Here is a 72,089-nt window from a genome sequence, read left to right as displayed (position 1 = left end):
AAAAGCAGTAGAGATAATAATGCACGGGTAACATAGTGTGCGAATCATGGAAAAAAGATATACAAGGAACAGACATCTACCTTCAAGTGGCACAGTAGTTAATACTCAATTATGGCAGTATAGCTCCACTAGATTTTGCTTCACTTCAAGTAAATTTAAGTGGGAAGAGAATCATACCATATGGGATTTCAAACTTGACCCACACCCATACTCTCTGAGGGATGCATATATATAGAATGTTGGTAAAATGAAGATTTTATCTAATAAAGAGTAACTGAATCTACTTGTACCATATAGCTATATGAAAACAGTGTATATATAGAAAAATATCTATTCCATGATTCTAACACACTACATTTCTGACTTTATACAGAGTTAAAGAACCAAAAGAACATATAATTTCGTAGACCAATAGCGATAACATAAAATGGGCCTCTGCTACTTTCTTGCAGCCATCAAATTGCTTCACAATTAGTGTGTATCTAAAAATACAAAAAAAGCAAACAATTAATATATAGTACACATAGGCACCATAATGATGAAACAGGTTAAAAATACACGCAAACAAAACGTCCAGATCAGACTTTTGAAATACATATATGTATAGGCTGACTATACCATCAAACGAGTCCACCAACAATACCCCCCATGTATCAGGGAAAAAGCCACCTTCTCTTCTAGATATATGGACCAAAAGGGTATTCCACATTCAATTCCTTTGGGGGACATAGTTTCAAGACTATATATCCATTCCAATTCCTTTCTTTTAAGGGCCCGCTCCCTATCCCCACATCGTCTCATTGGGGGTACTGAGTCTATAATCCTGAATCTAAATTGTGAAATCCCATGATTATTATCCAAAAAATGTCTGGATACTGGTAGATTTCGTCTTTTTGTTTTTATGTTAGATTTGTGATTCCTCATCCTCAATGTTACCTCCGTTGTGGTCTCCCCGATATAGTGAAGATTACACACATTACATCCCAAACAGGGATAACAACCCTGTTTTGGAGGAGCCAAAAACGTTTGTCCCTTACGGCTAGAACCAATGTCCGCTTTAACCACACTATTTTTTATGGTCTTACCCTTTCTATAGGCCATCATGGGTCTCTCCTGGAACTCAACGGTATCAGGAAATGCTCTACCCAGCATACTCCAATCTTTCCCCAAGATCTCACTGACTTGTGGACTAATCGCAGAAAAGGTAGAGACAAAAGGAATGCGAACCTTCTTTTTCCAAGAGGTTTTACCACTTAGGAGGACGTTTCTATCTAATACCAGAGCTTTCTGTTTATTCATCTCAAGGGTATGTTTAGGATATCCCTTCTCCATAAACTTCAAACACATTTGATCAAGCCGTGAGGATAGCTTGTCTTCTTGGCTTACTACCCTTTTGACTCTTTTCAACTGACTAAAGGGCAAAGATTTCAACATTGTTCTTGGATGACCACTAGTGTAATGCAAAAGATTATTTCTGTCTGTTGTTTTTGAAAAGAGATCAGAAACTTGACCATTATCAGATACTAAGATACACGTATCTAAAAATACAATTGACGTAGTAGAGTAAGACATAGTGAACTTAATCGTAGAGTTCATAGTGTTCAAATAAGATAAAAATTCCTGTAATTGACATATAGAGCCGGTCCAGATGAGGAAGACATCGTCTATGTATCGCCACCACCGCAACACATGGCTGTAGGGGTGGGACACATAGACGAGGTCTTCCTCAATCCGCTGCATAAAGATATTTGCATGTGTGGGGGCCATATTGGACCCCATTGCCGTCCCTCTTTTTTGTAAATAGAATTTGTCAGCCACCATGAAATAGTTATTTACTAGAATGAACTCAAGAAGAGATCTGATAAATGCAATTCTTCAATAGAACACCCTGATTCCTCTAAGTAGAACAATGAGGCATCAATGCCCTGTCTATGGTCAATAGAGGTGTATAGACTCCCCACATCAAGGGTAACCAGGACCGGCCAGGCAACTGAGCGATTACGGACTGTACAATAAAAGAAGATTTCAGCCTCCTCAGAACATCCATGCGATTGAAACTTATGTTTCACTTGTCAGAAAACAAGTTTGTTTCCTGAAGTCAATACAAGGGAAACAGTACATTCAGAGAAATTCCGAGGTGTCCTTGATGTAAAAGTCCGCACCAATGGCAAATTGCCTAAGAATTTTGTCTACAAACATAGCTGCAGGGACAAATAAAGAATCACTCCCTGACACAATGGGGCGCCCAGGAGGTCTGACTGGGTCCTTATGGATTTTTGGAAAAAGATACAGTACAGGGGTAAGCGGAAATTTCACCTGCAAAAACTCATGCAAATCTTTGTCAATAATTTTATGTGTGAGCACATGGTTAACCAAGGTATTCAGGTCACGAAGAAAAGTGAACTTGGGATCTCCTGGTAACAGCGCATAAACATTACTGTCACTAAGCTGACTTTCCATTTCCTGCAGATAAGAGGAGGTGTCCATAACAACTATGGCACCCCCCTTATCCGCAGGTTTGATAGTAGGTCACTATTATCAGCCAACTCTTTAAGTGCCAAATGTTCGGCCCGTGTTAGATTTCTCTGAATGTACTGTTTCCCTTGTATTGACTTCAGGAAACAAACTTGTTTTCTGACAAGTGAAACATAAGTTTCAATCGCATGGATGTTCTGAGGAGGCTGAAATCTACTTTTATTGTCCGTAATCACTCAGTTGAAACATCTCATCAGTGATAACAGCAGACATATAATTTGCATTTATATTTCTAGGTTGTGCAGAGAAATGTGCCTTTAGTCTTATTGACCGAAAAAAACTCTCCAAATCGAGGTCCAAAATGAACCAATCGATAGCGTTATTAGGGCAATATGACAAGCCACGGTTTAATACTTTAATCTGTGAATCAGTCAATGCAAGAGAAGAGATATTCACCACTAGACCTGGAGATTTCTCCTCCGGGTCTTGTATTGTCAACCCCCTCGTGCTGGAATGATTCTGCCTCTGGTCTTGTTGTGCTTCAACCTTTCTTTTGTGTTTCCTCCTGCTTCTGCGGGATCGCTTTCTCCTATAGTCCACAGCGTCTCCTAAAAAAGGTATAGAAAACTGATCATCAAATAGTTCTGAATCTGTAATATACGGATCAGCTCCTCTGTGGCGTCTTCTAGGTCCTCTTTCCGTTTTCCTAGGGCCCCTGGAGTCAAAATCTTCATTCTGCCAACAATAGATTTTCCCTGTGGCATAATCATCCAGGTCTCGTTACCATTTCTGGCGTTTTGTTTTTTTTCTGTATCACCACAGAATTTCTGTAGAAATATGGACATCTTTTCCTTCAGGGTTTGTAGTTCTTGCGTAGACATCATCTCCACCAGCTGGGTTTCTCTATCACTCAATCGTACTTTAACCAGTTTGATCTCTTTTTGTAGGAAAAAGGTGGAAAAAGTTCTTAAATGATTAATCTTGTACTGATTTATTGACATGACAAAAACCTGACATTTTAACAGGGCTGTATATATATATATATATATATATATATATATATATATATATATATATATAAAGTCAACGTAGCCCCCAATCAGGAAATTTTAGAGCACTTCATGCTTCCCTCTGCTGACCAGCTTTATGGAGATGCTGATTTCATTTTCCGGCTGGACTTGACACCTGCCCACACTGCCAAAAGTACCAACACCTGGTGTAATAACCACAGGATCACTGCGCTTGATTGGCCAGCAAACTGGCCTGATCTAAACCCCTTAGAGAATCTATAGGGTATTGTCAAGAGGAAGATGAGAGACACCAGACCCAAAAATGCAGACGTGCTGAAGGCCGCTATCAAAGCAACCTGGGCTTCCATAACACCTCAGCAGTGCCACAGGCTGATCGCCTCCATGCCACGCCGCATTGACGCAGTAATTCATGCAAAAGGAGCCCAGACCAAGTATTGATTGCAGATACTGTACATACTTTTCAGTAGGCCAGCATTTCGGTATTAAAAATCATTTGTGAAATTGGGCTTATTTAATATTCACATTTTCTGAGACTAAATTTTGGGTTTTCATTAACGGTTACCATAATCATCAACATTAAAAGAAAGAAATGCTGGAAATAGATCCCTCTGTGTGCAATGAATCTATATAATATAGGAGTTTCACTTTTTTAATTGAATTACTGAAATAAATTAACTTTTTGATGATATTCTAATTAATTGAGGACTAGTATATCTATCTATATATATATATATATATATATATATATATATATACACATATATATATATATATATAATGTGAGAGGTGAACGTCGGCTACAAAGGTGTGCGAGGGTCGAATGACAAGCTACAGTGGAGAAGCTCACCATGAAAATCAACTAGGGGGCTGTTGACGTGTGTCTAAAACAACAGTTCAGCGAACCCTACTGCATATGGGGCTCCGAAGCAGACGGATGGTCACTGCTCCTATGCCAACAAAGGTACTGTAAAGGATCTGCCAGACACAACTTCTTTGTCGATGCCAATAGGTAATCAGTCTGCACCTGCTTCTATGTCTGTGAGACTGACTCCATCTTCCACCACCCAGGATGGCAGGCTTAGGAGTGGGAGAGCCTATCACAGCCTGGCCAGACGGAGCTAGCTTCCGCCACTCCTAAGCCTGCCATCTTGGGTGGTGGAAGATGGAGTCAGTCTCACAGACATAGAAGCAGGTGCAGACTGATTACCTATGGGCGTCGACAAAAGTTGTGTCTGGCAGATCCTTTACAGGTACATTGGAAAAAAAGGCTTTCATTTGCACGGCAGTATCGGAATTGGACCACCGATGATTGGCAAAGGGTTGCCTTCTCTGATGGGTCACGTTTTCTGCTTCATTGAACGGATGCACGTTGGCGTGTCAGACGAGAAACAGAGCACAAACACTCCGCAACCATTACTGGAAGAACACAAGCTGGTGGCGTCAGCATTATGGTCTAGAGAATTTTTTCATGGCATTCTCTGGGCCCACCCATCCATGTGGAAGGCTCTGAACCGATTTGTGTATGAATCCATCGTTGCAGATCACGTCCAGTTATATATGCGGTTTGTCTTCCAGGGGTCAGATGGAAACTTCCAGGAAGACTATGCAACATGTCACATGGCTAGAAATGTCCGACAGTGGTTGGAAGGGCACGACCAAGACTTCCCTGGCCCCATAATTCTCCAGACTTGAACCAAATTGTGCATCTTTGGGACCACCTTGATCGTCTTGTTCGCTCTATGGATCCTCCCCCACGCACCCTCCAGCAAATGTGGGATGCTCTGCAGTCAGATACCTGAGACAACCGACCAGCACCTTATTGAGTCACTCCCAGCCCGTCTGGCTGCTGTCCGTGCTGCCCACGGTGGTTACTCTGGATGCTGGCCATAATAATGTGGCTCGACCCTGTATATTATAGTGTTCAAATTAAACGTCATGTTTAAGAGCACCCATATGAGCCAGAAAAGGGGGGGCGGGGTATGAGCCAGAAAAGGGGGATGCGGTTCAGTTACGCCGAGCGTGACTAATTTATCAAACATTTGTGATACTTTTTTTTACTTAAAATAGTGTCCGCAAACAAAAACAGGTCCAAATCTGTTGCATGCTACATTATGGGAGCGACCATATAACAGTGTGCCGGTATTAATAAATCTCCCCTATTATTTACAAAGCTAATTTTAACCAGACAATATAATTTGCTGGGATATAGTTAACGTTTCAGCAAAAGGGAATTTGAGTTTCCAGGACTATGTCTCTTTAAATGCAATAACAATTTTACTTGAGCTTTCCCATAAACTCTTGATGTTTACAAATATTTCTGGTTTGTGAATAATTTCTGTGAATAATAAGCATGAATTATGCAATGTCTGGAAAGTAAAATGAATATAAGTTATTAAGCCTAGTCAACAGTTTATTACGAAGGGAGAAGTTGAAAGTGTGGTAGTTGGTAATTATCAAGCAATCTTTTGCTCATCTCTAGGAAGGAGGTGGTTGACGTAGACATTTAAGTGCTTAAATTCCCGCTTTCCGCTTACCATTTAAATCAGGCAGTATTTACTCAGTGAAATAAGTCTGCCAAATAGGTTGATTATCTTTGTGTGACCCTTCCTAAGACATGTCCATGTTCCTGCAGTTCCCTGTCCTTCTTACATTGCAGAATCTTCAGAGTATCTGCTCGCTGTTCAAGAAATATGTACTACGTATACGGGTCTTTCAGAACAGCAACAGGGGTCGGGGGACCCCTGTCCCCCAGATATGTGCGGGACATATATGACTGAGATGGTAATAGCCCTTTAAAGAGACTCTGTCACCTCCGAAACCCCCCCTTGAACTATTGTAATTAGTATATAGATAAAAAGACGCTGTTTCCGAATTTGTAATTTTTAAATTCCTACTCACTTGCAATCCTCCGTGTAAAGCTCCAAATGGCCATGCTGATGCATAGAGAGGATGGCTTCCGTGTGCGGTCCGTACTCTTAACAGACCAATAAATAGAATGGCCGAGACTGATCCGCAAAAACGGACAGGAATATGGCCTGTTCTATTTTTTGCGGAACATCCACACGGTTCCACAAAAAAAATGGAAGTTTGCATGGCCCCATAGAAATGAATGGGTCAGTGTGCTATCCATTAAAAAAAACTGATTGCACACTGAAGCATTTAATTGAATTGTGCTTGAGGCCTTAGCTCGGTGATATGATGGAGAGGACTCCTAGGACTCATCATCATCATGCAGCCACGTTCATTTGCGGGCTTATAGCGAGGGAATGCAAGTGAGTAGAAAGATAGACAAGGCAAGAAATGGTAGATCCAGCGCTGATGAAGGGATATAAAAGGAAACTGTTTCCAAGTTTTAATTCGAATAGTTAAAAATAGCGATCCATGGAAGAAAAAAGCTGTAAGGATAATGGTATCCTGTTATTGCCAAGATGTTTGGAAAAAATAATAATAGTAGATAGCCTACGCGTTTCGAACGCTGCCTGCGTTCTTAATCATGGCTCTGTATGGACTGGCTGTGATTGTGGAATCTTATATATCCGGGGTGACACCTGTTTGTTTAATTGCGTTTCAGGAAGAATTCCTTGTTGAAACGCAACCGTCACTGAGTTGCTGCCCGCCTTCTTTTAATCGAGAAACCAAAATTGATTCAGTTGGTAAGTATTATGATCTTATTGTCTCAATGTTGTTTGTTGGTTATTAATTTGTTCGTAAAAATGAAGTGAGCTCCCGCGTATGTATGTATATTACATGTGGGAGCTAAGGATAATTTAGGAATGAATGTGAAGGCGGCTTAGTGCACTGGAAAGTAGACAGGTAAGTTGTTTCCTCAAAACGCACATAGTCAGTATAGTGTGTATGATGGCTAAATAGAGAAAGGAACACAAACTAAAAAAGAAAAGAAAGTAGAAAGATAAATCTTACAGAATTGGAGTCAGCGTCTTTGAGCTATTTACTGATTATTGCAGTTTACAGGGGTTTTCGGAGGTGACAAAGTCCCTTTAACAAAATATGCCCCTTAAAGAGGCTCTGTCACCAGATTTTGCAACCCCTATCTGCTATTGCAGCAGATAGGCGCTGCAATGTAGATAAGAGTAACGTTTTTATTTTTAAAAAACGAGCATTTTTGGCCAAGTTATGACCATTTTTTTATTTATGCAAATGAGGCTTGCAAAAGTCCAAGTGGGCGTGTTTAAAGTAAAATTCCAAGTGGGCGTGTATTATGTGCGTACATCGGGGCGTTTTTACTACTTTTACTAGCTGGGCGTTCTGACGAGAAGTATCATCCACTTCTCTTCAGAACGCCCAGCTTCTGGCAGTGCAGACACACAGCGTGTTCTCGAGAGATCACGCTGTGACGTCACTCACAGGTCTTGCATCATGTCGGACGAGCGAGGACACATCGGCACCAGAGGCTACAGTTGATTCTGCAGCAGCATCAGCGTTTGCAGGTAAGTCGATGTAGCTACTTACCTGCAAACGCTGATGCTGCTGCAGAATCAACTGTAGCCTCTGGTGCCGATGTGGCCAACACGATGCAGGACCTGGGGCAGGAAGTGAGTGATGTCACAGCGTGATCTCTCGAGAACACGCTGTGTGTCTGTGCACTGCCAGAAGCTGGGCGTTCTGAAGAGAAGTGGATGATACTTCTCGTCAGAACGCCCAGCTAGTAAAAGTAGTAAAAACGCCCCGATGTACGCACATAATACACGCCCACTTGGACTTTTACTTTAAACACGCCCACTTGGACTTTTGCAAGCCTCATTTGCATAAATAAAAAAATGGTCATAACTTGGCCAAAAATGCTCGTTTTTTAAAAATAAAAACGTTACTGTAATCTACATTGCAGCGCCGATCTGCTGCAATAGCAGATAGGGGTTGCAAAATCTGGTGACAGAGCCTCTTTAAACTTTTTTTTATTTTTTTAAATGGAGGATTTCCTAATTGCTTACCTTTCCTCAGTCTCCTGCTTCTGGTATTCTGAAATAGAACACTGTATTGCACTTCTGTGGTGGAAACGAGCCAGATTATCTTTCTGGATTTTAAAATGCTAAATTAAAGGAGTTTTACTGTATATGGCAGACTTAAGCCGGCCATACACTTTAAACTCTCGGATATTTGAAAATCGAAGTACAGTTACAAAAATTAAAATAATAAATCTATAAATATACTAGCTTAACGTTTTCAAGTGATTAACACTGCTTTGTCAGGTATCTCTCATGATCATTGGGGGTCCCTGGTACCACCACCACCAGTCAAACATAGATTGCTCATCCTAAGGATAGCCCAACAATTTTTAAGGCCCAGAAAAAACTTTTACAGTTTAATTCATACACACTAGAAGCTCAGGGTATCATTCAATTGGAAGCAAATTCATATCAAGCTTTTATTTCTTTTTTCCTATGTACATGAATAAGTGTCTTGTCACCAATGTGTATAGATATGTTATGTACTTTGCATTCCTGTTTCTTTCATACCGCTTCAAATAAAAACCAATTGAATCTCAAGTGGAAGCAAACGCATTTATGGCTTGTCCACACGTAACGGAGTTGCTGCATATATTCCGTCCGGAATTGAGGGCGGAAAATACGCAGCAGAATACAGTAGCAGCAAAGTGAGTGGGATTCAACAAATCTCATTCACACGCTGCCTAAAATTTCCGTGTAGAAATTCACCTGCGGTGCATATTGTTCATAACGCAGCATGTCAATCCCCGCTAAGGAAAGTGGACTGAATTGCTGCGTTTTTCAGGAGATCTCACCATTTCCCAGGATTGAAAGTTTTTTTTAAATGCTGGGAAAAATCCGCACCATTTTCTGCAGTAAAAAACGCAGGCAATGGTGTGAGTTTTCCGCAGCATAATTTCTGCTAGTTACGTGTGGACAAGCCCTTAGGAGGCTATTTTTCTAACGTAATTAGAAATGGTCTTAAAATAAATATTTATAGGACACAGCAAAAAATTGCTATTTGCAGGCAGAAAATACAGCGTGTATAAGGGCCTCTGCACATCATGTTTTTGCCTTTCGTCAGGGGTATAGAGTACGACGGAAGGAAGCGATGTACACCACTGTATAGGCGTACAGTGGGATACATTGCCCGAACTACCCGGGCAGAGCGCTACTAGTATTGCTGTGCAAGTTCCTGATGTCACTGTCCATATATCGACTGTGACGTTAGTTCCCTTGATTCTGGAATCCCCGGCCAGAGCATAGGCAGCGCTCTGGCCGGGGATTCCGCTCCTGACGTCAGGGGCTTTCAATTACGGAGTCCCCAGCCAGAGTGTCGGTATGGGTTCTGGCTGGGGACTCCGGGACTGGAGAAGCCCTGGACGGACGCCAATGTCCATATATGTCCAAAAATGCACTATTTGCTGATTTCTGTGACTGAATTACCCGAGGTTTTTTTGAGATTCAGCTGCAGATTGAGTGTTGCAGAAAATCTGCACTGTATCCTGCCTGTGGCAACATACCCTAACACCTCTTGCACACGACCGAGATCAAGCCGTGAAAAACGGTCCGAGTGTCGGCTGGATTTCCCGGCCCGACCACGGTACAGGTGAACGGGGCTCCTGGCATCATAGACAGTTTATCATACTACCTACCTGCGGAACTACTGTTCCTTACTGTATCATTTTGTTCACTATGGAACAGCAGTTCCGCGCGGAGGCAGGGACTTCTAGCATCATAAAATGTCTATGATGCCAGGAGTCCCGTTCACCTGTACGGTGGTCGGGCCGGGAAATCCAACCGACACTCGGACCGTTTTTCACGGACCGATCTCTGTCGTGTGCAAGAGCACTAAGAGTATGTTCACATGGCAACGCCAATTACGTCTGAAATTACAGAGCTGTTTTCAGGCGAAAACAGCTCCTGAATTTCAGACGTTTTTACAAGTGCACGCGTTTTTTGCGGCGTCTTTAGCGGACGTAATTGGAGCTGGTTTTCATTGGAGTCCATGAAAAACGGCTCCAATTACGTCCCAAGAAGTGACATGCACTTCTTTGAGGCGGCCGTCTTTTTATGCGCCGTCTTTTGATAGCGGCGCGTAAAAAAAAAGCCTGTCTGCATAGAATACCGTAAGACCCATTGAATTCAATGGGCAGATGTTTGCAGACAGTTTGGAGCCGTTTTTTCGGGCGTAAGTCGAGGCGTAAAATGCCTGAATTACATCCGTAAATAGGGCGTGTGTACATACCCTAATAGTGATGTGGTCTTGCCTCTAAGTGCGTCATTGGTTCCCAAGTGGATCCATTTGTCAGTGACATTGACGTTATGGTCAAAAAGTTCCTGTCCTTTATTTACAGTGGGGCAAACCATTTTATTGACATGTCTCAATTCCATTACTCATTGACAATGCTGGACGAGTATGCTTCTCCAGAACAGCAGGCAGTTGCCTACCTTGGGCAGACAGCCCAGGGTCCATTAGACCCCAGGGCTGTCTGACCTTATTTTGTGTTGCTGGGGCTTACTATTTAACAACTGCCTGTGTACTATTAGCACATGTGCTAATGTACTGGGATAAAGATATATGCCAGAAAAAAAGTAAAAGTAAAAAAAATACACACCACACAATAATTAAACATTAGTAAATATAAGGCCCAAAACATAAAATAAAACATACATTTATAGTATTCGGTGTATGCTGTAAAAAAAAACAACCCAAAAAATAAAAAAATTTTAAATTTTTTTTAAGCATTTGCCAAATTAAAAATTGATATAAAATAAATGCTAATGTATATGTACTAGAAAAGACCAACTCATGGCGCAAAAAACAAAGCCTCATACAGCTACGTCGAACAAAACATTAAAAAAATTATGACCACCTGAAAGCAAAGAGAAATAAAAAAAATTGGCCTATTCTTAAAGGGTTTAAGACGCAATTTATGATTAATAAACAAGTAGACAAAACTGATGTTCTTGCTATTTTGTGTCATGTATCTAGTACATGTAGTACAACCCACATCTACATATAGGGCACCGCAACCAATCTCACCACTTCTTTATACATTAGAAATGATATATTAATATTGCTCCTGTAGCATATAAGGATATGTAATGTCACAGTTACGCTCTTTGTGTAAAATAAATTGGACTGAGGTCCGATGGATTTATAGTCATTAGGGCTATAGTCTAGTTTCAGAGAATAGTGTGCCCACATGTAGAACTCGTTCCACATGATATAATCTGACAATGATATGGTTAGAACCAACTTAGCGTTGGCGTGGTTTAGGGATCATTGTCATAGCCTATTGCCAAACAAATATTTTTTTTTCTCTTAAAACTCGTATTATGTTTGTCCCTGGGTAGATCTTCCCATATAAAACAGAACTTGCGACAGTCAGCTGCTATGTGAAATATCCCTGAGGAAACAATTAATTTTACTTGGCGTGATTTGTTTCTGTGGAAGTGGATAGACCGTGGTTTTGCAAGGATGTGAGTTGTTTTTGTTTTTTTTATTGTGCGTCAGTTCTTTTCCAACGGAATGTTGGATTTCATCCAAATATAGAAATTTATTTCTATAATAATTCCATACTAGCTTTTACATTTATGCTTTTCTGAGTTAATTAAAGGCCTCCTTCACATAGAGCTTTTTTGGCAATTTAAACTGCATTAAAAAAAACTCTTGCAAAATGCTGGCGTTAATAAAATGCAACATACTTTTTGTAGTGTACTGGAGTATATCATGTTGATATGTTTTCCATGCTGTACACTGTAATATAGGACGCTATCATGGGCTAGCAGGGTGTATCGGCGGCTGTCAGTGGTGACCGCCGCTGAACACTGAACCACCCTATGGGAAACAGCAACCATTTAATTTAATTGATGCTACACATGAAACCACTTGAGAGGAGGGACTATTTAGGGCTCTTTGGGCGAGTTGGACATCTACCCCAGACAAAGCATTAGCGAAACACGCGTCGGGTCTAGCAGCGGACCCCCGGTCTTGATCTCCCGGCTATTCCCGTACTCGGCAGGTGTAGGTATTTTGTTGCTCAAATGTGATATCTTTATTGCCTTTACTCTTCTTATATTCTATATACCAATCTGTGCAAAAAAATGTCATTTCTATTACCTGTTCAAAGATTTATTATCCACATACTTTAGCATTTTTGGGGGATCCTTTGACCGGATTACTATCTGGTTGATCCGCTGCGTGAATGTTCTGATTCCATCCTTTAATTTGCGAGGGTTATACGTTCTTATTGTGTTTTATGTTGTCTGTTTGTATGTGTCTAATTGACTACAATAAAGGACTTTTTGTATTTTTTCAAGTATATGGTCGTGACCGTTTCTTCTTTTTTGATTTAATGTTTTCCATGCTGTTGCACTTCATTGTATATGTACCTTTAAGAACATTTTTGGCAGATTTTGGACACAGGAAATAGGCCAAGTTCATTATATAGCATCTCTAAGGTGCTTCTGAAAAAGGGGTGGAGCTACAGCCTGGGTTGTCTGACCCCTCCCTGTTGACTATTGAGTCTAGGGCAGGATGAGGTAAAGAAAGGAAGCTCTCTCAGGAGGAGTGAGAGTTTTTGAGGTGAACATTTCTTGGACCTCACACCTAAGACTAGGTTACTTGGTCACTGGCCTAACCTAGCAATTCCTGCAGGTTCCATGCTGCTCTGAAGTTAATAGTTTGGTACAGCGTAGACGGAATTACCAACCAAAAAAGTTGTGGTCCCTGCAACTGGGAACCGCATATAGAGAATAGCTGATCGGAAGGGAAAAGAAATAAGTGACAGACCTGCACTGTTTCCTATGAAGTCTGCTACAACCAGAACTGTGACTCTGTTGCAGATTGACTGCCTTCAGTAAAGGTAAAAGTGAGTTCATGAAGTCCCTGTCTCCTGCCTTATTGCGCTACACCATCAAGGACACCCCAACCTACAACAGGCTGGGAGGCTATCCAAGGCTGTGCCCCGGGGGACTACTACTACCACCACTATCCTATAGTGCACCTCCTCTTCACTGTCCCAGCCCTGGAAGTGAGAGAATATTAGTGAGACGACCCTAGCCACTGTGAACATCGTGTGTTTTACTACTACCACTACTCAGGGTTGCACAGACCATGAGACGAGAGGCGCTTCTCGCCTCAGGCGGTAGCCTGCTGTGGAAGTGCAACATGTGGGGTACTATCTACAGGAGGGCTATATGGGGCACTATAGGGGGTGCTATATGTGGGGCACTATCTACAGGGGGTGCTATATGTGGGGCACTATCTACAAGGAGGCTATATGTGGGGCACTATCTATAGGGGGCTATATGTGGGGCACTATGTACAGGGGGGCTATATATGGGGCACTATGTACAGGGGGCTATATGTGGGGCATAATCTACAAGGGGGGCTCTATCTAGAGAGGGCTCTATGGGGGCACTATCTACATGGGGCACAATCTACAGGGGGCTCTATGGGGGGCACTATCTATGGGGGGCACTATGTACAGGGGGCTCTATGGGGGTGGTCTGTACAGGGGGCTCTGTGGGGGGCACTATGTATGTGAGGCACTGTCTACAGGGAGCTCTACAGTGAAGGAAATAAGTATTTGATCCCTTGCTGATTTTGTAAGTTTGCCCACTGTCAAAGTCATGAACAGTCTAGAATTTTTAGGCTAGGTTAATTTTACCAGTGAGAGATAGATTATATAAAAAAAACCTGAAAATCACATAGTCAAAATTATATATATTTATTTGCATTGTGCACAGAGAAATAAGTATTTGATCCCCTACCAACCATTAAGAGTGCAGCCTCCTCCAGACCAGTTACACGCTCCAAATCAACTTGGTGCCTGCATTAAAGACAGCTGTCTTACATGGTCACCTGTATAAAAGACTCCTGTCCACAGACTCAATTAATCAGTCTGACTCTAACCTCTACAACATTGGCAAGATCAAAGGGCTTTCTAAGGATGTCAGGGACAAGATCATAGACCTGCACAAGGCTGGAATGGGCTACAAAACCATAAGTAATAGTAAGAAAATGGAAGACATACAAAATGACTGTCAATCGACATCGATCTGGGGCTCCATGCAAAATCTCACCTCGTGGGGTATCCTTGATCCTGAGGAAGGTGAGAGCTCAGCCGAAAACTACACGGGGGGAACTTGTTAATGATCTCAAGGCAGCTGGGACCACAGTCACCAAGAAAACCATTGGTAACACATTACGCCGTAATGGATTAAAATCCTGCAGTGCCCGCAAGGTCCCCCTGCTCAAGAAGGCACATGTACAGGCCCGTCTGAAGTTTGCAAATGAACATCTGGATGATTCTGAGAGTGATTGTGAGAAGGTGCTGTGGTCAGATGAGACAAAAATTTAGCTCTTTGGCATTAACTCAACTCGCCGTGTTTGGAGGAAGAGAAATGCTGCCTATGACCCAAAGAACACCGTCCCCACTGTCAAGCATGGAGGTGGAAACATTATGTTTTGGGGGTGTTTCTCTGCTAAGGGCACAGGACTACTTCACCGCATCAATGGGAGAATGGATGGAGCCATGTACCGTCAAATCCTGAGTGACAACCTCCTTCCCTCCACCAGGACATTAAAAATGGCTCGTGGCTGGGTCTTCCAGCACAACAATGACCCGAAACATACAGCCAAGGCAACAAAGGAGTGGCTCAAAAAGAAGCACATTAAAGTCATGGAGTGGCCTAGCCAGTCTCCAGACCTTAATCCCATCGAAAACTTATGGAGGGAGCTGAAGATCCGAGTTGCCAAGCGACAGCCTCGAAATCTTAATGATTTACAGATGATCTGCAAAAGAGGAGTGGGCCAAAATTACATCTAACATGTGTGCAAACCTCATCATCAACTACAAAAAAGTCTGACTGCTGTGCTTGCCAACAAGGGTTTTGCCACCAAGTATTAAGTCTTGTTTGCCAAAGGGATCGAATACTTATTTCTCTGTGCACAATGCAAATAAATATATATAATTTTGACTATGTGATTTTCAGGTTTTTTTTTAGATAATCTATCTCTCACTGGTAAAATTAACCTAGCCTAAAAATTCTAGACTGTTCATGTCTTTGACAGTGGGCAAACTTACAAAATCAGCAAGGGATCAAATACTTATTTCCTTCACTGTATGTGGGGCACTGTCTACAGGGAGCTCTATGTGGGGCACTGTCTACAGGGGGCTCTATGTGGGGCACTGTCTACAGGGGTCTCTATGTGGGGCCATGTCTACAGGGGGCTCTATGGGGGCACTGTCTACAGGGGGCACTGTGTGTGTGTGCTATGATATTTAGGGGCGTAGTGTGTGGCACCGTGAGAATTTTATCTTTGTTTATAGGTGCAGAAATGTTTTAAAAATGAGAAGTTGAAGACAGCTGAGCGGCAAATTGTAGAAATGGGCTGTGGCTGGGAGAAGTCATCATAGAGGTCTGGATTGGATGGAGAAGAAAAGAGAAAAAGAACTAGAATCTGAGCAGACATCACCTGTGAGTCACTTAATGTAAATGTTTATACTGCCTCTAATCTGTACTGTAGTCACTGTATGACAAGCAGCGAGATGATGGGTGGTATGATTTACCATTGTTTGGGCTATGCTGGGAGCAGTCGTTTTACGTCATACAAACCTATACAGCAGGGGTTGCACTAAATTGAGCTGTATTTGTGTGCTGGTGCTGTATATATGTATTTAGCTTTGTTCTGGTGCTGTATTTATATACTGATCTTGGTTCTAGTACTGTATATATGTACTGAGCTTGGATCTGATGTATATATGTATGAGCTTGATTCTGGTGCTGTATTCATGTAGGGAGCTTTGTTCTGATACTGTAAATATGTATGAGCTGTAATTATATAGGATATTGTCTGTACATGTTCCCTCTGAATTGTAAAGTGCTGCGGAATATGTTGGCGCTATATAAATAAAGATTATTATAGGATATATTTCTAATAACAAAATTGAAGGGCAGATGGAATTGTTTTCAATTCATTGTATATTTAATGGGAACCTGTCAGGTAGTTTTAACCCCTTGAGCCGCCACCATGCAGTAATACATGACCTGACAATATTTCCAAGCATTCCCTTGTATGTTTTTTTCAGATGCAGCAAAATCTTTAAAATCAACTTTTAAAACGGTGCACACTATATGCTAATTACTCATTAAAGGGTCCAGGGGGTGGTGCAGCTATCCTGAAGAGTCACATAGTCCTGCCTCCAAACCCACCTTTAAATGCTTGATTGACATCCCCCTGGCAGTTATACATCACTACCAGTCTCCTCCAGCTTTCTTGGATGCGCCATTGCCTTGTACTACTTGGACACGCATCGTGAAGCGAGGTGTACTCTGCCCCTTCATCACTGCACCCAGCATGCCAGGGGAGTACAAGGCAACAGCGCATCCGCAAGAGTTGGAGGAGGCTGCTAGTGATGTAGAACAGCCAGGGGGATCTCAACCAAGGTCTGGGGGGCGTCATTTCAATTTTCACCTCCGGCAGCAGAAAAGCTAGAATCGGACACGTGAAAATGATGCTATACCAAGATCATGCTGCGTTTGGGAAAAATGTAATTGTTTAAAAAAAAAAAACCACAAATCAAAATCATAGACTTATATACAGTATGCGAATGAGACCCTCACAGCAAAGCACTTCGGAGGAAATTTACGAAAAACAAGTGCAAGGCAAAAAGTGGAGCAGGTGCTCATAGCGACAAACTAATTAATCTATTTGATTGGTTGCTATAAGCAATTGCTCCACTTTCCTTTGCACGAGTTCTGATAAATGTCCCCGTCATACCCCAGTATATGCTAGTACATGATGGCAGATGCCAGCCTAAATCATTAGGGAAATGATACAGCACCGTACCGCCATGCAATTTTCAGTGGCTCAGGCTCTGTTCACACTAACATTATGGAACAGATCCCAACTTAAAGGACCAGTGTCACGAAAAAAAAAATTTTTAGATCAATTTGCTTTTGATAGTTTTTTACCGCTCAGACGCTTGTAGATGTACAGTCTGAAGTGTCCATCAAGGGTTTGACCTTCCCCCCAGCTAGCATGCAGAAAGAATGATCCAAATTTCCACTGGTGTGTATATCTCGCTGGTACTTGTGGTTCCACACAGAAGTGAAACTGCAGAAATGCAACTGCTTGCTGTGTATATCCTCGTACGTGATGTTCTAAATCTCCAACAAGGTAGAAAAAGGAGATAGTGCACTACCTTTTGGAAACTGCAAATTCCACAACTTTATTCCATACTTACAAAAATGGATATAGATAAAAGCATAAGATAAGCTCTTGTAACACGCCAAATAATGCAACCCGACCCTGGGTTTCGCCCTTCTGGCTTCCTCTGGGGCATCTACAACCGTCTTGAACTGTGCGACGTCCGGCGCCATTTTCTTGTGGACCGGAAGTCGCGGCCGGACAGTAAGATTACTACTTCCGGTCGTGTCTTCCGGACTTGTGCACTTGGAACGGAGGTAGCGGACGGACCGGAGGGAGCGGCGGCGGCAGGAGCAGGTAAGTTAGGTCTGCGTATGTACGTGTTTTACTGTGTGTTAACCTACTGCACTGTGTGTTAGCTCAAAAAATGGCGACACACAGTGTAGGAGGTTTGACCGTTCAATCCCCTCCTTTCTCCTGGCACTAGCCAGGATAAAGGAGGGGGGGGGGGGAGATTCTGAGAGCTCACTAGAGCGAGTGAGTTTTCTCAAATTCTGCAGCATAAAGCAATGTGGTTGCTTTACCACATGCAATGCTGCAATTTTGGGAATTGCTCCATCTAGTGACCAGCACTGTGAAATATTATAAATTAGAATCTAATTTATAATATTTCCTGACTCGTGAAAAAATTAAAAAAATTAGAACAATGTTTAATCACCTATACACTGTTTAACTAAAAAAAAAAAGTCATAAGTATGAAACCGCAACACATAACCTGTATATTTTGTAGTATTGTGAGGTGGTATATAGAAATAGATACAACAGCCGTGCACTGTATTATATTGATGGATTAAGCTTTATGCACATCTTCAATGCAGTAAACATATGCATAAAGCATCGCATGGAATAACAAAGCAGGAAAATGACAATGAACATTACATTGCAATGCACTAGAGAATATAACGGCAGCAGACATATGCAGCAATGTCAACAGAGAAATACGATTTCCAAGAACATTTAGCTGCAGGGCAGATATATCTAAAACAAAGAGCTATAAACTATATGGGAGACATAAGGCATAACACAGCCTGAAAGCCTACAGTGAAATGAATGGCCCAAAGTCATTTATATCCCTAGAAAACATCAGCTATTTATTCTAGCTAATTCGCCTCTTTTGTATACCGGAAACACATTGGTTTAGGCTGGAATTAACTCCATAGTGCCATGACATATATAAGAATCAAGTTAAAATGTTGTTTTATTTTGAAACTTTCACTGATATATGGGCAGTGTGGCTGCTGTTATAGGATCGCTGTCCAAGAATTAAGAGGCAGCGGTCCAAATATATGAAAAATATGACCAGACCCTCCAATATTTGGAAATAAAAAAGTGTTACAAAGCAGAACACAAACAACAAATCACTTATCTAATGTTCCCACTGTTCTCGGTGCGTGCGTTTGGCGCATTTATGCTGAACTTTTCCATAACCGTTTCTTTGGTTTCATAATTTACTTTCAGGGTGGATTTGTTGTGGTTCTTTCCGATGTGTTACTTGGGGATTTTGCTGAGGATTTACCCCGGATTTCACCCCTTCCACATTGAAAAGGATGGAATCCGCTGTGAACATCTAGCACAGAATGAGCCTGCTGTTTTGAAAATCCGCTGCATGCTCTGATTTCTATGTGGAAAATTTTCCGTGTGGATTCTGCAGCATTTTCGTCCCATGTGCGAAGGGCCTCAAGGGTTTCGGTGACCCCTATTTGCGGACTCCTGGACGCATGCTCCATTAAGTTCAATGGAGAGGTGGCTGCGGCTCCCTCCAGTCAAGTCCATAGGAGATCAAGGCTGAGCGTTGATTGTGGCCACCTCTGAATTGAATTGCGTTCTGTATTATGGAGGTGTTCTCCCTTAGGGTATGTTCACACGCAGAGTCAAAAACGTCTCAAAATACGGAGCTGTTTTCAAGGGACTAAGGGTATGTGTACACAATAACTGCAATTACGTCTGGAATTACGGAGCTGTATTCAGGAGAAAACAGCTCCTAAATTTCAGACGTAATTGCATGTACTCGCGTTTTGCGGGGCGTCTTTTATGGCTGTAATTTGGAGCAGTTCTTCATTGGAGTCAATGAAAAACGGCTCCAATTACGTCCCAAGAAGTGTCCTGCACTTCTTTCGACGAGGCTGTAATTTTACGCACACTCTTTTGACAGCGACGCGTAAAATGACAGGTCGTCTGCACAGTACATCGTAAAGCCCATTGAAAGCAATGGGCAGATGTTTGCCGACATATTGGAGCCGTTTTTTCAGACGTAATTCGAGGCGTAAAACGCCTCCATTACGTCTGGAAATAGGTCTTGTTAACCCAGCCTTAGAGGCATTGCTGTTTGGGGAGAATGCGGTACCACATGTAAGCACCATACAGTAGCACAGAATTCACTGAGATACAAGCTCTATGACAGATATTTTTTAAACGCTGCATGAGCTGTACGTAATATAGATGTAGACGTACGTAATATACATCTCCTGCATGGAGCAGTAATGGAAACAAATATGGAGTAGTTAGATTTGCTGTTCAGGAGTGTGAATACTGGGTCATATTGATTGTCACCCAGCTTTCCCAGAATCTCATAAAAGAAACCGCTCGGCAGAATTTGTTTTTACCAACTCTAAGGCCATGTTCACACAGGGCAGATACATTGCGTAAAAGTACACAGTGTATCTGCGCTGGACACCACAGGGAATTCCATCCGAAAAAACGCACCAAATTGTGGTGCAGTGTTTTGGCCACAACGTTCCCTGCGAAAACAGCACTTTAAAAAAAAAAACAAACCCTATGCATACTCCAGTTTCTGTAATTATGGCGACGCGTCCCCCTGATGTCCTGCAGCCCGGCCTCCTGAGATGACATTTCATCCCATGTGACCGCTGCAGCCTGTGATTGGCCTGGACGGAGAAGTATATAGTAAGCTTTTATAAGCTTTTTTTTTCTGAGTTCCGATTTTTGCGGCGGAATAGCAGCACATTTGCGATTTGTTGCGGGTTTTACCTCTCCATTGAATTCAATCGGGAAAACCCTTAATAGAAAACCAGCTGATAAAACGTTCATAAATTAACCTGCGCTGCTTTTTTTTAATCTGCAGTGCGTTTTTTTCATGCTGCGGATTAAAAAAAACACACCGCAGATTAATTCATGAATGTTTTTTCGGCTGATGTTTTTTACACAGCGTGTGGATGAGATCTATCCAAATCTCCCCACTCTGCTGGTACTGCATGGCCGTATGTTGCATCCGTATTTGTAAACCAAAACTAGGAGTGGACCCTACATAGAGAAAAAGTATAAGGGCCTGTTCACATGGATTAATTTCTAGCAGAAAAAGTTTCAAAGTGTTTTTGAAGTGTATTTTAAAATCGCTTTTGGCATTGTGAATGGTAAATGTGAAAAATCTGCTTCAAAAATGCCTCAAGAAGTGACATACACTTCTTTCTTCAAACAGCGGCGTAAAATTAAGTCTTGTATGAACTTCACAGCTTTTTACCATGGAAAACAAGTAAAGTTACTTGTAGACGCTTTCAAAGTGTATTTGGGATCGTAATACGAGCATTTTACCTTTTAATTTTTACTACTTCCGTGTTTTGGATCCAATACTAGTTTTAGCTTACAAATACTGATGCAAGATACTGATACTGCCGTGTCAAAGAGACCTAAGGCTCTGTTCACATTAGTGTTGTGAGCCGCCGTCTGAGTTGCGTTACTTTTGGGGGCAAAAATAGTGCAGCATCGGGAACCTTGATGGAATCCCAATGGTCCTCAATATAAGTCAATGGGGTCCGCCAGGCGCTGATCAGATTGATCATATGATGATCCTGCACAGTGTTTTAGCTTCTGTTACAAATGGAACCCATAGCGCAGATGTTAAGAGTTCATGCACAGGGCAGAGGCATCAGACTGCATGTGTATGGAGATATTCTCCCCTAATAGCAATGGGGGGATTTTATGAAGCCCTCTACGCAACTTGCTGTAAAATTAGTTTTTTTGCGCAAAAATGTTGCGACTTTTCAATTTTTTCGGCTTTTTTTTTTTCCAGAAAAGTGGAGGGGGCTTAGCAGAAGGGGCGTGGCCACCACAATGGACGATAGAAAACTGGTGTAAATTATAGCGCAAAGATCTCTGGTGCACGAACAGTCAGAGTGGCACCTAATCGCTTGATGCCGGGGAAAGGGGGCGTGGCTGGGGCATGGCTTAAAACACTGATTTTACACTTAAAGGGTATCTCAAGTAAATATAAAATATTGTAATATATTTTATTAGGCTACATTCACACGACAGTGAAAAACGGCCGTGTGACGGACGTTTTTGCAACGGCCCATAAACATTGGCTGTTAAAAAATAGGACATGTCCTATTTTTTGGCCGTTTTGACGGCCCCACGTGTCCCATAGAAGTCAATCGATCAGTTTTTACCGGCCACTTTTCAGGAAACAATCCTTGTAACTGCCGGTAAAAACTGATCTTGGCCGAGGTTTCCCCGCACACAGCGCTACTATGAGCGCTGAGCCCAGGGAAGCCCTTGACAGCACTGTCCATATATGGACAGTGATGTCGGGCTTTCAACTATGGAGTCCCTGGCCAGAGCATCACAAGATCTCTGGCCAGGGACTCCAATCTTGTCGATAGCACCACCCTGCCTGAAGATGGCAAACCCCCACCCCATCCCCCGAAAATAGCGCCATTGTGGCTCCCTGTAGCTGCCATCACACAATACTGCCCCATATAGCTTCCCCCACACAGGCTAATGCCCCTATAGTGCCTCTTCACACAGTATAATGCCCCCATAGCTGCCCCCACACAGTATAATGTCCACATAGTTGCCCTCCACACCCAGTGTAATGGCATTTTTTGTGTCTAATAAAATAAATATTCGCCTAACCCTGTTCCCATGACGATTGGAGATCCCTCTGTTTCTCCGGTCTGTGCAGTGTATGGCTCGGGGCAGACAGGTGCGATGATGTCACTGCATTGTGCCTGTCTGCGCTGAGCTGCTCATGGCTGGCTTTACGTTATGAATGGTGGAGTGGGGAGCCGACGGCTCCCTGCTCCACTATTTGTTTCAACCGAGGACACAGATACAGTTAAAACCGGGACATGCCACCGGCTGCCGGGGAGAGCGGGACACGGCCCGGAATCTAGAATTGTCCTGCTGGATCCGGGACGGTTAGTGTCAACCAAAAAATGAGGCCGGTAAAAAAAATTTTTTACGGGCAGCGGCCTGATCGTAAATACACTGATAAGGCCGGGTGGAAACCTTAGCCTCACGCATGCGCTGCCCCGTTCACTAGTCCCATTCTTGGAAACCACTTGGGGCATTATACTGCGTGGGGCAGCTATGGGGGGCATTATACTGTGGGGGCTGCTATGGGAGGCAATATGCTGTGGGGCAGCTATGGGAGGCATTATATTGTGGGGGCTGCTATGGGAAGCAATATGCTGTGGGGCAGCTATGGGGGGCATTATACTATGTGGTGGCAGCTATGGGGGTTATTATACGGTGTGGGGGCAGCTATGGGGGGCATTATACTGTGTGGTGGCAGCTATGGGGGTTATACGGTGTGGGGGCAGCTATGGGGGGCATTATACTGTGTGGGGGCAGCTATGGGGGGCATTATACTGTGTGAGGCAGCTATGGGTGGCATTATCCTGTGTGGGACAGCTATGTGGAGCATTATACTGTGTGAGGCAGCTATGGGGGGCATTATACTGTGTGGGGGCAGCTATGGGGAGCATTATACTGTGTGGGGCAGCTTTGGGGGTATTATGCTGCATGGGGCATCTGTGTGGCCATTATACCATAGGGGGCATTATACTGTATGGTAGCAGCTATGGGGGCATTATACTGTATGGGGGGCACTATGGGAGCATGATACTGTGTGGGCTGAACCGGGTGTGTATGGGCGGGATTGCATGGGATTAGAGGCATGGCTTAAAAGAAAAAAATTGCTGCTGCGCGCCGCATCGATTGTTCTACTTGAAAGTATAGCACTACCTACGGGGGGAGAGACACTATCTACAAGGGTGAGCTGTGTGTGGCACCCAGGGGAGGGGGTCCCAGTCAAAAGTTTGCCAAGTGTTTCCTATTTACGCCCCTGCAAAGATGGGGATACCATAAGAATATATTCAGACAGGTGCGATTGTTGTGTGGTTTTAATAAGTTTCACCTGTGCTTGCTGCAAAACTGAACCAATTTGCCACGTGGCAACTACCCTGCAGCATAATCGCACCGTCTGAGTATATCTTTATATTTACTGTGAAAATAGTAGACTACTTCTCCAAAAGTGGCATGCTGGGAGTTGTAGTTTCAACAACAGCTTGCAGCCCATTGGACAATACTGCATAGAGAGGCAGTGCCGTCCTTTAGTCGCTACGTTGACATAGTATATGAATGTCGCAGAATAGTGAGATTCCCCGCGCCACCATGAACCGGCACGATATACGTGATAGGTTTATTATCGGGGCTGCTGTGCCCCGTACATAGCGCTGACAGGAAGCCTGAGGTAAAGTGGCAGCTGAGATATGGCCATTTCCCGCCCTCACACACGGGGCGGAGAGCGCAGATCCCGCGTTTCCCCCCTCAGATCTGAGCGTCCGTCCTGTCAGCAGCGGCGGCTCCGTGTATGTATGTTCCTGATGATGGCGGCTCCGTGTATGTATGTTCCTGATGATGGCGGCTCCGTGTATGTATGTTCGTGATGATGGCGGCTCCCTGTTATTAGCAGTCACATTGCTGCACGTTGTGAGTCTTTAATCAGGTTGCAGCGTGATTTATAATTAATCACAAGAACAATGCGGTAATGACACGTTATTGCGCGGCCCTCACCGCACGGCTCTGATCGTGGCTCTGTGAACCTCCATGTTTATGATGAGGGGATAGCATGTAACTCGTTCAGTGCCAGATAAGAGTGAGGGCTGAGGAGAAAAACCTGCAATGACTGGGATCTCACAATTGTACAGTGACCCCAGATGAGATGTATTTCCTGCAGCAATATGGCATTTTTTTCAATGGGATGAAAACCGACCTAAAGCTAAAAGAGTAAATTAGACCTGACCGAGACCGCGCCAAAATTATCAAAAATTATCACAATGGCGCACGCAGAATGATAGACGTTAAACTTTCCTATCACTTTTGGCTGTTGTATTTTGCACAAAATAAATGGCTTATGACGTTAATAAATCTGGCATTTTTTAAAGGGGTTTTACAATCCTAAGAAATTCCTTAGGCCTCGTGCCCACTTCCGTTTTATCAACTGATAGCGCCCTGACACATTTATTTCAATGGGGCCGTGCACACTTCCGTTGTTTTAAAGTGACCGTGCGGTCGTTCCGTCAAAAGTAGTGCAGGTCCTACTCCTGCCCGTTTTTTACGGAACAGTCTCGGCCTTTCCATTGAATCTGGTCCGTGAAACAACGGACTGCACACGGAAGCCATCCAGGTGCGGCCCGTGTTTGACGGAACCGTCATTAACTATCCTGACGTGTACGAGCGCTGCTTCCCCTTCATTCCTTATCTGCTGTGAATTGCTGACACTCCTGCTGGCGGGTCACAGTATTAGGCCCCATGCACACGACAGCAAAAAACCTTGCGGTCCGCAAAAACGGAGCCATTCACTTTCATTGAACACTGACACCTTTCCGTAGCACTACGGAAGGGTGTCCGTGCCGTGGAAATGTTCCGGGAATTATGGAACATGTCCGTTCTTTCGTTTTTTGTATGGGAGCACGGCCCAGAAATGCGGCTGTCAGTCAGCGGCCGGGCCGTGATTGCGGGCACGGTCGTGTGCATGGGGCCTTACAGCCTCCTCCCATTCAAGTAAATATTCTGTGAACCGCCATTACAAGTGTCGGTGATTCACGGTACCAGAAGATAATGAATGAAGTGGAAGCCGCGCTCATACGAGCCCCGGGGGCCCCTTTAAAACGGTTGATCGTGAGGGTGTCGGGAGTCGGACGCCCACCGATCAGATGTTGATGGCCTATACTGAGGATAGGCCATCCATTTCTAATGACTGGACAACCATTTTAAGACTCCTAGCCACACTTTTCTTCTTAGGCTAAGTTCAGACTACCGTTACAGTACGTTTACTCTCTTCCGTAGGAGGAAGAGATGAACAAGAGTCCAAACGGAAAGCATCTAAAACGAAAAAAATTAGCATTGAAATCAGTGGAATTCTAACGGAAGCGCTGCTTTCCGTTTGGACTCTCGTCCATCTCTTCCTCCTATGGAAGAGAGCTAAACGTACTGTAACGGTGATGTGAAAGGAGCCTTAGACACGAAACCGTAAGGCGCCATGCACACGACCGTAGTCACCCGCAGGCCGCCCGCAAATCGCGGGCTATTCGCATGGCCGAGTACATTCATTTCTATGAGCGAAATACGGCCATAATAAGACATGTCCTCTCCTTCCATGGAAACAACGGTCGTGTGCATGGGCCCATTGAAATGGGGCTGCAATTAATTGCGCCCACATAAATAAGTTCGTGTGCATGGGGCCTTAAAGTTTCTGTGTGTGTTCAGACATTGCAGTTCTTGCTGTGTGATTGAGAAATGCATGGAAAAAAAGGTGTTTGGTTTTTGCCACGTGCAGGTCATTAAAGGGGATGTCACATAATCCATATTTATCACCTCCACAGGATAGGAGATAAATATCTAATCGTTGGGGGTCTGACGTCAATAGATCCCGAGAACGGGCATACATGGCCGTCCCTGTGCGTCCCATTCTCGGTCACCACTTAATTCAGTTGCCCAAGATACGGGCAGCATCATAGAAAGTGAATGGAGCGGAGGCCGAGCATGCGCAGTACCGCTTCATTCGTATGGGGCGCACATAGACAGCCAGGTAAGCTCGGAATCAGTGGGGGTCCCAGCGGTCAGACCCCCACTGATCAATTTTATATACTTGGAAACCTATCCAGTGAAACATTTTGATTATGGGAAAACCCCTTTGAGGGTATGTTCTTAAAATTTCCTTCTGGATTTTTGAGGCAAAATAATATTTTTTTTTTAAGGTGTTTTTTTGTTATTTTGCAAATGAAAGAACTGTGGGCAGTTTTTGGTCAAAAACCGCTCCAAACAAATGGCGCATTTGCCTCCTGTTGATTTCAAAGGCAGTTCAAAAGTGTTTTTTTTTTGCAAATGGACAAAAACTGTTCGGGAAAGAAAACGCCTGTCAACACAGTGAAATATGTAAAGAAAGAGCCATTTTTTTGCGCTGATTCAGACGCAGTTTCCCCCTCATTAATTGGCACCAAAAAATGCTGTGTGAACTGGGCCTTAAACTGCAAAACCACAGCAATTCCCGTGCATTTCTTGCCTTGTTTTTGGATGTGCGGCAAAAACCGCACCTCCGCTTTAACATCTGAATACCCACTGAAACACATAATAAATTTGGTGCCGCCACGTTCTTTTTTGGCACAATTTTGGACAAGAAATCTGGAGCATTTTGCTTTGTAAATCTCCCCCATTAAAAATGGCATAGAACTGTGCCGCTGTGTGCACACTGTTATTAGTGCATTAAAAAAAAAAATATCACTCTTGCATTGACCTGTACAGGTAGCTATGTATCCCTAGCCTCAGACAGCGCTGATAAATGTTGAGTAAACTATGTTAAAACATTTGTGTCTGCTGGGACAACCCTATTATATGCAAACAGCTGATTTCCGGTGAGAGCGTTCTCTGGCCAGACACACCATTCATATTCAAATTCAGATTCTTGCCGAGTGCCAGGATGGGAGCCACTCTTACAGAAGGGGATTTTTAGCGTGCAATGAGACAACCCCTTAAATGAATGTTTCATACCTGACCTCCCCTCTTCTTTGTAGGTTTTTCACGATGTCTGAAGAGAGGTCTGCTAAGCTCAAGCTGAAGAGGAAGAAATGTGTAACCACAGCTCCATGTGGACAAGAGGTGGAGGTCCGACTACAGCCGGCACTTAACTTGTGAGTTGTCAGTAAGATACTGCTATATTCTTCTATACGCAAAAGGCAGAAACCAAAAACTGTAAATTAGTGACTACAACTTCCCAAATGCAGGAGCCGTGGCTTCTGTTTTCGGGAACAGTCGTTTTTCTGTTAGACCGGGAACTGATTATTTCAGTTCCCTGTCACAGTACAGGATCAGGCGGCCCGTGTAATTTAACGTGCTTCAGGTACAAGGGCCATTTCTCTTTAAAGTCAAGATTCTTGCATAGCTACGATCTAGCCGGGGCTACAGCAAGTTGAAGGGAGAGCTGCATATATTTGCATATCTTACTTCAGCCGATGTGAAGGAGGAGGGGGGGCAGTGGGGACATCCTGGCAGTGTGCAGGGAGAGAAGGGGAGTCTGTGATCCTCCTCCTCTCTCTGTATGGTTGCAGATGACCCCAGGGGGAGGCAGCATGAACTTTTGTTCATGTTCTGACCCCTTTTTTCAATCAGAAAGTATACTTGCTATCTGTGACATATGGATATATTTTTTTATTTTCCAAAAAGGCAGTGGCAGTAAATAAAGAAGTGACCAAATCAGAAATTTTGGCAGCAATTGACAAATCGTCTCTAAACAAAGCACTAGGCCCTGATGGCTATTCCTCAGAATTTTTCAAGATGTTAAAAACAAAAATAGGGGACACCTTAGAAAAAGCATTTAGGGAAATATCTCAAAAGGAAAAGAAAATGCTCTCCCACAACCTGGCCTATATAACCATAATGGCAAAAAACGATAAAGCGCTAATGTTACCATAATCATATAGACCTATATCTTTGCTGAATTATGATATTTAAAAATAGGTTGGCTGATTATATGCCGGAATTGGAAGAAGAGTACCAAGTGGGCTTTGTAAAGGGGAGGTCGAGTAATAAGAATATCAGAAAGACATTGGCAGTCTTTGATTGGTACCTGGGACCCACACCTATCTCTAGAACGGGCCCCCCCCCCCCTAAAATCCGTTCTAGCTTACCCGGCTCCGCTGCCTCCCAGCCATATCCTGGCTAGGTGGTCGGAAGTTACGGAGACAGCCGAGTGCTCGCTGAGCTACGCTGTTCCCGTAACTCCCAAAGAAGTGAGTGGGAGTTACTGAAACAGCGCAGCACGGCGAGCTTTGCTGTTTCCGGAACTCCCATTCACTTCTATTAGAGTACGGAAACAGCGTAGCTCAGTGAGCTTGGAAGTTTCCATAACTCCCGACCATCTAACCAGGATGTGGCCGGGAGGCAGCGGAGCCGAGTAAGCTAGAACAGGGTTTATGGGCCACGTTTTAGGGATAGGTGCAGGTCCCAGAGGTGGAACCTGCATCTATCGGACTTTTATGGCATATTGATTTATGGCCTGTTGATATGCCTTAAATGTCCAAGATGGGAAAACCCTTTTAACGGGCTATTGGTGTAGTCCCTGTGCTGGAAGCCTGTTAATTTCCGTGCTCTCTTTGATGGCACTAAGCTCTCAAGCCTGCAGTGCCATCAGTAGGATGGGGCAGTCACACACACAGCCAAATCTACTGTAACAGGGAACTGAAGTAATCAGTTCCCTGTGACTAAATGCCCCTGAATACAGATCTCATGTTGAGCGCTGTGTTCCCGAATGCTAAAGCCGCCGCTTCTGTATTTTGGCAGTTGCTAGGAAACCCCATGACGTCGTTAATGTGCAGAGGGGGCTCAGTTATACACCGAAGGCGCAATTTGCGTATGTTTGAGAAAATGTAAATTTAATGAATTTCGTAAACTGTCCTGTTCCAAGGTGATTCGTCTGCTCTACTATATCTTGCTTTTTAGGTTACCTGCTTGTTTTCTATCTATAGACATTGTGTGGTTTTCCCCCTTTGTTTCCGTTTTAAAAATACTTGAGGTTACCTGCTGAGGTGACTTTACCTGTGTCTATGTAAATCTCAATCAGTGCTCAGTGTAGACTTCAGTACAACATTTGCTTTTAAAATCATGTGTACATACATACATACATACATACATACATTTATTCATGAGGTAACTTAGGTTTTTGCACCTGTTCCCATGTTGTGACAGACCATATGGATGCAGTGAATCCCTTGACAGGTGTCATTGGAAAAAGGCAGTAGATTTAGTATAAGGATGTCAGAAGTGGATTCTTGTTTTGGAAAGTGCACTCACTTGACTGGACAGCATTATGTGACAGAAAAATATAGTTAGACACAGTGATTAATGCAAAACCCAAAAAGAAGCGTAAATTGTGTAAAATAGGTTTTCTGAGCCCTGCATCGTGGCCACAATAGCAAGATAATAAGCTTTTCCATAAAGCTTCCATATTAAATATGGCGTAGTGAAGGTCTTAGGTGTACAGATCATGACCGAACCACCACTTAGATGAGGACAAAGAAGGGGCAAGGAGTCTTTGCACAAGTTAAAGTGATTTTTCTTTGACCGTAAGTAAAAGCTCAGCAGCCCCTTTTGATTTATTTTTTTCCTTTCCTGCACAGCGTTACAAACCACCTAGTTCTGAGCTTGTACTGCTACTCTGAGTTCCCTTGAGAGTTGCAGTTCTCAAAAATAAAACCATGATCAGGAACGTTGTGCAGATTCCCTTCGTTCTAGGGATTTGCTGTGTCTGATATTGTAGCTCAGCCTCATCCAGTTGAATAGAATGGATCCAGGGCTGCCCCCTTATCCCCTCTCCTTTTCAACCTTGGTCTGGACCCACTGCTACAACATCTGCGTAATAGAGGAGGGGCTTCAGGGGCGTTGTGATTGGCACGGAATAATTTAGATTCACCGCATTTGCGGGTGACTTGCTTCTGTTTGTCTCCCACCTGCAGGAGGTCCTAGGCCCACTTTTACAGGAAATAGTCTAAGGGAGCTATTATGGGCTTTGCCACCAATGTTAATAAATCAGAGGCCTTGCTTCTCACTGGCCCCCCTCAGCCCACTTGTGTGTCCAAATCTCCAAAAACCGCCTCCAAACTTTTTTCATTAGGCCGGATTCACACGAGCGTGTTCGATTCATATGTCGTTGGTATTTCCCAGACCGAACACAGTTCAGGTAGCTGGGCTCCTAGCGTCATAGTTATCTATGATGCTAGGAGTCCCTGCCTCGCTGCGGGAAAACTGTCCCGTTTTGTAATCATGTTTCAGTAATCAGTGTATTCAGTACGGGACAGTTGTCCCGCAGCGAGACAGGGACTCCTAGCGTCATAGATAACTATGACGCTAGGAGCCCAGCTACCTGAACTGTGTTCGGCCTGGGAAATACTGGCGACATACAGTCCGTATATCACGCTTGTGTGAATCCAGCCTCAATCTAAACCATTTTTATGTCCAACTACAACTTAACCCGCAAAAAACAAGCCCTCATATGGCTATGTCGACAAAGAAATAGAAAAGTTATGGCTTTTCCAAGGCGGCGAGGAAAAAAACGAAAATGAAAAAACTCAAACTGGCCTGGTCTTTGAAAGGTTAAAACCCCATTCAGGATTTCAGCTTTTGCAATGTAACACATGTCTGGCTTTGGCCTCACAATCTGTACAATAAATATATATGATTATTTATGATGATCGGTCAGCTGAGTAAAACATTGAATTGATTAAGGCCTCATGCACACGACCGTAGGGGTGTGCACGGGCTGTGATTTGCGGCTCGGACGGCAGCGGAGTGTCACCCGCAGCCTCCTGCAAATCACGGGCCACGCACACTGTCGTGTGCATTCATTTCAACGAGCCTGGACGGCAAAATGCAGCCGTAATAAGACATGTCTTATCTTTTTGTGGTCAAGGCTCCCGGGCAATGCACGGACCGTGGAAACCACGGTTGTGTGCATGGGCCCATTAAAATAAATGGGGCCACATTTCACCCGCAGATTTGAGGGTGAATTGTGGCCGCAAAAATCCGTTCGTGTGCATCGGGCCTTAAACTACAATTTTCCATCACGGACTAAAAATATTTGGGTCTCATTGTGTTTGCAGGTATAAATGATGTCTTGGCAATGTTTCAGCTCTTCGTTATTTCTGAATGCCCAGTACTGGTCACCAGGTTTATTAGCATCGAAATAGAAATGAGTTATTAAAGAAGTATGGTTTCCTGAAATGGCAGGCATGATGGCATGCTTATAGCTTTCAAGATGTGGCCTCCCAAGCTCCTGGATTTTTATATGCCGCTCTATAATTATACATTCGGAGCATCATACTGATAAACCTTTCCGCATTTGGTTACAAAATGCAAATTTGGTTCCTTGATGACCGGTATCTGTTCCTCTTCTATCAGAATTCTAGATGAGGAAATAAAATATTTTTTAAAATGCCCTTGCATGTTTACAGCCTTTAGCAAACAATTAACGGGCAGGCGTCTTTTTCTTTCTCGTGGTGATATTCATTTAAACCTGATTAGTGAAGCCACTTAGGCCGCTAAATTAATTACATTTCTGCGCTGTTATTCTTGTCTCGTAATACACCTTGCGTGATGATGGAGGCAACAAGGCTTAAAACCAGGGTAAGCTGAAAGCAGCCGAGCACTGAAGACGCTGGGAGAGAATAAAAGCTGGTGTGCTCTATAATCTCCCCTGATGTAAGACTATATGTCATTTCCAAGCAGGGGCAAAAGCCCTACATAGAGGGTGAGCTGGTTCATCAGTGTGTGAAAGAGGTCACATGATGCGGGGAGACAGCTGTCAACGGAGTGTGCCTATGGAAAATATATCATCCCCCAAGATGATTGTTTTGTGTTTCCAGTGCCTGAGGGAAAAGTGTTGCATTTGTTTGTATAGTATGTATGCTTTTTGCAAAAGAGTGTAATGTATATTTCAAACCCAAGCGTACTGCTTTTGTACATTGCCTCACATACAAGCAGCAGGGTGTATTTGCAGATGAAGGTTTTATGGTACGTTCAATCTCTTTGCTGCGTTTTGTGCGGCGTTTTTCGCTGCTTTTCTCTTTTGGCCATGGCCATTGAGAACCGTGGGCAAATCAACACATCGAAATACGCTTTCTCTGCCTCCCATTGATGTCAGAGACGGAAATGAGGGAAGAAAGCATGACGCCTTTTTTTTTTTTTCTCCCCCCGTGAGCGTTCTTTTCCACTTGCGGTAAATATGCCTCTGCCTCCCATTGAAATCAATGAGAGGCGATTTTGAACAGTTTTTGCCACGCTTTCCGCATCAAAAACAGCACCAAAAAAACTGTGTGACCTAGCCCTTATTCAGGTTTTTAAAAAAAAGTTAAAGCCAAAACAAGGTGTGGCTCAAAAAGTTTGAATCTCTCCCTTTATACAGTCCTCAATAAATTAGAATATCATCAAAAAGTGAATTTATTTCAGTAATTCAATTAAAAAAGTGAACCTCCTATATTACATAGATTCATTGCACACACAGTGATCTATTTCCAGCATTTTTTTTTCTTTTAATGTTGATGATTATGGTAACGGTTAATGAAAACCCAAAATTTTGTGTCAAAGAAAATTAGAATATTATATAAGCCCAATTTCACAAATGATTTTTAATACCGAAATGTTGGCCTACTGAAAAGTATGTCCAGTATCTGCCCTCAATGCTTGGTCGGGCTCCTTTTGCATGAATTACTGCATCAATGCGGCGTGGCATGGAGGTGATCAGCCTGTGGCACTGCTGAGGTGTTATCAATGCAGCGTGGCATGGAGGCGATCAGCCTGTGGCACTGCTGAGGTCTTATGGAGGCCCAGGTTGCTTTGATATCGGCCTTCAGCTCGTCTGCATTGTTGGGTCTGGTGTCTCATCTTCCTCTTGACAATACCCTATAGATTCTCTATGGGGTTTAGGTCAGGCGAGTTTGCTGGCCAATCAAGCGCAGTGATCCTGTGGTTATTACACCAGGTGTTGGTACATTTGGCAGTGTGGGCAGGTGCCAAGTCCTGCCGGAAAATGAAATCAGCATCTCCATAAAGCTTGTCAGCAGAGGGAAGCATGAAGTGCTGGGAAATGTCCTGCTAGACGCTGCGCTGACTCTGGACTTGATATAACACAGTGAACCAACATGACATGGCCCGAAAACCATCACTGACTGCGGAAACTTCACACTGGACCACAGGCAACTTGGATTGAGACTCTCCACTCTTCCTCCAGACTCTGGGACCTTAATTTCCAAATGAAATGCAAAATTTACTTTCATCTGAAAACAGGACTTTGGACACTGAGCAACAGCGCTTTCACCTTCATGGTCGGAAATCAGCCGGAACACACAGAGGTAGAACAGGGTTTAGGGGCCCCGTTCTAGAGATAGGTGGGACCCGCATCTTTCTGAAATTTATGACATATCCTGTGGATATTTCATAAATGTCCCACGTAGGAAAACCCCTTTAACCCCTTCCCGCTCCTTGACGTACTATTACGTCATGGCAGCTGTATCGTTCGCGCTCCATGCCGTAATAGTACGTCTCGGGAGTAACGGCCGTTTCGGCCGTCCTCCCGACACATACAGGAGCTGTGACGCTGCTGTCTTGTTCAGCAGCTGTCACAGCTCCTACAGCGGGGACCGATCGCTGTGTCCCCGCTGATTAACCCCTTAAAAGCCGCGTTCTATAGAGATTGCGGCTTTTTAGGGGTTAAGCTGCCATCGCCGGCCTGCTACGCGATAGCGGCCGGCGATGGTGACTATGGCAACCGGACACCAAACAATGGCGTCCGGCTATGCCATAGACGGAAGCCTAGTGGGTCCTGACAACGTCAGGACCCACTATGCTTGCTGTCAGTGAGTAGCTGACAGTTCTAATACACTGCACTACGCATGTAGTGCAGTGTATTAGAATAGCGATCAGGGCCTCCTGCCCAAGTCCCCTAGTGGGACAAAGTAATAAAGTTAAAAAAAAGTTAAAAAAAGATGTGTAAAAATAAGAAAATAAAAGTTTTAAAAGTAATAAAAGTAAAAGTCCCCCCTTTTCCCTTATCAGTCCTTTATTATTAATAAAAATATATAAACAAACAAATAAACTGTACATAATTGGTATCGCCGCGTCCGTAACGGCCTGAACTACAAAACTATTTCATTATTTATCCCGCACAGTGAACGCCGTAAAATAAAATATTAATAAACCGTACCACAATCACAATTGTTTGGTCACTTCACCTCCCAAAAAATGGAATAAAAAGAGATCAAAAAGTCGCATGTACCTAAAAATGGTACTGATGGAAACTACAGTTCGTTACGCAAAAAATAAGTCCTCGCACGGCTTTATTGATTGAAAAATAAAAACGTTCTGGCTCTTAGAATAAGGTAACACAAAAAGTGAATGATTGTTTACAAAACGTATTTTATTGTGCAAACGCCATAAGACATAAAAAAAAACTATAAACATCTGGTATCGCCGTAATCGTATCGCCCCGCAGAATAAAGTGAATATGTCATTTATAGCGCACGGTGAACCCTGTAAAAAAAAAAGTATACAAAAACAATAGTAGAATTGCTGTTTATTAGTCACCACGCCACCTAAAAATGGAATAAAAACTGATCAAAAAGCCGCATGCACCCCATGAAAACTACAATGGATTCCTCAAGGGGTCTAGTTTCCAAATTGGGGTCACTTTTGGGGGGTTTCCAATGTTTTGGCACCACAAGACCTCTTCAAACCGGACATGGTGCCTAATAAAAAAGAGGGCTCAAAATCCGCTAGGTGCTCTTTTGCTTCGGAGGCCGGTGCTTCAGTCCATTACCGCCCGAGGGCCACATGTGGGATATTTCTCAAAACTGCAGAATCTGGGCAATACGTATTGAGTTGCGTTTCTCTGATAAATCCTTTTGTGTTATAAAAAAAATGGTATAAAAAGAGTAAATTTCACCTCTACTTTGCTCTAAATTTCAGTGAAACACCTAAAGGGTTCATAAACTTTCTAAATGCTGTTGTGAATACTTTGAGGGGTCTAGTTTCTAAAATGGGGTGTTTGATAGGGGTTTCTAATATATGGGCCCCTCAAAGCAACTTCTGAACTGAACTGGAACCTAAAAAAATAAATAAATGAGGCAATACTTCGCTTCTTACATTATACTGAGATGACCCCAGTTTTGACCGTTTGTATAAACGGAGACCCCTATTAGACCGTTCCAGTGCCCGGTTTTCCCAAGCATACACCCCTGAGAAGTGTATTTCTATTGATGAGTCCCTGGTACATTTTAAAGGGAGGGTTCAATTCCGCCAGTACCTGCCAGGTAAGAGGGCAAGGTATGGCGTGAAGATGTATGAGCTGTGCGAGAGTGCATCAGGGTATACCTACAGGTTTAGGATATATGAAGGAAAGGCCACCCCCAAACCAGACTGCATCCTGGACTACAATAGGTACATGGGAGGGATGGACTTGTCAAATCAAGTCCTGAAGCCCTACAGCGCCATGCGGTGTGGTATAAGAAGCTGGCCGGGCACATCATACAGAGGGCTTTGTACAATGCGTATGTGCTACGTCGATGTGCAGGCCAGAGGGGAACTTTCCTGGAATTTCAAGATCTAATCTTTAGGGACCAGGAATGGGGGGCACCCAGTACTTCTGGAAGCGAGGCCACACGCATCGTACCAGGGCAACACTTTCCAGGAGAAGGTCCCCAAACCGGTGGAAAGGGAAAGAGTCAAAAGAGGTGCAGAGTCTGCTATAAGAGGGGGATAAGGAAGAACACAATATACCAATGTGACACGTGTCCCGAAAAACCAGGGCTCTGTATAAAAGATTGTTTTAAAATGTATCATACATCCCTTGATTTTTAATTTACCCTGATGCACTCCGCACAGCTTACCCCCCTCATCTTTCCCTTCTGAGCCCTGCCGTATGCCCAGGCTGCTGATAACAGCCACATGTAGGGTATTGTAGTACCCAGGAGAACCCACATTACAATTTAAGGGGTGTATATCTCCGGTGGCGCATGCTGGGCACACTATATTGGACACTGAAATGGCATATACATATATAAAATTGCAAATCTCACACTGCACCATCTGCTGCGCATTATCTTTTACACAGTACCTGTGGGGTCAAAATGCTCACTACACCTCTAGATGAATGTCTTAAGGGGTGTAGTTTTTAAAATGGGGTCACTTCTCGGGGGTTTCAACTGTACTGGTACCTCAGGGGCTTCTGCACACATGACTTAGCACCAGAAAAGCTCCAGTAGGCCAAATGGTGGTCCTTTCCTTCTGAGCCCTCCCATGGGCCCAAAGGGCAGTTTATCACCACAAATGGGGTATTGCCGCACTAAGGACAAATTGGGCAACAAAATGGGGTATGTTGTTCCCTGTGAAAATAAGAAAATTTGATCAAAAATGACATTTTATTGGAAAAAATATCATTTTTTTCATTTCACAGCCCAATTCAAATAGGTGCTGTGAAAAAACTGTGCGGTCAAAATGATAACAAAAACCATAAATGAATTCCTTGAGGGGTGTAGTTTCCAAAATGGGGTCACTTCTGGTGGGTTTCCATTGCTTTGATACCTCTGGGGCTCTGCAAATGCAACATGGCACCCGAAAACCAATCCAGCAAAATCTGGACTCCAACAAACACATAGCGCTCCTTTCCGTCTGAGCCCTCCCATGGGCCCAAACGGCAGTTTATCACCACAAATGGGGTACTGCCGCACTAAGGACAAATTGGGCAACAAAATGGGGTATGTTGTTCCCTGTGAAAATAAGAAATTTTGATCAAAAATGACATCTTATTGGAAAAAATATCATTTTTTTCATTTCACAGCCCAATTCAAATAGGTGCTGTGAAAAAACTGTGCGGTCAAAATGATAACAAAAACCATAAATGAATTCCTTGAGGGGTGTAGTTTCCAAAATGGGGTCACTTCTGGTGGGTTTCCATTGCTTTGATACCTCTGGGGCTCTGCAAATGCGACATGGCACCCGAAAACCAATCCAGCAAAATCTGGACTCCAACAAACACATAGCGCTCCTTTCCTTCTGAGCCCTCCCATGGGCCCAAACGGCAGTTTATCACCACAAATGGGGTATTGCCGCACTAAGGACAAATTGGGCAACAAAATGGGGTATGTTGTTCCCTGTGAAAATAAGAAAATTTGATCAAAAATGACATTTTATTGGAAAAAATATCATTTTTTTCATTTCACAGCCCAATTCAAATAGGTGCTGTGAAAAAACTGTGCGGTCAAAATGATAACAAAAACCATAAATGAATTCCTTGAGGGGTGTAATTTCCAAAATGGGGTCACTTCTGGTGGGTTTCCATTGTTTTGATACCTCAACACCTCTTCAAACCTGGCATGCTGCCTAAAATATATTCTAATAAAAAAGAGGCCTCAAAATGCACTAGGTGCTTCTTTGCTTCTAGGGCTTGTGTTTTAGTCCACGAGCGCAGTAGGGCCACATGTGGGACATTTCTAAAAACTGAAGAATCTGGACAATACATATTTAGTAGTGTTTCTCTGGTAAAACCTTCTCTGTTACTAAAAAAAAATTGAATAAAATTGAAATTCAGCAGAAAAAATGAAATTTGCAAATTTCATTTCCACTTTGCTTTAATTCCTGTGAAATGCCTGAAGGGTTAAAAAACTTTCTATATGCTGTTTTGAATACTTTGAGGGGTCTAGTTTTTAAAATGGGGTGTTTTATGGGGGTTTCTAATACATAGGCCCCTCAAATCCACTTCAGAACTGAACTGGCACCTTCAAAAAAAGGCTTTTGAAATTTTCTTAAGAATATGAGAAATTGCTGTTTATGTTCTAAGCCTTGTAACGTCCAAGAAAAATAAAATAATGTTCAAAAAACGATGCCAATCAAAAGTAGACATATGGGAAATGTGAACTAGTAACTATTTTGGGTGGTATAACCGTCTGTTTTTCAAGCAGATGCATTTAAATTCTGAAAAATGCTATTTTTTGTAAATTTTCTCTAAATTTTGCAATTTTTCTCAAATAAAGACTGAATATATCGACCAAATTTTACCACGAACATGAAGCCCAAAGTGTCACGAGAAAACAATCTCAGAATCGCTTGGATAGGTTTAAGCATTCCGACGTTATTACCACATAAAGTGAAATATGTCAGATTTGAAAAATGGGCTCTGAGCCTTAAGGCCCAAACTAGGCTGCGTCCTTAAGGGGTTAAGGACCACAGGAAGTATTTTCTATTTTGCCTCCTTTCATCCCTTGCCATAACTTTATTTCTCGTCCTGTGTCATTGGAAGATACAGAGATGACCGTGGTATAGCTGCTGCCACTAGGCGGCGGACACTAAGTAAAAGACTTAGCTCCTTTTACCAGCTATATCCTTCCTTCAGGCGCTGAATTACACTACACTGGGGACCGTTACAAGGTAAGTATGGGGCACTATGGGTGAGTATATATCCCCAGCTTCCCTTGCTTTTGTTACTGTAAAAAAAAAAAAATCCCATCACGTTCATTTGGGGACACAGCACCCACCAATCTTCCTTGCCTTGAAATAATTCAGATATTTTTTTTACTGTCTTGTTGCATTTGCTTGTGTACTTCTACTGCTTTTGTACAAAACTGATTTACTTCAGTGCTTGCTGAAGGGAAATAGCTGGTAGGAGGAAGTAACAATTATACTTAGGCCTTATTTACACTAACGTGTTTCACGTCCGTGAAAATCACGCGCGTCGCAAGGACCTATGTAAGTCAATGGGGCCATTCAGACATTCCGTGTTTTTCACGCATCGTGTGTCCGCTGCGTGAAACTCACAGCATGTCCTATACTTTAGCGTTTTTTACGCATCATGCACCCATTGAAGTCATTGTGTGCGTGAAAATCACGCGCAGCACACGGACGCACTTCCGTGTGCTGCACGTGATTCGCACAACAGTTGTTCAAGAAATGAAGGGTAAAATAAAACCACCTCCTTCATTTCATTTTCTAAACCTCAAAACCGCGTGTCATAACGATGGCATATGAGCGAAAATCACGCAGCCACGCGCCAAAAACTGATGACACACGGAACTGCAACGCGTGCAAAACGCACACGTTCGTGTAAATAGGGCCTTAGTGTCCGCCTCCTAGAGGCAGCAGTTATATCCACGGCCATCTCTGTTCCCCATTTACTGTGAGTAATAAAAATCCAATTTAGTGTCACTATTTACCTATTTGCGGCCATGTTTTTTGCGGCACAAGTTGTAGATTTTTTGTAGATTTTTTGCAATTCATTTGTGGTACGTAAGGTTAAATGTACTAATTTTTTTTGTAATGAAGGAATGCGTGAAAAAAATCTATATTATGACATTACTGCTTGGGGGACATGTTTTTAATTTATTTAATTTTGTTATTTTTTTTAAATCCCTTTAACCCCTTCCCGATATTTGCCGTACGGATAAGTCATGGAAAGCTAGTGCTTCCCGTATTTTGTCGTATCCATACGCCAAATGCTTGGCACCGGCTCAGAATCTGAGCCGGTGCTATCATCGCCGGATGTCAGCGGTATCTTACAGCTGACATCCGGCTGTAATGGCCGGGACCGAAATGAGCTTTGATCCCTACCATTAACCCCCTAAATGCAACGCTCAAACGCGATCGCTGCATTTAAGGTGTTAGCACTCATCAGAACCCCAGTAATGAAATTGCCGGGGTTCCGGTGGCTGCAATGGCAACCGGAGGCCTAATACTGTCCTACCGGTCTGCCTAGCATTGAAGCCGTTAAGGACCCGCAGAATAAAGTTAACATGTGATTTATAATGCATGGTGAACACTGTATAAAACATTTTTTTTAAAACTTTGCCAGGTGACGAGGGTGTATGGTAGAGATTTTCCGTTGGAGCCTAAGATATTTCTTCTGGGCTGTATGGGTGGGGCAGAAGGGGATAGAGCTGAATTACTGTCTATTAAAAAGGTACTATACCATGCAAGGAAACTGATAGCAAAATACTGGTTACAAGCGGATCCCCCGGGGGTGTCTGAACTAGTGGGTTATGTTAACCGTACGGTATCTTTGGAACAACGGATATATATGAAATATGGGGCAATACACAAATGTGATAAACAGTGGGGTAAATGGTTGCACGGTCATGGAACGGCAGGTCGGTAGGAGACTCCTCAGGGTAACTCTGCAAGGGCTTCTGTTCCACACGTCTAACGAAACGAGATGGTTGGCTGTTAGTGCCTGGGAAAGATGGGGGTACTGTGCGGGGGGGGGGTGAGTTAGGGGGGAGGGAACGGGGGTCTACTTTAAGATGCAGTGGATGACTTACAATTGGCCTGTACAGTACTGGGACGGTGGTCCAGGTGGGTTATGCATGCATCGTGTATGTTGTATTCAAAGAGACTATGTATTCTTTTGATTTGTACCTGATGTTTATTCTATGTTGTTCACATCTAATAAAAAGTTGTTTCATTAAAAAAAAAAAAAAATATGCCAGAATTGCATTTTTTTGGTCACCTTGCCTCCCAAAAAAATAGGATAAAAAGTGATCAAGAAGTGGCATGTACCCCAAAATGGTACCGATAATAACTACAGCTCGTCCCGCAAAAAAACAGCCCTCATACCACTATGTCTATGAAAAAATTAAAAAATGAATTCAAATTAGTTAAGGCTCCAATAAGTCAAGAAATAAAAAACATGCAGTTGTGTAGGTCTGAGGGGAACATTTATTCTGTTTCAAGAGGCGATTTATCAAGGCCCTAAAATTAGGGAACCAGGAAGGGGAGAGCCCAAATATATCCGCTGGAAGCGAGGGTGCCCGTATTATACCAGGACAACACTTCCCAACAAAATTCCCCAAACTGCATAGGTGCGGAGTGTGGACCAAAAGGGGGGAAAAGGAAGGACAATTATCAGTGCGACACCGGCCTGTGCAGAAAGGATTTCTCCACAGCGTAACACACATCTATGGATCATTTTATTGTTTACCCCATTATTATACCACCTGACTATGCCCCTGATGTACTCTGCCCAGCTTACATATGCCCCGCATTCTAAACAGAAACACCAGCAATACTCAAACAAAACTACTATCAAGCAAAATCCGGTCTCCAAAAGCCAAATGTTGCTCCCTCCCCTCTGAACCCTACAGCGTGCCTAAACAGCAGTTTACTTCCACATATATGGCATCGCCATATCCGGGAGAGCCCTTTTAACAATTTTTGGGGTGTGTCTCTCCAGTAGCACAAGCTGGGCACAACATATTTGCCACTGAAATGTCATATCTAGGGAAAAATATAAATGTTTAATTTGCACCATCCGCAGCGCAATCATTTATGGAAAAGACCTGTGGGGTGAAAATGCTCACTACACCCCTTAATAAATACCTTGAGGGGTGCAGTTTCCAAAATTTCTCATGGGTTTCTTTTTATTATTTCACATCCGAGGCTCTGCAATTGTGAACCAATACTTTGTAAATCGCCAAATTAGGCCTCAATTTTACATAGTACGCTTTCACTCCTGAGTCCTGTCAAATGTCCAGGCAAAAGATTAAGGCCACATGTAGGGTGTTTCTACAACCGGGAAACACAGCATAATAATTAGAGAGATGTCTTGTTATGGTGGCACAAGCCGGGCACCACATATTGGCATATCTATGGAAAAAATCCCATTTTCACTCTGCAACATCAAGTGCACACTAATTTCTACAAAACACCTGCAGGGTAAATATGCTCACTACACCCCTAGGTGAATGCATTGAGGGGTGTAGTTTCCAAAATGGGGTCACTTCTGGGCGGTTTCCACTGTTTTGAAACCACAGGCGCCCAGAAACCAATATATAGTATAGCACAAATAACAGCCACGTATTGTAAAAAAAATGTATATCTTTATTTATAAACAACAATACATGGTATCACATAGAATGTAATAAAAATAGCTAAATACAGATAGACACACGGAGAGCAGCAGCAAAAAGGTATATATGTAAATATGCCAAGAGGTAAACAGACATAACCCATCTCAAAAACTAACGTCCCATGCCTAATACCACCAAGTGTAAAACAAATGGATGATCTGATAAATATTAAAGAGGTAAAGATGCCAGATCAAGCTACAAATACTGCATAGTGTGTATAAGGCAGTAATCTGAATAATGTGTAAGAAAGCCTATATAAGTAAACTAACACAATAACAGCGATCACTAATAATAAAAGTAGCAAGGCATACCTAAAGACATGGTGGAGGAACAGGACGTAGTGAAATGTGGCACAGAAACAGGACGCCTCAACACGCGTTTCGCCTAGGACCGGCTTCGTCAGGAGGCTGACGATATTAAAATAGAGGGGAGCTTTTATAGAGTAGCTGGCAACAATAAAGATACACACCTGTGAGTCATGCACAGATCGACGCTCAGCCCGCATGTTGCGAGAACCCCCATCACCGGAAGCGCCAAAGTGTCTGCATAGTGATGACGCACCTCGTCATGTGACGATAGACGCACATCACCATGGAGATGCAGACAACAGAGATGACCCTCCGAAATGAGGGAATCACAGTGCATGCGTAAGAGAGCGTACGTGCACACAATGCACAATGTGGATCAAAAGAGAATTTAAAAAGCATTTGCAAATGTGATATCGCCGCCGCCGCAAACCATTCCTGCTAAATGTGATCTCCAAAAGCCAAATAGCGCTCTTTCCCTTCTAAGCCCTGCCGTGTTTCCAAACAGCCGTTTATTACCACACGTGGGGTATTGTTTTACTCTGGATAAATTGCGTTACAAATTTTGTGGTGCTTTTTCTCCTTCAGTCCTTGTGGAAATGAGAAAAAATTAGCTAAACCTACATTTTCTTTGAAAAAAAATAGATTTTCATCTTCAGGGCCTACTTCCAATAATTTCTGCAAAAAACCTGTGGGGTGGAAATGCTCACTATACCCCTAGATAATTTCCTCGTGGGGTATAGTTTCCAAAATGGGGTCACTTGGGGGGGGGGGGGTGGTTTCCACTGTTTTTTGGCACCGCAGGAGCCATTCAAACCTGACATGGTGCCTAAAATATATTCTAATAATAATAAGGCCCCAAAATCCTCTAGGTGCTCCTTTACTTTGAGTTGCATTTCTCTGGTAAAACTTTCTGTGTTACCAAAAAAAAATAGATTAAAAATTAATATCTGCAAAAAAATTCCTATGAAACATCTAAAGGGTTAAGAAACTTTCTAAATTCTGTTTTGAATACTTTGAGGGGTGAAGTTTTTAAAATGGGGTGACTTTTTGGAAGTTTCTAAGATATAAGGCCCTCAAAGCCACTTCACAACTGAACTGTTCCCTGTAAAAATAGCCTTTTGAAATTTTCTTGAAAATGTGAGAAATTACTGCTAAAGTTCAAAGCCTTGTAACGTCCTAGAAAAATAAAAGGATGTTCAAAAAACGATGCCGATCTAAAGTAGACATATGGGGGATGTTAGTTAGCGACATTTTTGTGTGGTATAACTGCCTGTCTTACAAGCAGATACATTTAAATTGAGAAAAATGCAAATTTTTGCAATGTTTCGCTAAATTTTGGTGTTTTTCACAATTAAATACTGAACGTATCGAGCAAATTTTGCCAGTAACATAAAGTCCAATGTGTCACGAGAAAACAGTCTCAGAATCTCTTGGATAGGTGAAAGCATTCCGAAGTTATTACCACATAAAGTGACACATGTCAGATTTGAAAAATGAGGCTCTTTCAGGAAGGTCAAAAGTGGCCAAAGAGGGAAGGGGTTAAGGGAGAACTTTACTTACAACAATATATTTTACTTGTAATGTATTAGCATACTCCTGTATGCTAATCAATTACACTGTGTCACTATGACACAGGCTGCAAATAGTGTGCCCTAAAGCAGGCAAACTGAGCAGACAGCCCTGGGGTCCGTTCCAGGTCCCCAAGGCTGACCGCAGAGGCATTCCCCGCTCTTTCATCGCATCACCGGGTTTCATCAGCGACGCCAACAGACGAAGCACCTGCACCGCCTGCCATCAAAAGACGGTGGGCGGTCGTTAAGGAGTTAATGTTAACATTAGAAAAATGTTAGTCACCTAGGTTTAACAATCCAGACTACTGCTTTAGGGCTGCGCTGCTTGCAAAGAGTTGGTTCGGAAGCATCCCTTGGCCCCTCCTGACATTATAGTTTCCAGCAGTTGGAGTGTAAGCTGAATTGATTTGACAGAAGTGGCACTTGGTGTGAGCCCTTTCTGCTTGTGCTCATGGGTTGTTGCATTTCATCTCTTTCAGGAGACAGGACTTCACTGGTTCCTGGTTTGACGAAATCGAATTAACTGCTGCTGAACAAGTATGGAAGCAGGTTCTGCACAGTGTGTATCCAGACCTCCGCAGTGTAGGAGCTGTGCCTAGTCTGCCAGACTTCAACCTCAAGGTGCTCTAGATTGATGACATTAATGAGCATGTTGTTATTTACTCGCTTCTAATCCCTCTTCTAATGTGAAAGGTTCCTGACAGGGCTGTTGCAGTTTTACTTTAGTTTTTTAGTACATTATTCCTTTTATTCGATGCTTTTAAATGGTCCAGCAAAACTATTGATGCAGATATCATAAAATGGGTTGTTTTAGCTCAGAAAAAAACATTTTTAAACCCTTATTAGGGCATTCTGAGTTAACAGAGGGGGAATCCCTTGTTCATGACCCTTGTCTATTAGCCAAGGTGTAGAAAGGGAATAAAGAGCGTCTCTCGGTCTGGAGGAGACGGCATGTATATGCATTTCATGGACTGCCCATTGATTTCAAAGAGATCTGCGTAATGCTTAGTTTTTCCTGTAGTGGTGCTGCAGGGGAATTAAACACTTGCTGTCAGATTCTCATACGGATTACAACAGATTGCTGGGGGTCCTAGAAGTGGGACATCATTATTAGGGATGCACGGTGCATCGAAACTTCGATACTGTGCATCCCCAAACGGTTCGATACCGCTATTTCCTGTATTTCGATACTTAGCTGCGCAGCCGCACAGCTAAGTATAGTAATACATGACTGTATGAGAGCGAGGCTGCGGCTGTACAGCTAGTGCCCCGCTCCTGAGTCCTGACATATGCGCGCGGGGTCAGGATGATGTGATGCGGCCGGCGCTGCACTAATGATCTGCGGCACTGAAGACAGAACATGGCGGGCGCACTACAAAACACCCCCATGTTCTGTTGTCAGTGCCTGAACCGCCGCTCATTAGTGCAGCGCCGGATGCATCACCTCATGCTGACCGCGCGCGCACTTCCTGTCAGGAGCGGGGCAATGGCTGTATTACACAGCCGCAGCCCCGCTCTATAACGGCGGAGATAAGAGAAACCTCTCATCTCCACCGTTATTCCCCTGAATGCTGCCATCAAAGCTGACTGCAGCATTCAGAAGGGGGGATGCCCATGCATCGCGTCACAGTGAATTCCTGTGACACGATCGAGGGACATACCATATATGGGCAGACAGCCCAGGGTCTATTGACGGACCCCAGGGCTGTCTTACCATATTTCTTGTTGTTAGGGCATACTGAGGTATGTCCTAACAACTGCCTGTGTGCTATCCGTCCACAGGCTAATGTACTGGCACATATCTGATATATGTCAGTACATTAAAGTTTAAAAATAAAGTAAAAACAAAGTATTGTTAAATTTTAAAAAAATACACATACACCTTTTTTACAGTAAACATTAAAATAAGTCTCAATACATAAAATATACACATTCAGTAATGGCGCGCACAACAATGTTTTTGCATCATTTATGATGTGTACGCTGTAAAAAAATGAAATAAACACTGCTAACCCCATCGTGTACCTCACACATTAACCCATTATGACTGAGAAACATGATGGGATTAATTACTATTAATGTGAGGCGCATTCAAAATTCATCACACGTCGCGCCTCACATCAGAAAAGGGAAGAACTTTTTTTATTTATTATTACTGTTGGCAAAGTATCGAAATCGCAATACTAAACGAAGTATCGGTATCGAAGTCCAAATTCTGGTATCGTGACATGCCTAATCATTATTAACCTTTAATCAGGGGACCAGTCTAAAAAATAAAAGGTATTGTCCAAAGCGGGCAACCTCTTTAACTCTTGGTAATTAGAAAAATGGGTGACAAGCATTATTATGAAACAGAGTTTTTCAATAAAGTGACAAATACTGATTTTGTTAGAATGTAATATTCTTTGGAAATATTTAGTTTTCATTGCCGTGATTTTTGGAATTGTGGCAAAACCTCTGCATTTAAAAAAAAAAAAAAAATCACCTTTAAGACTTATTGCTTGCACACTAAGTGTAGCATTTCTCTGAGAAATGTTGTAGCACCACTTTCCACTTTTAAATATAGAATGGCAGCTGCAGCCTACAGGAGTTTCATTCAACTCAAAGTATCTTTCAGGACTTCAGTTGTAACTCATTAGTTAAAATCAGAAATTTGCATTACAAGAAGTCCTTCTCTTGTTGTTATGGGTCTCATGCTCTTCCTAGAGCTACTTTCTGTAATTTTGTTTGTTTAGAGGTGCCTAATAGTGGTCTAATATTGACCATGTGTTGTAGTGTAGTGATTTAGATGCTCTATAGCAGTTATACAGCACCTAAGGTATTTAAAGTATTTCATTTTTTAGAAACGGCTACTAAAGTCCTAATGTAAAAAACAATCAATACTTACCTATTATTTCCTCCTGTAATGAAGTGCTGATGCTACGGCCATCCTCCAGGTGATTGTTTACATGCGGGCAGCATGTGACCTCGGCAGCCACTCAGTCCTCAGTAGTCATGTCTTGTATTCCTGGCACGAATGCTCAGCGATGGGCGCACTGATGCAATGAATACGACACGTCGCCGCTGAGACCTCTGATTGACTGCAGGGATCACATTCTGCCCGCATGTAAACAAACACTTGGAGGAATGCCAGAGCGTCAGCACTGGATCGCTGGGGGGAAAAATTTATATTGATTGTTTTTTTTAATGTTAGGATAATCCCTTTTAAACAAGGATTAGTGATGCAGGAAATCAAGTGTTAGGCCTCATGCACACTACCTTTACCGTTTTATCAGCCGTTTTTGACGGATCCGTGTGCCCGTTTTGTTATCCGTGTGGTTTCCATGTGCACTCCGTGTTTCCGACCGCCGAGCATGGTATTGTCCAGGGTGCTGAAAGAGCAGGGTTGTTCAGCACTATTCACTGTACAGGGTGCTGAAAGAGTTAATGGGCTGCACTGATCGGCGGTAACTCTTTCAGCACCCTGGACAGTGACTAGCGCTGAAGAATGACCATGCTCGGCGCTCGCAAAATACATTTCTAATTAAACAAAAAAATCAGTTCATACTTACCCAGAACTCCCTGCTTTTTCCTCCTGTCCGGCCTCCTGGGATGACGTTTCATCCCATGTCACCGCTGCAGCCAATCACAGGGTGTAGTGGCGGTCACATGGGATAAAAGTCATAACAGAAGGCCGGACTGGATGACGTCAGAAGGCCGGCCTCCTGGGATGACGCTTCATCCCATGTAACCGCCTCGGGCAGCCAATCACAGGCTGCAGCGGCCACATGGACTGCTCTGTCATACAGGAAGGTCGGACTGGAGGAAGAAGAGGGACTCGTCACCAAGGCAACGACTGGGGTACGTATGAACTGCTTTTTATTTTTATCAGCAGCCTCTTCTCTCTATCAGTGCTGGATAGAGAGAAGTGGCTGCCGATTAGTGTAATATCTCTAATGTACTTTTGCCCGGCCGTTGCTAGGCAACGACTCCATCACACACGGACGGCACACAGATGCCTTCCGTGTGCCTTCAGTTTTTTGGACGGACCCATCGACTTGCATGGGCCTCACGGTCACGGAATCTCGGACCAATGTAGGACATGCTCTACTTTTGTCGGAACGGAGCAACGGGACCGTCAAAAAAGCTGAAGTGTGCATGGCCCCATTGAAATGAATGGGTCAGGGTGCTAGCCATCAGAAAAACGGCTAGCACCCTGAAGGAAAAGACTGAAGTGGGCATGAAGACTTAAAGGGCTTATCCAGGTTTTTAAAATTGATGGCTCCTCTTCTTTCTAACGGCTTAGATGCCACGGTCTCTATTGACCGAGGCATTTAAGTGGTTAAACGAATGGGATCAGAGTTCTCTCTGATCCCGAATGTTAGACAAGGGTATCAGCTATCATAAACAACTGACACTTGCAGCGTACTGAGCAGGCTCATCCGTGAGCTCGCTCAATGTTTCTCCTCAACCATCATGACGTACTGTTACGTCATGATGAGTTAAGCATTATTGTAAGCAAATATAGGGGAGTAGTGAATCCCACAAAAAATGCATACAGAAGTGGGTCTGTTCTCCTTCATATTAAACATTTAATATCATTATATCTGAGTATTATTTCCTTATGTTATTGGGCTGTTTCTAGTGGAAAATAAAATCCAGGATATAAAATGTCGCCGTTGTTATACGTTGCTGTTCTGATGAATTGAAGGCAGTAAGTTACAGTTCATTGGCAGCACAGGGATCAACAGGCATCAGATTAGATTGTAATGATGTATTATGTACGTCTGTACAGAGATTTTTTTTCTTTGCAGATGACGAGCCCACCAAGAGCTGATTTATTACTTGAACAGATTGTGAAGCTTTTCTATTGAAAAACTTGCATTACTTAAACTGGCAGTGTCAATTTTTTTTTTCCGTTCTGGCTACAGAAGATTGCAAATAAAAAGTCTCTTTCCCAAAATACTGTAGTTAAATAACAATTTATATGGAACTAAATGCTCTCCAGCTGCATTGGCACAAACGTGAATTGTGCAGAGTTGCCCTATGTCAGGAAATGCCCCCTTTTATTTCATTTTACTTCAGTGATTTGGGCAATGTCTCTTAAGTATTTTTACTGTTACTATGGCTACAGGACTTTTATTTAAGCAGCACTGCCTGGGTTCTGTTGGGTGGGATACAGAATACTTGTAGAGAATAGAAAGTTACCATCTGTGGAATAATGCTGTCAAATAGAACTTTTGCCATTCTACAGTAAATCAAAGTCTTTGTGTTCTTGGACTGCGGACAGGTCTTAGCGTTGATTTATTCAACTGCAGAGATGTTTGTGTTGTTGGTTTCTTAAGTTGAACGCTGCACAATCTGAATTTCTGAAATTTTCTCCTTAACCCCTTAATGACCAGGCCATTTTGCGCGTTAATGACCATGGATTCTGTTTTGTTTTCTCACAGTCGCGTTCCAAGAGTCGTAACTTTTTTTTCTGTTCCATCGAGATAGCCGTATAAGGGCTTGTTTTTTGCGGGACGTGTTGTATTTTTCAATTGCACCATTTTTGGATGCATATAATATATCGATTAACTTTATTTTAGGCGAGAATGTTACGTTTTATTCTATAGGTCGGCACGATTACGGGGATACCAAATATGTAAAGGTTTTATATGTTTTCCTACGTTTGCACAATAAAAACCCTTTTAGAAAAAAATTACTTGTTTTTGCATCGCCGCATTCCAAGAGCCGTAACTTTTATTTTTACGTCAATGTGGGCTTGATTTTTGCGGGCCAAGGTGTAATTTTCATTAGTACTATTTTCGGGTACATGGGACTTATTGATTATTAACTTTTATTTGATTTTTTTTATAGGGGGAATGGGAGAAAAGAAAGATGTTTGCCTTGTTTTTTGCGGTTTTTTTTTTTAATACCGTTCATCCGGTGGTTTCATTAATGTGATAATTTTATTGTTCGAGTCATTATGATCGCGGGGGTACCTTATATGTGTATGTGTTATTTGTTTTGACACTTTTACTAAATAAAACCAAAAGTGATTTTATTTTGACTGTAATCTATTTTTTTTTTTTTTTACATAAATCTATTTAACTGCTTTAAAAAATTTTTTTTTAATCCCACCAGGGAACTTCACAATGCGATCTGCTGATCACTTATATAATGCTTTGGTATATTTAGTGCACCTAAGCATTATTGCCTGTCAGTGTAAAACTGACAGGCAAGCTATTAGGCAATGGCCTAATAGGCAGTTGCTGAAGGCAGACCTGGGGCCTTTGTTAGGCCCCTGGCTGCCAAGGAAATCCGACGACACGTAATTTCATTGCGGGGAAGCCGATGGGGTGACAGAGGCACATTAGATGCCGCTGTCACTATTGACAGCGGCATCTAATGGGTTAAACTGCCGGATTCGGAGCGCACTTCAATTCCGGCAGTTGGGGCAGGAGCCAGGCTGTGTATAACAGCCGTGCTCCTGCCGCTGATCGCGTGTGTACACTGGCGGTACCTGCGCGATCAGAGGACGGATATATTCGTCCTTATGCGGGAACTAGCTCCTGCATAGGACGGATATATCTGTCCTTCGTCGTAAAGGGGTTAAAGCACAGTTAATTCAGTTGTTTTTTTTTCCTCAACTAGTTTGCCTTATCAATATTTGCTTTTTTTTCTTCTCCGCTGTCTGATTATAGGCCCAGTTGGTGCGCCAAAATTCCCCATGCATATATCATCTGGCTGCTAATGACCAAAGTAATGCTTGCCATGTACATTAACCCTTTCATGACCAAGGATCATCGATGCCTCAATGACCAGGCCTAAATTTAACGTTTTGACATACGTTCTTTTACACCGTTCTAAATTTTGAACTATATTGGATAACTTTACAATTTTTTTTAACTAACTAAGGCTCTCTTCACATCTGCGTCAGAGGCTCCGTTCGGGGTCTAAGTCGCAGATCCGGCAGGTTTTACCAGAGAAAATACGCTTTTTTCTTGCCTTCTCTCAATCAGTCTCCTTCTCTCTGAAACACTGTGACAGAGTGAACGAGGCTGAGAGGAGAGGGGAAATTTTCTTCTCAAGTGCTCCTACACTCTAGGATCATAGGCATCTATTGAACTTAAAGGAACACTTTAGGAAAAACAGATACACTTTGTTATCCCTAGTGCAGGGCCTGAATAAATCAGTGCAAGACTACGATCTTTTCTTGTTCTTTGAATCCCTGTATCAGACCCAGCACTAGGCACAATGAATCCGTTTTTCCTTGTGTTCCTTTAAACCTGTTGAATGTGGAAGAAAACTGGAGAATCCATAGCAGAGATTGCCAATTATTGCGAGCTACTTGTCACCGGTAGAGCAGTAAAGTGCGATGCCCGGCCACCTTAGAAGATTCACCTTTAATGTTCCGTATCGGTAATTCAGCTCTAACAGCATTATGTCGGAAGGTCATGGCGTGAAGCAGGCCGAGCATCTTCACCACAAGATTTAATGATCATAGGTGACCTGGGTTAAGAGAGAACCACCAATGCCGGACATTAAAGGAGGTGGCCATTGGTAAGAGGGCATTTTAAGAGAATATGTGGCAGGCATTATTTAGGGGCCATATCTGTGGCGGTCACGTTATTTTGGGTGCATATGTACCTTACACTGCATTATTTATTTTAAGCTAAAAATCAGAATCAAATTCAAAATGCAGAAGAAGTTTATGTGTGGAATTTAAGTATACAAATATAAGGAAGGCTACAACCATGATGTGTGGACCGAGCCTTAGGTCCTAGTGATTGGTTGGCTACTCTCCTCTTAATTGATGGATGTTCTATATGAGGGACTCCTCGTTATTAACTCATAATGCCCTCATGGGTTTTAATTTCTTGCTGTTTGGACTGGCTACATAGAAGAGACAGTGGTTTTTGTTTTCTCGCTGCTTTATTTCTAGCAAGCAGCTCCGTCCGTAGTCTGTGTGCAGCTGCAGTAGTGCCTCCACGTCGGAGATCAGATTGGCTTTTTCATACCCTAGTCTTAAACAGAAGCCCACAGTATTAAATTGCTGCATCTTGGGCTATCTGTGGACCAGCTGTGAGCTGGCGTGTATTTCGCTATAATTTACTCCAATTCATGGCGTAAATTATAGTAAATCTCTTGGGCCGCAGCGGGCCGTGCTCCCTCCCACTAAGCAGCCCACTTTTTTGTAAAGAAGACGTGGCAAGAACAAAACAGCTACATGTGACTTTTTCTGCTAGAAAACTGGTGCAAATCGCATCATGAATCTCCCCCTTTATGTACTCCGAGTATGTATATTTACTCCGATTTTACCCAAAAGTTTTACACAAGTCGGAGTTACAAAGTGTGACTTTGAAGATGTTTTTTAAATTGCCAAAAAGGTATTTACAGTATCTTCTGAAAGACTGCATACACCGAAAATAAATCTCCACCGACCATTCCACCTGTGATATGTTCCTTGTCACAGAATTATTTTATTTAATCCACACGGTTATATCAGTGATTGCAAATTTAATAAAAAAAGAATATGAAGGAATAAGGTACGCTACGTGTGAAACGTCATGTTACATTTTGTGTTGTCGAAGAAGCGAATTTGTGATAATTACTACATGTAAACAGCACAGAAATGACTGGACGCCCAGTCAAACTGCAATTATTGTTCTAAAGAAAGTTTTCATCCTTTTGGAAAAAAATAAAAATAAATCACTGCATGTGAACACTTTATATAATTGTTCTCAATCATCATCATAATTGCTCTGCAAGTCAGGTCTTTGCAAAATGCAAGCAAACAAAATCCACCCCAGCTATATCTTGCGTCAGTGTGGGGTGAATTTTTTTTTTCTTTTGCCTTGAATCACTCATGAATTCCATGGTTTTGGTTCCTTTTGCATTGATTTTTTTTTTTCTTTTTTTAGATGAGTGGCGAGGAAAAGGAAATTACCAACACTGAAGTGCTTAAAGTTGGAGACCTGAACTTTGAATGGGTTCCATTGCCTACTGCCCTAACTATTGATAATGCAGGAAAAGTTTGTGTTCCAGAGATTGAAGCAAATCAACAAAATATTGAGCACATTAAAAAACCCTTCTCGGATACATTACCACAAAATGCTCCGCAAAGAAAACCTACAGAGCTGCTGCCCAAGCAGGGGGAGATTCCAGTCTGTAGTGAGGATTACAAAAGGAATACCAAGGACCTATACACATCACAAAATGGTTCGACAAAGAATGTAGTGTTGCTTCCGATGTCACACAAAAGTACTACAGAAAATGTCACTAAACCACGGATTTTACTAAAAGGTTCTTCAAAGAATGTCAAGGTACAACTGATACCACATAAAAGTTCCTCAAAAAATGCAAAAGACTTACAGATGCCACACAAAAGTACCACAAAGCATAACCAGGAGCTGCAGACCTCACGTAAACCCAATGTGCATTTATGGGCTACAGTAACGTCTTTAAAAAGTAACACGGCATTACAAGACCATACAGGAACAGAGGAGCCTGAAACACAAGAAGACCCTCACCAGAATGATGTAATAATGGTAGACGCAGCAAAAGAAGAAACTCCAGAGAGCAGCAGCAGAGGACGTGAGACAAAGGAGAGTGCAGAAAAACCAGCAAAGGCCACAAGCTCATTGGACAACTGTCCTATATGTTTGAAGCCGTTTCCTAAACCGTAAGTAGAATATACAGCAATACACTACGTTCGCTTTTCATTATTTTTGTTAAAGCTACTACTTTCCTCTACAAAATAACATTTGGTAGAACAGTCCTTGAGAACGTAGTATTTTAGATTAACATGATGTAAATACTGTTTTTTGTTTTTTTTTAGAAATCCTAAAGCAATGTGTTTTCTTCCTCAACAGGTTTTCACAGCTTGATCTGGACGGCCATCTGGCTCAGTGCTTGTCTGAAACAACCGTAGATGTAGTGTGGTGACTCAACAATGTGGACTCAACTAAGGTTTCTGTAGATTGTAATTGATGGGTTCCCTCAAGGATCCGGCGCAAACTCATGAGCCGGCTTGTTTTTTTATATACTTGTAAGGAAGCATGGGGAATTTAGGTATGGTTTAATGTATTCTGAAATCAAATGCACTTAAAGGGAACCTGTCAGGTTGTTTATGCTTCCTTCTCTGAGGTCAGCATAAAGTAGTGATTCCAGCGGTCTGTCACTTTTGTCTGTAGAATGTTTTTTGCGTACTCACACAGTGAACGTTACAGTGCGATGTCGAGCGCTGTGGGCAAGGAGTCCGGCATTTGGCGCTTCTGTATATATGCCAGACTTTTTGCCCACAGAGCTCAGCATCGCTCTGCAACGTTCACTGTGTGGGTACTCAAAAAGTACTCTACAGATAGACAAAAGTGACAGACCGATATAATCATTGACGACGTGACAAGTTCCCTTAAAAGGGGTTGTCCCCAGAATTAGGGCACATAAATGTAATAGAGGGACTCCCTACTGTGAACCTAGCCCGTTCTGGCGCACTCACTTTGTCCATGAGTTACATAAACAGCTATTCGGCTGAATGGCAACCATGTGAGACTGAATTTCCCCTGCATGGGAAATGTCTGGCCAGAGAAGGATTCCCCCAGTAAAATTAGCTGTTTGCTGGGGTGTAGTACGGCCGCGGTATGAAAGGTCTTGTTTCTGATGAGACAACTCCTTTTAAAGGGGGGAGCGCTCTCAGCTTTTTCCATACCTCCTATAGATTTCTTTGGAACAGCCATACGCATTCTTAGCCACCTCTCCATACAACTTCTTCCCCACCGGCCATCTTGGGAGGGATAAGGGTCCCTGTGTTTGGACTTACACTGATCTAACATTTATAATATGTTAATGGCTAGAATACCACTGTAAAAATGCCAACTTCCTTCTTTGCTGTGTATTTGGTATATTATACAATACAAAGCACTATATTGTAATCCAGAATGGCTGTAACAATACATATATTCATCAGTCCTTTACCATAATAAATTGATGTGTTGCTTAGAAGAAACACGCTGTGTGAGACGGCTTTGTCAGAATGCCAATCATGGCATGGACCAGTCATCCCTAGGGTTAGACAGAAGACTGCCAGATGTAGTCCTGGTGACCATATCACTCAGGAGGACATGCTGCTATATCCATTAGATGAGTATATGCAGCGTCACATACTGGTGCCTATAACATTTCAGTGCAAAGACAAAAATGCTCCCACGTCAACCAAGTAGATGGAGCTTCCCTTTGTGTTTATTTAGTACCGGTCTGGTTGCTGGGTGCAACATCACTGGTATTTTTTCTTACCCAAAGTTTCCAGCAATGCAATTTCTTTGGGGACCAGTCGTAGGTCCCATATTTTGATCATGTGAAATTACTACACTATAAAATTTTGGTTATACAAAGCTCAACAAATATTGAAAGAAGTGGCGCTTAAACTATTTCCACCCAACATGTAAAATCTACCAATAGGCAAAGCAATTATATTTTAGATATATTGGGGTTTTCTTCAGTTTTGTTGCATCAGATATTTTTTGTAAAAGTGACATTAGGAAAAGCAGCAAAACTGGTTGACAATTTTACCATCAGTTTCTGAGAAGCGAATGCAAAAGTGACAAATTGTTGTTGATTGAACATGACAAAACGATAGTCGTCCGTTTCGGAGAAGCCAATTTTAAGATCACAAACAATACGGCTGCACTTCCTGATGTCAATTTTACGAAAATGTGCGGCCACAACTTTATATAAAATGGCAATACAAGCAAACGAAATTACAATATGTTTGCTCATGTTCTATTATACGGCTAATTTTAGGTTTTGGGTAGAAATGCTCTTTAAAGGAAATATGTCACCAAGATCGTGCTGCTCTAAACACGACATCGTGACTCGGTGAAGGGATTGCTATTGCTTGGCTCACTATGATTAACCGGTCTCTCTCTACAAGTATTGCGAGGTTGGTGGGGGAAGCCAGAAAGGAGTCACCAAGCGCGCACTTTTTCCCAAGCTCGACACATAACACTGACTGTGACTTCGTGTTAAAGCTGTGTTTTCTCTAAAATGCGTCAGCACTTTAAAAATAAACATAGCGGATTATGATAGTTTGACCAGTCACTAGTCATGCTGCGCCCAGTTTGCGCCTCATGACCTTGGAAACAGTTTTGCCTTAAACAGGCTAGATATTTCAAGGGGTTGAATAAATCGGAACCAATTTTAAATGTATAATCACAAGGTGCCTTTCTGAATCACATTGTAATGTACAGGCAAAAACTTCAGCATCGCTTCTAGAAAATGGCCCTGGTGACCAGGCTTTGCTTCCTGAGTATACATTTGGCGGCCGCACGATTCTACTCCGTCTCATGGCAGGAGCACCCGGCAGCTGTCGTGGGATAGGGCTTCTTAGGCCCCATTCATTCCTATGGGCCCATTCACACGACCGTGGTTTCCACGGTCTGTGCATGGCCCAGGAGCGTGGACCTAAGAAAGAACAGACATGTCTTATTACGGCCGTGTACTGCGGTCCTGGCTCATAGGAAATAATGGACGCGGCCATGTGCACAGCTCGCGGGTGTCACTCCACGGCCGTGCACATGGCTACGGTCGTGTGTATGAGGCCTTACTCTTCCTACCTAGGAACTTCACTTAATACCTGCCAACAGTAAAGGAGTGTGGCTTCTCTATATCAAGGAGTATATCCAACAGGGATCCCTTCTGCAGTACTATTATCATATGCGACACCAGAGAGTTTTCTTCAGGTGGACGAGAGGTGGACTTTCCATTTGAAACTGAATGTGTCTGGATCATCCAGCCAGCGGTGAGGTGTATTTTTAGTCCGTGTACTTTGAGAAGCTGAAGCCCACACAAATGCTTAACTGTGTGACCTGCTCAGTCGTTCTATTTTTTCCTTGAATTTGCATTTGTTGTATCCTCTTCCCGCATTAGTCTCTGTTAGTAGAGATCAAAGCCAGCGATATGCTACTTGTATGTAGCTTATTGCCAGCAGGGAGCACATTCACAGGAGCAGGGTGAGACAGGAGTCCTGCTGTTAAAGGGGTATTCCCATCCTAAACATTGGTTGTTTAGCCACCTTTTCAGAGAATGGGGGCCCTATTATCTCCATTGGCCAATTCACAGCTGCCACAGTCTACTTAGAATTCAATGGAGAGTGGGCCACACTTGCGTCCTGCCTTCTTTATTAAAGTCTATTAAAGTCTATGGAAGTTATGGAAAGAGCTGATCTAGCAGCACTTGGCTTTTTCATTCACGGAGAGGGCCGGGTGGGAGCGCACCACACCCGTACAGAGACTGAACCAGTAATGCCCATTTCACACTGCGTAAGGCTATGTTCACACGGAGTATTTTGGGGGAGGAATATCTGCCTCAAAATTCCGTTTGGAACTTTGAGGCAGATATTCCTCTCCCTGCACGCCGATTTTCGCGGCGTTTTTCGACCGCGGCCATTGAGCGCCGCGGACATAAAACAGCGAGAAATACCCTTTCTCCTGCCTCCCATTGAAGTCAATGGGAGGTCAGAGGCGGAAGCGCCCGAAGATAGGACATGTCAATGGGAGGCGTTCTCGGGCCGTTTTTGCCGAGTTTTGCGACGCGGTTTCCGCGTCAAAAAACTCGGCAAAATACCCCGTGTGAACATAGCCTCAATGTTCCCATTTGACGTATATAGGCTGTGACTGATACCACTGTAAGGCATCAGTTTCCCACAGGCATACATTACCCATAGGTTATTATGGCCTCCGTTTAACAGGTACGTTTTCTTTGTGGGATGCCTCTAGATAAAATAGCGTAGTTGACTTCCATACAGGGAAAAAAAAAAAGTCAATGATGTAGCCCAAAAGAACATTCTTTTGGCCTTCGTTGGTATAATAGGAGCCTAGTAAAACCTTTTTTAAATGAGTGCTGCACTCTTAAAGGGTAACTAAACGTTCAACAAACTACTGACATGTCATAGTGTTGTCAGAAATTTTGATTGGTGGCAGTCCGAGCACTGAGGCCTCCACCAATCGCTAAAACGAAGCGGCAGAAGCGCTTGTGTGAGTGCTGAGCCGCTTACTTTCTGTTCGGCTTTTTCTGGAAAGCCAATGTAGCGGAGTACGGGCTCATAGACTTTCTATTGAGTCCATACACCACAACATTGATTCCTGGAAAAAGATTAACAGATACTAAAGGGCCCACACGATTAGGGCCCTTAAATTATACCAGGATCAATACTTTGTGAAATATTCAAAGCCAAGATTGCCGTGACTAGAATAGAAGTGCTTCAATCTTGTAAACGTTTAAAGTCATGCTACATTACATATGTCCTTGGTATTGAAAGGGTTAGGCCAGGATCACACACACGCAGCTTTAATGCAGCTTTTGGGGCGATTTTTTTTTTTTTGGCCTCCATTTTTTTTTTTATAACCAAAGTCAGAGGTGGATCTAAAAGGGAGGAAAGGACTGATGCATCTTCTTTCACAGTATTGCAGTCTTCTCCCTTTCACTTCAATGGGAGAAGAGGCTGTAATACTGTGAATCACCGCTACATCCGTGTCAGAGATTCACAGTGAGCAAGTCGAAATGAAGGGGAAGCAGCGCTGCTCCCCCTTCAAAACAGCTGATCGGCTGGGGTCCTGGCAGTTGGACACCAACCCGTCAGCTATTGATAGACTATCCTGAGGGTAGGCCATCCATTTTTTGGAACTGGACAACTCCTTTAACGTGCGACAATCTATCCTAAACTGGGTTGTGTGGACCCAAACCTACAGCGTGGTATCCGAACTGCTAGACCTGGCTAAGATTTGTTCAGGTTTTCTAATTTACTTGCAAGTGTACCTGGATCTAGAGCTCACACTCATCCATATACACTGCAGTGTGGACCTACCTTGTGAACAAAGACTCCTCCTGCAGTAGTTGAGGTCCTAAAAATCAACATTTAAAGGGAACCTGTCACCAGCATTTCACCTATTAAACCGACTATACCTGGTGGTAGTGGGTGAAAAATCATTTCTATATAACCTATAATTATCTTCTTATTCGGCTCTGTAGCTTTAGTATTTAGCTTTTTAGTGTTCCCACACCGTATGCTAATGAGCAGAAAAGAGTCAGATCTTCATTTGAAAAGAGTCAAATCTTCGTTTGGAAAGAGTCATATCTTCATTCCTCAAGTCTTTCCAAGTTTACTTCGCCTCCTTACTTTTGATTGACAGCTCCTCGCCTTCCCCCAGCACACAAAATCCTGCGCTTGTGCATTGATGTCCTCTTTTGGTGTGTGCGCACAAAAGGACACCGCATAATTACGATAAAAGGCGCAAAACGTTTGCAGACCGTTATTTACAGTCGGAGGAGGAGTTTAGGAGCAGGGATAACGGCAATGAACTTTTTATAGCAGCGGCCAGTGAGGGAGAAGTAAAGTTCAATAGGTGAAATGCTGGTGACAGGTTCCCTTTAAGGACTGAACATTAAAAATAACATGGAGGAGCACATTTAGGCCTTATTCGCACGAACGTGTATTACGTCTGTGCTACGCGCGTGGAAATCACATGCATCGCACAGACTTATGTAAGTCAATGGGGCTGTTCTGACAGGTCGTGATTTTCATGTAGCGTATGTCCGCTGCGTAAAACTCAAAACATGTCCTATACTTGCCCGTGTTTTGCGCAGCACGCACCCATTGAAGTCAATGGGTGCGTTCAAACCGCGCGCAGCACACGGAAGCACTTCTGGGTGACGCGCGTGATTCGCGTTACAGTTAAAGAAGTGCAGGGAAACATAAAAACCCCTCCTTCTTTACTGTTCCGTAACATAAAAACAGTGTCATAATGACGCCGGCTGCGTGAAAATCACGCAGCCGCGCACCATATACAGATGCCACACTGAAATTCTGCGCGCGCAAAACGGACACGTTCGTGTGAATCCGGCCTTGGAGCGTAGTTGTATGAGCCCCACTAGCAGGAACCACTTAAAGGCAGGAACATTTGCTTGGAGGCAACAGTAAATGGATATACTGAATGACTTTCTAAAAAGGATGTTTACAGCAAATCCTTTGTCAATTTGCAGCTCAAATTGTAGACGGACATTCTTTTCAGAGAATCGAATATACCAGAACAGCCATAATAAGTGGACACTCACAATAAAGCTGTTTGATGGGCACAAGTGTCACACATGCTTCATTAAGTGCGCCTATTTCTGATGGACTGCAAATATGCTGCGTGTTGTGTTATCCTGTATTACTGGAAGGGACATGACATGCAGCATTGTTCAAAGTCTGTCCTGTAAAGGACTAGTTATGCAGTTTCGCTTTGGGCTTTAACATTTTTGTCTCCCCATATTTATAGGAGAATATCTAATAGTTTTGTTGCATGCACATGCCTGTAATGAAATACAGTAATGCAAAAAATAAATAAATGTATAAATAGATTACAAATGTGGCAGAATATTTATCTGTACACTGTACTAAAGATTATATCCACAACAGGTGAAAGGTTTTCCAGTCGCTTCATAACAAGGCGCATTTGCACTGCACTCAGGAAAAGCAGGGTCATTGGGTTTTGTCTCTGGACTTTGAGATTTTTGCCTTCTAAGAAAAGCAGGTCAGAACTAGATAAGCCAGTCTGAAGGTTATGATCCCACAGTTTAACATTGGTCATGACCAGAATAAATGGAATATTTATATTAGTCTTGCCTGACCTCTATCTGCTGAAAAGTCGCTTGTAGGCATTTAATTGTAGAAGCCAGACCCTATTTCCAGGTGTGACAACTGTCTACATATGCTGAAGCTTTGCCTGTGATGGGTGAGGAATACATGATGATTAACCCTTTAATTACCATGCCTATTTTTGGTGGTAAGACCTGCCGGATTTCTCCAATTCCTTCTATGGTTTGCAAGTTAAGTTTACGCCTTTCCCTGTGCAGCGTAAATAACATGTTACCTTTTGGTTCAGTACAATTACGATCATGCCAAATAAGAAATTTTGTTTCTACGTTTGCACAGTAAAAACACCTTTTTTTCAAATAATTGCATCGTAGGGATGTCACGATACCAGAATTTGGACTTCGATACCGATACTTCGTTTAGTAGTGTGATTTCGATACTTTGCCAACAGTAATAAAAATAAAAAAAAGTTCTATTTTCTGATGTGAGGCACGTGGTGTGATGATGAATTTAACCTCCATGCGCCTCACATTAATAGTAATTAACCCCATCATGTTTCTCAGTCATAATGGGTTAATATGTAAGGTACATGATGGGGTTAATTACTATTAATGTGAGGCACATGGAGGTTAAATTCATCACACCTCGTGCCCCACAATAAGTGATAGAAAGCAGTTTTTATTTTATTAGCCTACACATCATAAATGATGCAAAAAATTTGTTGTGCAGGTTATTACAGCTGCGCCAATACCGAATGTGTATATTTTATGTATTGAGACATATTTTAATGTTTATTGTAAAAAAATGGTGTAGGTGTATGTGTATTTTTTTTTATTACTTTGTTTTTACTTTATTTTTTAAACTTTAATGTACTGGCATATCTATATACGGATAGTACACAGGCATATATCTATATTACTGTACATTAGCCTGTCTACGGATAGTACACATGCAGTTGTTAGGATATACCCAAGTATGCCCTAACAACAGGAAATATGGTAGGACAGCCCTGGGGTCCTTCAATGGACCCTGGGCTGTCTGCCCATATATGGTATGTCCCTCAATCGAGTCACAGGAATTCCCTCTGACGCGATCCAAGGGGCATCCCCCCTTCTTTTTCCCCCCTGAATGCTGTGATCGCAGCAGTCACAGGAATAACGGCGCAGATGAGGGGTTTCTCTGATCTCTGCCAGCGGGGCTGCAGCTGTGTAATACAGTCATTGTCCCGCTCCTGACAGGAAATGCGTACGCGGTCAGCATGAGGAGATGCGGCCGTTGCTGCAGTAATGAGCGGCAGTTCAGGTACTGAGGACAGAACATGGGGGTGTTTTGCAGTGCGCCCGCCATGTTCTGTCTTCAGTGCCGCCGCTCATTAGTGCAGCGCCGGCCGCATCGCATCATCCTGTCGGCGCGCACGTGTCAGGACTCAGGAGCGCGGCAATGACTGTATCACACACCCGCAGCCCCGCTCTCATACATTCATGTGCTACTATACTAAGCCATGCTGCCGCACAGCTAAGTATCGAAATACATGAAATAGCGGTATCGAACCATTTGGGGGATGCAGAGTATCGATACAGTATCAAAGTTTTGATGCATCGTGCATCCCTAGTGCATCGTTGTTTTCCAAAAGCCATAACACTTCAAATTTTTTTTCTTCTATGTAGCCATATGTGGACTTGGCATTTTGCGATGTGAGATGTAGATTTTATTGGTACCGTTTTGGGGTATATAGAACTTATTTATTGACTTTTTTATCCCCCTCCTAAAAAAAATAAAACAATTCTGCCGTTGGTTTTTCTACACCATTCATCCTGTGTTTTAAATAACGTGTTAACTTTGGGTCATTGTGACATCGGGGATATCATTAATGTATATTTTAACCTTTACAAAATAAAACCACTTTTTAGTGAAAGTTTTTTCTGCATACTTTTCAATAAAAAAAATTAAGGAAAATTTATTTTATATCCCACTAGGGGACTTTACTATGTGATGATCTGATTGCTGATAGAATGCTTTAGTATACAAAATATTACTGCCTTTCATTGTAAAACCGACAGGCAGTCTATCAGGCCGTGCCTCACGGCTTAATAGGCATACTGCCCGCCGATGGGTGACTGAGCCCTCTCCCTGTGTCAGACCACTTAAATGCTGGGGTTGCTATTTACAATGGCATTGAAGGGTTAAACGGCCAGGATCAGAGTTCTCTCTGATTCCAGCCCGCCTGTCTGTCAACGTAATACTTCCCCCATTACATTATGGGAGCATAGCTGAGCTGTTAAGGATGTGTGCCGTGACTAACTTGTGGACTGTTTCCAATTACGACTAGCGGTACTATGAATGCAGCTCTGGACTGGAATATGGGAGGAATTCACACATTCAGGTATTCTTTTTTCAACTATACATTTCTTTTTTATGTATTTACTTCTGGCTTTGGCATAAAAAATAAAAAAAGCACACTGAAAGCCGCGTGTGGGATTCCAGCCTAAGGTGTCATGCACATGGCTGTGTTACAGCTCCGTACAGCCTTAAAGTTAGACTTCTATGGGGCCCCACTGTACCTCTGCCTGGCTCTAATTTCATACGGAGGCATAAGGAATCGTACAGAAAAAAAAAATTGTGGCTTGGTCCATCTAATTACAGAGCTGAGCTCCCCTAGAAGCATTGCTTCCAGGGGGAGAATTTGTTTGACATGGCACATGGAGTCCCTGTGTGCCACTATACAGTCCCCTGCATATGGAAGAGGTGTGTGCATGAGGCCTAACTCTGCATTACTTATCTTATACTAATGCTGTGTATTTACAAAATTCATTTTTTTTTCCCATAGTACAGTTTACCTTTAAAAGCGACAGGAAATGATTTATTTTTAATAAAATAGACTTTTTTTCACACAGAATTTTTTTTTTAAATTATTAACACCTTACTGTACTGGGGGGTTGCCATGTTTTATTTCATTTGTGTATGTGTCTCTTAGGGCCTGTCCACATCACCGTTCCGGGGTTCCATCAGAGGTTTCCGTCGGGTAAACCCCGCAACGGAAAGTGACAGCACAGCTTCCGTTTCAGTCACCATTGATCTCAATGGTGATGGAAACCTTGCTAATTGCTTCCGTTCATCACAATTCTGTCTGGTTTCCGGTTTTCCGACGGAATCAATAGCGTAGTCGACTCCGCTATTGATTCAGTCGGAAAACCGGAAACCTGTTGGAATGGTGACGAACGGAAACCATTAGCGATGTTTCCGTCACCATTGAGATCAATGGTGACTGAAACGGCAGCTGTGCTGTCACTTTCCGTTGCGGGGTTCACCCGACGGAAACCTCCAACGGAACGGAAAGTGAACGGTGATGTGAACAGGCCCTTAATGACACATACACAGATGGAATATGGCAGCACAGTGCATAGGACACAATGAACGGCTCCCGTCCATTGCATCTGGCTCTGTACGAAACAGTTCAGAGCGACCCAGCATAGAAGCTGGTTTGTAGGGGGAAAGCCGGCGCCATTATGAAGACCGGCCGACCTGCAGGTAAGGTGTGTCTCTGTCTGTCCCTCTCTCACAGCCAACCATCTCACTGCCCCCCCCCCCACGATCCCGTAAGCACGTAAAAAGACGCCCGCGAAAAAGAAGTGCATGTCACTTGGGATGTTTTTGGAGCCGTTTTTCATGGACTATAGAAAAACAGCTCCAAAAACGGCCGTAAAAAACGTGAGTTTGATTAAAAAATGGATGAAAATCAGGAGCTGTTTTCCCTTAAAAACAGCTCCATATTTTCAGATGTTTTTTAGTAAGTGTGTGAACATACCCTTAGCCTTTTGGTGTGTCCAATAGCTTCTGCCATCTGTACAATCACTCCCAAAATGGCAGCCAGACAATGCTTAGCAATTTGAAGACCCCTTTTCCTGGCTTGTAGACAAAAATAGGGAGGGGGGGGGGGGTGAGATTCCCTCCCACATTTACGGCACCTGTGAGTCAGAATTACAGCAAGGTGAATAAGGCAAAGCAACCTGAGAAGTGCTCCCTCTGGTGGTCAACATAGGAAAACATGTCAAATTATTATTGTAAGAAAAAAAAATTATACAGCAAAAACCTTAAAAAATAAAAAAATGTAAAAAAAACCCGTTTCATTCGCGACACATTCCCGTTAAGGACTTGTTCACACTGCAGATTTTTCATGCATTAAAAAAAAAAAAAAAAATAAAAAAAAACAATTGGATGCAGGAGAACAGATCTTCCTTTATATATTTCTTCTGCTTATGTTCCATTTCTGGTATTGGATTGAAAAATACATGTAATATCTGCACGGTGTGAAAAAGGCCTAAAGTATATGTCCCGTGAGCACCAATTTACTCCTACAACCTGATGGCTTGTTCATGTCCATGGTACAATCAGTCAGATCTATATGAAAACACAGAGTCCTTTTATTTTTCAATAAAGTCTTTTAATGTGCAAGAATATAAATGATCTTATTTGTTTAATGGATTAGTATACCATCTTCTGCACAATTTACTTAGTCAGCAAGGTCTTAACTCATTGAAATTTACAAAACTACAAGAACATATTTACTGTTTTACAATCATTTAAATTAGCTGTAATGTTCATTTACTATTCCAAATAAGACGACTAGATAATTACCAGAGCCATATTCTTCATATATTAGTCACCCCCCCCCCCCCAAACCACAATTAATTACAGCCTTCGTTCTCTTTAATTTATAAAACAAGTCCTTTTTTTTTTATATATATAAAAATCTTCCCCTTCATTGTGAACAAAACATTTTTTTGTCATACACTTGCATATGAGCAACAAAACTATTTGGCAACACAGGAACATTTGTAATGCCTTAACTTAAACGTATAAAATCAAGTAGTTTGTTTTCCTTTGTGTTAAGCGGTCAGCAAATATACAGAGTCTGTAATTCATCCTTTTACGAAACACGTACATGAAGTTACACAGGACCAAATCTTTTGCTCCCATCCCTGATGCAGTATATAATTTGGTCTAATACACAAAATTATGGAGCTCGCCCCTGGTTTACCAAACTGCAAAATGGATTTGCAAGTTCTGGAATATTCATACACTGTTTTGACTAGAGGAGAGTAGGTCACATGATTAAATACTTAAATAAATTAGTGGTAAAGTCTTAAAAGAATGAATCTAGTGAATGGTGGATCACTTTTTTTTTCCTCTTTGAAGTTAAAAGTGAGCCTGTCATAAGCTGGAATGGGGACGTGCGGCCACGAGTCAATACATGATAAATGTTACATTTTGATTCCTACTCATTATTACCAATACTTGTATTCATTTCATAATGGTCAGCGTGTGCTTTTATATTATTTACATTAAGGAAAATCATGGGGTAAGTGCACGGAATGTTTTTATTTTCCTTTTACTTCTCGGGCTGCAAATAATCATCAGATAAAGTAATTTTGACGACGTTAAAATTAAATGTATGCGAGACCCCGGGCAAATGGTCAAGAAGCAGTTTATTATGCCTCACGGATTAAGACATTGATGTAAATAATCAGCGATCACACGTTCCTCAGTAGAAGTCTAGATGGAAAAATTTAACCTCTGGTGTCCTGGATGTAAGTCTCTGGCTTTTCCTGTGTAACATGTGATGCTGCATTAGATATGTAAAGAACTGGGGTCTTGACCTCGATTTTTAAACAGCAGCTACAAAACGAATGAAGCAGCCAACATCTAGAAAACGTGTGTCTGACCAGGGACAAGAAATGAGGAAAATGCATAAGAAGTGAATGAAAATGTTTAAATTCCACCTGTTAAGGCTAAAGGGACGTGTTATGTTATCAGGATCTATGGCTGGGCGGGTTTCTGCATGGAATACTGCATTGGAATTGTTCAAATAGCAAAATGTCATACACTACAAACTAAGAAATAGGCACGTTACATTGTGGATTTCCAAAAAGCCATTCAAATGTGCAAATTTGTTATTTCACCTCCCAACAAATTATTTTGGTTTTTTATTGCCTTTACTGCACCCAGGTGGTTCTAGATTTAGTTGAAGTGCAATACTGCTGTGTTTTTGTATAGTTTTAGAAAAGGAAATGTAATTCTTAATCTACTACTTTTAATAATATTACCAGTGCAATTCATTTAGAAAGGTTTCCGGGCAACATAAACTTTGTATGTAATCCGTGTAACACAGCTTTTTTTTTTTTTGTAATACCCAGATTGACAAGTGCCACATTGGTGACTTTTTCTTCCCAAAAATCAGCAGTCTGCCAAATCCTTTACTCCCTCCTTTTATTCATTTGCCAGGAGTGCAGCACATGGCATCTAATGCACTAATGGAAGCGGCTTGCTTACAGGATTGCCCGAAATAAAACAGTTCTTCCATACAGGCACCCTCAGATGGAATTTACATACACTGTAGACCCTTCAAAGAGGCAGGCACAAAAAGTGAAATCCCTTGTGTAACTGAGCTGGAAAGCGATCTCCTCATGTAGAGAGCAGCCACTACTCAGGAAGAGATCCACTATAAACATCTCCACTGTAGATGATTTTCAGCAGCAACTCCTGTAGTGCTGATCTGTACTAAGAACCTGGCATCAGTTTTCCAGCCTCGCATGCATATACTGTAGTTAAGGATACAAGTTCGGGATCAATCACATGGTTTGTCCATAAATATCGCAATCCTTCATACCGTCTCTTCCGTTGAGAGAAGCAATGGGTTAATATACTCAAAGCCTTCAAATTCCGATTGGTCTATTCGTTTTATTACATCTCTGTAAAACAAAAACAAAAAAAATAGGTGTGATTACCAGGCGGTTTTGTATTGTATTTTTTTTTAAATATATATTTTGTTACACATAAGCCACCTAGTGGTTCATATTAAATCCCACTATGGATCACATATAAGGGTATGCACACGCTTAGCAAAAGACGTCTGAAAATACGCAGCTGTTTTCAAGGGAAAACAGCACCTGATTTTCAGTCGTTTTTTAAGCAAACCTGCGTTTTTAGAGCGTTTTTTTTTATAGTCAATGAAAAACGGCTCCAAAAACATCTCAAGAAGTGACCTGCACTTTTTCACGGCAGTTTTTAAAAACTGCCAAAAATACGCCGTGTGAACATACCCTAAAGCTAGTGCAAAGAATGGGATGTACAACCTGGTATTTTCTTCTTAAAATATTTGCAATTGCCATCATCCGCACTTTTTTTATGTTTTGCATTTTTAACAATTCTGATGAATCTAAAATTAAACTATCGATTAACCCGTTAGTGACCGCCAATATGCCTTTTCACGGCGGCCACTAACGGGCTTTATTCTGATGCATATGCCTTTTTACGGCGCTGCATCAGGATAAAGTAAACAGAGCAGGGAGTGTCAAATCTCCCTGCTCTCAGCTGCCAGAGGCAGCTGGGGGCGTCCCTGCTCTGCCTGTGAGATCGATATCAGTATCGATCTCACCCGTTTAACCCCTCGGATGCAGTGCACAATAGTGAGCACCGCATCTGAGTGGTTTTGGAGAGAGGGAGGGAGCTCCCTCTCTCCCACCGACACCTGGCGCTACGATCGCCGAGTGTCTGTGTCTCCAATGGCAGCCGGGGGCCTAATAAAGGCCCCCAGGTCTTCCTGGAGCGAATGCCTGCTAGATCATGCCGCAGGCATGACATAGCAGATGCCTGTCCGTTTTAAACGGACAGGCAGTAATACACTGCAATACAAAAGTATTGCAGTGTATTATAATGGCGATCGGAGAATCGCATATTAAAGTCCCCTAGTGGGACTAGTAAAAAACTAAAAAAAAAGTTTAATAAAGTTAATTAAAAAAAAATGAAAAACCCAGCTTTTCCCCTCACAAAATGCTTTACTATTAAAAAAAACAAAATAAAGTAAAAAAGTTACACATATTTGGTATCGCCGCGTCCGTAACGACCCCGACTATAAATCTATTACATTATTTAACCCGCACGGTCAACGCCGTAAAAAATGTAATAAAAAACTGGAAAAATTGCTGTTTTCTGTGAATCCTGACTTAAAAAAAATTTGATAAAAAGTGATCAAAAAGTCATATCTACTCCAAAATGGTACCAATAAAAACTACAAGTCTTCCCGCAAAAAAAAAGCCCTCATACAACCGCATCGGCGAAAAAATAAAAACGTTACAGCTCTTCAAATATGGAGACACAAAAACAAATAATTTTGAAAAAAAAAGCGTTTTTACTGTGTAAAAGTAGTAAAACATACAAGAACTATACAAATTTGGTATCGTTGCAATCGTCATAACCCGCTGAATAAAGCTATTGTTTTATTTATAATCACACGGTAAACTGCGTAGATTTAAGACGCGAAAAAGAGTGGCGAAATTTCAGGTTTTTTTTCTATCCCCCCCCAAAAAAAAGTTAATAAAAGTTAATCAATAAATAATATGTACCTCAAAATGGTGCTATTAAAAAATACAACTTGTCCCGCAAAAAACAAGACCTTATACAGCTATGAGGATGCAAAAATAAAAAGGTTATAGCTCCTGGAATGAGACGATGGAAAAACTTAAAAAGTGGCTTGGTCATTAACGTCTAAAATAGGCTGGTCATTAAGGGGTTAAAGGTCTAATTCTACAGAGGACCTGTTGCCACACATATTTTGACAGTCTAAAGGTTCCTTTACACAAGCCAATGATGGGGCAAACGAGCGTTCATATAAATGCTCGTCCCCGATCATTGCCCTGTGTAAACAGGGCAAGCAACCAGCCGATGCACTAGCAAATGACTCATCGTATCGTTTATGCAGCACAAGATATTATCATAGTCGGTAGCATATCATAACGAATGGGGAAGAGCGATCATAGTAACAACAGCGCATCCCCATACACTGATCATAGCTCCTTGTAACAGGAGTAAACTAGTGGCGATCAACGAGCTATATCGCTGATCGGCACTCATTTTTACAGCCCATATTAGCTGGTGTACAAGGACCCTACTGCACTTGCCAATTAGCAAGAGGAACGCATTGATTTGTATACACTGTGTGCTTCCCGTCACATCTTGCCCCAATAGGAGGTTGGGGGGAGGGGGGTTAATGGCAGCTATTGCAGCACTATGAGAATCTGGTGCCAGAATAGTATTCTCCAGTAATAGATAAAATGTGAAAATAGTTGCCTGATTACTTTGCCAAGCTATCGGTACTGGACGTTACAGGCTCAAAGCCAACAACTGCACTACTCCATCTCCTAACACTACCTGCCTGAGTTCTGACCTTGCTCAGCTTTGCCACAAGGACGTTATGTAGCTAGAAATCACCATGTACATCAATGTCCCTATGATGAGGCTTAAAGCCAGAGCTCAGACAGGAAGTGTGGACATTAGAGTTGTGCCCTTTATAAGCTCATTAGTAAATGATGCCCTTTAGAAGTATCTTCCGTGTTTTCCTAGAAATTCCATGTAATGCATGTGGCATCCTCTTCCTTAAAGAATCTCCTCTCGCATATTTATAATTATTCAACTCAAATTATTTTTCTGTCAATATTGGTTTGTCATTCCAGATAAGTAATCTTGCAGGTCTTAAATATTTCATTTGATCTTAAAGTAATGATATAAGGCAATTATTAGTTAATAATAATGCTATTGAGATCAATCTACCGCTCTTGTTACAACATAATCTCTAAAAATTAAATCAACTGTGTAATGTAAAAGCTATTCTGTTCTGTCAGTTGTAACATCTTCAGGTGGCGCGTACTCAGATTTATCATTCTCTATAATCTGTATTTTTCTGCATCAACCTTTTTTTTCTCTACCCTTTAGGTAAAAAATGTCACTATTGAACATTGTTCTTGACATTGGATATGACTATATCCAATTATAGGGGTTGTCCGCTTTTGAAAATACCCTTTTGTTAGAAGTGTCATTTGAAAAGCTGATCACAGGAGGTCCCACTACTAGGACTCCTGACAATTTTGCGTGGTCTGTGGAGAAACAGGACAGCAATTTTTTCAATTCCCTTCAGCGCCACCGTAGGGAGATGAATCTGTGATTTCATAGTTCCTATTGAATTAATGGACTGCCCGTGTAATGCATGTACACACCAGGACCTGAGTGTAGTCAGTACTCTTAGGACTGCCTGCAGCGTGAGAACCTGATATAACAACATTAAAAGGTAAGTTCACACGTAGCGTACTTACTGCGGATTTTCCGAAAATCCGCAGCAGACTATAGTAGTAGCAAAATGGATGAGATTTAACAAATCTCATTCATACGCTGCGTGAACGATGAGCGGGAAAAAAACGATTCCGCAGGACGTCAATTGTATTAGTGTAATCACTGCTCTTTTGTTGCAGGTTTTCCCCATATTGAATTCAATGGGGAGGTAAAACCCGTGACAAATAGCAGATGTTGTGTGTTTTTTTTTTATGGCAGAAAGCTGCGACTCCGCCGCAAAAAAACACAACTAAAATTATAAATCTCATACTTACCCAGAATTCCATGCTGCTTCATCCTGGCCGGCCTCCTGGGATGACGTTTCATCCCATGTGACTGCTGCAGCCAATCACAGGCTGCATCGGTCACATGGGATAAAATGTCATTCCAGGATGTCAGAGGGCAAGTGCGTGCAGTTTTCTGGAGCAGCTTTTCAGCCGGCATTCCGTGCGTCCGCCAGGGCGGATACGCTGTGTACCTACACACAGCATATTCCCCCTTTGTGAACCTGGATTTGCCACTGTGGAAAGCGAAGGGCAAAACGACCATGCTTTCCTTCCCTGGCATTCCAATCGCGACGCATCGTCTATGTGCACAGCCACCTGGGATGACATTGAGCCCCATTTGACCGCTGAAGCCGTCACGTGGGATGCAGTGAGGCATTGCTATGGGAGGGCCAGGGGAGGAAAGTACGGGTGTTTCTTTTTTAAGTAGAAATATGGCTTCTTTTTTTCTTTCAACTTGCGTTTTATGCTCCAGATTCATATTTTTTTCTGCAGCAAAAAATAGCAACACTTGGCATTTGTTGCCGGCTTCCATTCCCTATTGAACTCAATGGGAAAAACTTGCAATACATACAACAGTTCCGCATCATAAATTGACATGCTGCGGATTTAAAAAAAAAAAAAAACCCACAGGTCAATCTCTGCACGGAAATTTAGCACAGCGTGTGGATGAGAACGGTCAAATCTCATCAACATTGCTGCTATTATAATACATTGCATATTTTCCACCCGCAAATCTGCAGCAACACCACTACAGCTGAATCTAGTCTAGCTTTTTAGGGGGCATGAAAATACCTAGCCATGTATGGCCCTCTGTCATTT

The 72,089-nt window shown here is 42.5% G+C and overlaps 2 protein-coding genes across 9 annotated transcripts in view; one reads left to right on the top strand and one right to left on the bottom strand.

The window, feature by feature from the left end:
* The first annotated feature begins 23,636 nt into the window (after positions 1-23,636).
* On the top strand, positions 23,637-54,405 carry FAAP20 (FA core complex associated protein 20). Of its 5 annotated transcripts, none has more exons than XM_075839650.1 (5): positions 23,637-23,683; positions 27,485-27,601; positions 44,708-44,849; positions 53,114-53,874; positions 54,065-54,405. In XM_075839650.1, the coding sequence occupies exons 2-5, from the start codon at positions 27,495-27,497 to the stop codon at positions 54,135-54,137; spliced, it is 1,083 nt and encodes a 360-aa protein (XP_075695765.1). In that variant the 5' UTR covers positions 23,637-23,683; positions 27,485-27,494; the 3' UTR covers positions 54,138-54,405. The 5 variants fall into 5 exon arrangements, with proteins under 5 accessions (XP_075695765.1, XP_075695764.1, XP_075695762.1 ...); XM_075839649.1 differs by lacking the exon at positions 23,637-23,683 and adding an exon at positions 24,018-24,162; XM_075839647.1 differs by lacking the exon at positions 23,637-23,683 and adding an exon at positions 24,237-24,311.
* An 11,555-nt stretch (positions 54,406-65,960) lies between these two features.
* Positions 65,961-72,089, bottom strand: part of PRKCZ (protein kinase C zeta) — a 160,478-nt gene continuing 154,349 nt past the window's right edge. For all 4 annotated transcript variants that reach the window (XM_075839642.1, XM_075839643.1, XM_075839644.1 and 1 more), the window contains one exon: positions 65,961-67,571. In XM_075839642.1, the coding sequence (XP_075695757.1) occupies positions 67,484-67,571 (88 nt within the window). In that variant the 3' untranslated portion in view covers positions 65,961-67,483. The remainder of the gene's footprint in view (positions 67,572-72,089) is intronic.

Source organism: Rhinoderma darwinii, chromosome 10 (genome assembly GCF_050947455.1).
Source record: "Rhinoderma darwinii isolate aRhiDar2 chromosome 10, aRhiDar2.hap1, whole genome shotgun sequence".
In the NCBI taxonomy this organism is placed as follows: domain Eukaryota; kingdom Metazoa; phylum Chordata; class Amphibia; order Anura; family Rhinodermatidae; genus Rhinoderma; species Rhinoderma darwinii.
This window is presented reverse-complemented; position numbering and strand designations above follow the sequence as displayed.

Coding starts and splice junctions, on each gene's coding strand:
- FAAP20 (XM_075839646.1), top strand. CDS start 24,287: ATGTTCCTGATGATGGCGGCTCCGTGTATGTATGTTCCTGATGATGGC. Junction 24,343..27,484: donor CCTGATGATGGCGGCTCCGT/GTATGTATGTTC, acceptor TCTTCTTTGTAG/GTTTTTCACGATGTCTGAAG. Junction 27,602..44,707: donor CTACAGCCGGCACTTAACTT/GTGAGTTGTCAG, acceptor CATCTCTTTCAG/GAGACAGGACTTCACTGGTT.